Consider the following 72,089-nt stretch of genomic DNA (forward strand, 5'->3'; position numbering starts at 1 on the left):
CTCCGGGGGTACACCCCAGGTGTTCAGGAGCGGTCGCTCGGAGATCAAGTGACCCACCGTGCTCCTCCTCCAGGCAGGCCACCGGTGTTCAGGAGCGGTCGCTTTGAGTCCAAACAACTCACCACTCACCTCCTCCTCTGGCAACCACCTGTGGCTCTGATGCAGTCACTCCTAGACCAAGCGACCTGCCGCACTTCTCCTCTTCCTCCGGGCAACCCCCCGGTGTTCACAAGCGATCGCTCTGAGTCCAAACAGCTCGCCACGCTGCTCCTCCTCAGGCAGCCGCCCGGAGCCCCAGTGGTTGCTCCGAGTCCAAGCGCTGTGCTGAGCCGCCTCCTCTACGATGATCCCAGTTGTCTGTGTTTACCGCTTCAGCGGGGGGAGGGTCGTCTTGCCGAGCAACTCTACTTCACAAAGTTCCGTGCGTTCCGGGGCTACTGCCCCATCTGGGCCGCCTCCCCAATGGGAGAGACTCACCCGGCGGCTTTGAGTTGGTCCCAAGTCTCTCACTATCTCCTCTTTTGAATCCTGTGTCCTGGAGCAACATGAAATGCAGCCGCCCTCTAGTCCGCCATCTTGAAAACCCCCACTTATGAGTTCTAAAAAAATATGGAACGCTTCACGAATTTGCGTGTCATCCTTGCACAGGGGCCATGCTAATAATCTCTGTATCATTCCAATTTTAGTATATGTGCTGCCAAAGGGAGCACAGTACTTATTTTTTTAATGATGTGTTCTTGTCCTGCATATAATCCCTTCATTGGAAACTGACTAGAAAGAAATAAAATTATATAGATTTCTTATCTTGGTAAGAGACAAATTATATAGAGCATATCTTTCCTTTCTTGCTGAAGTTTGGAATAAACCTTGGAATAAATTCATGGATTCTTTTCCCTGTTCCTGGCAAAATTATATTCTGAGCATTTTCACTTGCTTATCAAATTCTCATTAGTGAATGGCCTATTGATTGATAGTCAGTAAAATGGTATTATATTTCAGTTCAATTTAACAGCCTGGAGTAATATTGTGGAACCTGTCATCATTCTCTCTCTCTTTTTTTTTTTTTTTTTGGTACTTAACCACTGAGCCACATCCCCAGACCTTTTTATTTTTTGAGACAGGGTCTCATTAAGTTGCTTAGGGCCTCGCCAAATTTCTGCAGCTGGCTTGGAACTTGCCATCCTCCTCTCTCAGTCTCCTGAGTCACTGGGATTACAGGTATGTGCTATTATGCCTGGCTCACTATTCTCTTTCATTGTTTCTGCAGGTGAGTCAGCTTTAAAGTGAGGGAAAGAAAAGCCATTTAGCTTCTCCATTCTATATAAATGCATGGTTCTTGAGAGCTTGTTGAAATGCAAGATGAATGGCCCCAACCTTGTTTCTGGGACCTGCATTTTAGGAAGCCTGACTTAAGCCAATGCTGATTTCTTTGCACTTTTCAGTTGTGACGATAACAGGACTCACCAGATCCTAGCTTGGCTTGATGAAATTTGCACTTACTTTTAGTAGGTTAAACAATGGTTTATAGCTACTTTATGTTAAGAGAAATACTTTTTCTGCCTCAAGAAAAATTACTAACCCAGAAGTGTAGAAAATAAAGGGCCATTGACCAAATTTAGGGGCACATATAAAAAAATGGGTGTCTGTGTTAAACACTGAATAAGAGCTGGGAAGACAAGCAGTGAGACCAGTTTTGCCACTTTCGAACTGAGTGACCTCTAAATTCTGTTTTCTCATCTGTAAAATGGGGGCAAATACGCTTTCTTGCTAGGTTTAAAGAAGGCAACATGCATACACAAACACTAGAAATGTTAGTAACACCAATAAATGTTAGCAGTATTTCCCAAGGGAATATAAAATCCCAAAATGTCTAAAATGGTCAGTGCTGCTGTTCATATATGCTCATTAGAGCCCACTAAAAAATTAGAGCATAAGTTTTTGAGTTATAGAGTCCTACCCTATTGTTATTGCTATAAAAGGTAAGGTGAGGTCAGTCCAGAAGGAGAGATTTCCAAAGGACTATCTTACAAGTTATCCTTCAGTCTCTTATAGAAAATTCGGACTGAGGAGCTTTGTATTCTAAAATATGAAGAAAATAACCCCATCAAATTGCTGTCAGTAGAATTCTGCATGCTTTTTAAGTTAATAATTTGCAGTTTTGCTTTATTATTATTAAAACATGAACAACTTTGAATTTTTTAGGGCATGTTAGGATGCAAGAGCTAAAAGGAAATGAGAGATCATCTAGTTTAATATTTTCATTTTACAGATGAGGAATCTATGGGCCTAAGAGGTTAAGTGAATAATTTGCCAGAAGGTACATAACCACAAATTTAATTTCTACTGGACTTGCTGTCTAAAACTCAGAAAGAATGGCTTATGATGAACTATTCTAAAACTGCAATTATTTTAGTCTCCTGTGACATGTAATTGGTTTATAGCCAAACACTCTATGTAGAATGTAAATTCATTTAGTTTCCTAGGGTTACATTATGAAACATATTTATCTTGAGGTAATCATCATGAAGGTGCATGGAATAAAGTTAGCCATTTATTTTAGTGTATGACAGAAATTACTTTTAAACAGGCAACATATACTTTGCAGGTCAAAATGATCATGGTTTAACCTATGATATGGAATATCAGAACTTCAATTGTCCCATTTTTCCATGTGTGGAAGCAGACCCTAAAGTACTTTTTGAGAAAAATCTTGACCCCCCCTTCTCCAATACTCCTTTTTGAAGAGATACAATGACTTTCTAAATGGATTTCAGTTATTTCTGGTAAAAAGAATTTTAACTCATTTTCTACATGATTGATTAAAGTGTAGGAATCTGTACTTCATATGCTCACTGCGAATCTTAACCTCTAGCCGAGAGCAGTGGCAAACACCTGTAATCCTAGTTACTAGGGAGGTTGAGGCATGAGGATTGAAAGTTGGAGGTCAGCTTCAGCAACTTAATGAGACCCTGTCTCAAAACAAAAATAAAAAGGGCTAGGGATGTAGCTTAGTGGTAATGCAGCCCTGGGTTCAATCCCCAGTACTTTAAAACCAAACCAAACCTCAGCAAACCAAAACAAAAAAATCAACCTCAAACCTCAGCTACCAAACTCTTGCAAAAAGTTTTCTTATGAAAAATATATATGGAATGTTGCTTGAAGACTGTGTAGTCCATTCATTACTTTAAGAATTTTAATAGGGGTGATAATAGGAGCCAGAAATTGTTAAGTAGTTATGCTAGTTACTAAATCAAGTCCTTACATGTAGTTTTGTTTAATACTTACAACTGGTAGTTCACCCTCTTCTGCATTCATCAGATCACCCAAGTTTTTGTTAAAACACAAATTGCTGTGCCCCATTCCTAGGGCTTCTGATTCAGTAGGGACCTGCAAATTTGCATTTGTAATAAATTCCTGTGTGAAAATGACGCTCCTGGTTTGAGAACTACTTTTTGCTACAATCCTAGGAGTAAGACATTTTAATTTATATTTTATAGATGAAGAAACAGGATTGAGACTATGTAATTTGTTCAACACACAGTTAATAGGTGGTAGAGATTTGATTCTTTAGTCAATAGTCTTAATTTCTGAATAGGATTCTGTCTGCACAGAATAGTAATATTTTGTAGCAACAGCAATAGGGTAGGACTCTATAACTCCTAATATTCCAAATATATTAAAACTTGGATGTTGGGAGATGGTCATAATCAAAGCCAGAGTGTTGGACAGTAATATGCCCCTAAGAACTTAAGGTAGGAATGGACTAGATGTTGAGCAGTTTGTCACTTAAGACTATGGGGCAAAGGAGAGCCTTGATGCTGGGTTGCAGTGTTCACCAGTGGAATTTTTCTTCACCAGTTGTCCTGGTGAGGGATTTCTCCTGGGAGCATTGACTGCATAAATATAAATTTTAAGAGCTCTGTGCTTAGAGTTGTGCTGAGACCCTGATTGAGTGTAGTAGGGAAAGAAGAAATGCCTCTCATCATGCCTTGGTGCTCTGATTTGTCTTTAGTAGCAGGGAGCAGGCACTGGAAGTTACATGAACTGAAGGGGAGGGCTGGTCAGGGGTCAGCAAGAAGCTGTGTCTGGGAAAGTTCCCTGTTATTATGAGTTTGCCTAGGAGTGTGAGATTGGGTACAGAGTCCCTTCTCCACCAGCAGGTGGGATTCATTTGTGGACACAACAAAGTGTCTCTGGAGTCTCAGAAATATTCAGGGAAGAGAAACTTCCACTTCCTGATGATGATATGACCCAAAAAGACTCAAGAGTCAGTGTGTTTCAGGGTGTTAATGTGAATTATTTTGTGCTCACTTATATCCTGTTTTCTGAAAACGTAATCCAGCAGTCATATTAAAACTTAAATTCTTCAGTGAGAGCAAGAACTCTGGCCTAACTCTGCCTTTGTTTTTTGATGATGTCCTCAGTGCCACCATTTGAGTGGTCATCTCCTGAGCAATCCTGGTTTCTGTGCATGAATGGTCAATTTGATCACACTTCCTTGTCTCCTAGAAATCTGACACACATTTGTTATTCACAAACAGTAACTGAGCAGAATCTTCTATTATATATTTTTCAACTATTGTGAACTTTTACCTTTATGTATTGTGTTGTTTGCCTTTTATCCTGTTAGGCAGTAAACATTTTTAAAAGAAGGAAGTTGGAATATGACAGACATGGAAAAATGGAAAGGTGGAAAAGCAGAGGAGAGAGGAAGGATATTGAACTCTTTTATAGAGGATATCTACACAGAAAACCTTCAAAATGGAAACATCCAATCCTGGATTACTTGAGATTACATATCCTAAGTTTGAAGTATACATGAAACTAGTAAGTCTGTTTTGTAATCAATTATTGTTTTTGCAAAGTACAAGTCAGTGATGAGCACTGTAAAATTAACCAATGTGAAATAATAATGCTGATAAGATTGTGAGGTTTACTCTCCAAGAAAAGTATTTATATATTGTCTATGATATTGCTGTCCAAAAGGTCAGTGTTTGTTAGGGCAAATACAGGTAGTAGCATCAGAAATGAATCATTAATAGATTTCTTATAGAAATTAGAAAACTGCCAACAGCTATGAATTTGCTGAAACTTATTTTTAATGTACTAGGTGGTAGGGGATACAAAGTCCCTGTTATTGAGTTCAGCTTAGTAAGTGTAATTCAGGTAATAAATACCACAGTTGTGCATTAACAGAAGATCCCTCTGAGTTTACTCTTGACAAATGAGTAAAGGGTTTTTAGGTGGAGAAGAAAGTATACACAAAAGGCAAGAAAGCATCAAAGTGCATAGTTGTTGGGAACTATATATTATCCCTTGAGTTTTGGAAAACTTAAAATGAGACTAGGCAGAAACATGCCCTAAGCCTTTGTCAGTAGGCCCTCAGAGAAAGCTCTTAGAACAGCAGTTTTTCTTTTTACTTCTCTAAACATCATTTGTCCAGTTCTCATAAACCTGAAGTCTTGTGAATAGCCTCCCTTCCTTACAATCTCCTTAGGTTCTCTGACTCCTCACTGCTGAGTAGTTTGAGTCATAATAAACAAACCAGATGCTAATTTAAATTTACTGGTGTTCATCCAAATGTTAAAATAAGTTGGTCTCTGGAGCTTTGCTATAATTACTGAAGCCATCACCCTGGGACTCTGACCTTTTTAGAATTCCCATACTTCTCATGGACAAATTGATTCCAGAGATGCTATTGGAACTTACTGAGTCCTCTACATCAGTCTCTCACAGGTACAGGTCCTGTTTTCCAAGTACAAAGATCAGCTGTGGGCCAAGGCTGGGGCAGTTTTAGTCAGGGGGGGAAGTATGGCATGGTTGACATGCTTCCTCAACATTTAAAAATACCATTACCACTTTGACACACTGCTATAAAAGCAAACTAAATCTTTAACCAATCTTCCACTGGACAACTTGGAGGATCTGGTTAGATTACTTGAATACCTGACAGAAGAAATGAGACAGATGCTAAGAACTCATTTTGTACTGCAGGATGTAAAAGGCAATGCCCATTTATTGTGACTGCTTTCAAGAAAGATTTGACACTGATATGAACTCCACACAGGTTGACAACAGCAACCACTCTAATACACTTATTTGGAAATCTTAATAAGTCATTCATTCTGTACCAGGTACCAGTTGCTTTGTTAAAAGATGGTTAATCCTTTCAAATGTACCAGGTAGGTTTATATTCTCCTTCTGGAGATGAACAAGAAGGCCCAAAGAGGTTTACTGATTGACATAAGGCAGGCAGCCAAGTGGGAGAGCCAGTGCTCTGCCTTCCTTCCAGAGTCCTACTTTCAGAGAGCCATGCTCTCTGAAACCATCATCAGTAAGCCTGCATCAAAGCTACCACAAAATTCCCCTCTACCTAAGGTTATTCGTCTACCACATCTAAGCAAAAATGAGAAAGGTGATAATGCTTCTAAGAGGCTGAGTAAAAACAAGAAGCAGTATTACAAGCATTTCCAAAGTATCACAAAAATATGACAGAAAGGAGAACAAATGTGGAGTCAGAAAAATTAAGACTGACATTTGTTTTAATTTTGCTGGGTCTTTTTATCTACATTTTACTCTTTATATTGGTACTGAGGATTGAACCCAGGGGCATTTAACCACTGAGCCACATTCCCCAGCCCTTTTTTATATTTTATTTAGAGACAGAGTCTTGCGAGTTGCTGAGGATGGCTCTTTACTCTCGATCTTCCTGCCTCAGCTCCAGAGCCACTAGGATTATAGGTGCCACTGTGCCAGTTATACTTTTAAACTAAACACTTTTAAGAAGTCAGTTGGAAGTACTCCAAAACAAAAACAAAAACAAAAACCAAGACCCTCTTGCCCCTAAATCCATAGCATTCTTTTATAAACTGGCATACTTTCTTCACTAGCAATTTCACTTCAAAGTATTCATCTTAAGGAAATAATTAGAAGCACACAAAAGATTTTAGCAACACAATGTTCTTTAATTTATTAGTGAAAAACTGGAAACCTAAAAATTCAACAGTTTAATAAAATGTGGCACATATGATGAAATATCATGCAGCCATTTAAAAAGATGTAGAAATATATATGACATAGTAAGATAGTCATGGTAATGTTGAGTGAAAAGGTTACAAAATGGCATGTACAACTTGATCCCATTAAAAATATCTAAAAATGCAACAGAGTCTGGAAGTCCATATACATAAATAACAGTGGTTCACTCCCTGGATGGTTTAATTTTATTAAAACTGTATATTTTTTTTTTGCCAATATGGCTGACATTTATTATTTAAAAAAAAAAAAAAAAAGCACTAACAATTCTTAAAAAAAGTCTCCCTTAAAGTAGGAATGAGAGAGAGAGCTTAGCAACCTGAGGCTCAGGGATATACATGTTTGTCCAATACTGCTTTAATGGTTTGTCAGGGTGTTTTGATGTAAGACACCAATTAAAAGGCACTGTGCTGAGTGGAAATGTGTGTGGTGGTAGTGCTCGTCTTTCTTTAGACTGAGGGATCCTTATTTCTAGAAACCTTCCACAGCACCCAGGTGCTGGCATTCTAAACATCATTTCCCTGGCACTAAACATGGCCTTATACTTTATACCCACCCACCTGTAACATACACCAGTAAGGTTCCTGTACCCTTCAGAGTAATGATGGTAAGTGTTAAAAGACAGACAAAAGTTTTCAAGTGAGGTCAGATAGTAGGCCTGAAGTTTCTGAAAGGCAAGTTCTACTGCAGTGGTTCTCAAACTTGAGACTGCAGGAGAATCACTCAAATGGCATGTGATAACAGACTGCTGGGTCCCACCCCCAGAGTTTGAATCAGCAGGTCTTGGAGAAGGTTTAGGAATTTCCATTTTTTCTTTCATTCAACAAATATTTATTGAGTACATACTATCAACTAGGTTTTATGCTAAGAGGAATTTTGATCAAAAGAATTAGTGTTTATTTCAGAAAGCCTACATTCTAGAGTAACAGAATACTAAGCAAATAAATTATAAAAATAACTAAATTAGTGTTGTAACACAGTAAAAAAGATGAGATTTAGTTTTGTCTTAATAGTTAAAAAACTACCACAAAGACGACTAGTTTTAAAGGATCTTGAAGACAAAAGTATAAATATAAGAATATTTGAAAATGATAATTAGCATTTTAAACAAATTTCTAGGCAATGCTGATACTGCTGATCTGGATGTACACTTTGATAACCACTGCTCTACTGAATATACTTCCTAATTAGGATACTGTGGGAAAAAGGGAAGGTGTGGTTACAGAAATTGTTCCTACCTTTAGAGTCTCACCATGAGGCAGGAGTCATTTAACCATCTGGAGAATGGGTTAAGGTGAAGTTGGCTGTGAAGTCATCTGACCATTATGGCTCCTCACTCAGGCTTGAAGGGCAACTAAGGCAATATGCTTCAAAATTTCAGGGTTTGGGAGACAGGGAAGGGATTTTTTCAGGAATCCCATCAACAAACATGGAGGTAAGCGGGACCTCTCTGGGTAAGCAAGTGTTATTGCTTGTCCTGCCCTTCATCTTTTACAGTGTATCTCAGAAATGTCCTCCCAACAGCAGTTTCCTTTGTTCTGGTGAAGGATAACAGCAGACTAAGAGATGGGCTCATCAGGTAACCTGGTCCCAGGTTTTTCATTTCCCATGTTGCCCAGAGTGAGGTATATTCCCATTTTTAGGACTTCATCTCCTATGATATGAATTTTTTTTGATTAGCACCATAAAACAGTTTTAACACTAACCTTGTAGGGTGAGATTACCTTGAGAATAAAGGTAGATACAATCCAATCACCTTTCCTCTTGGTAACAGAGACTACAAATATTTCCAAGTTTATTATTTCATTCATATGTGCATTTTCCACATATTACTGTACTTTTGGATTAAGCTCAGGGGCACAGAGCTTGGGATTGAACCCAGGACCTCTCACATGCAAAGCAAGAGCTTTGCCACTAAGCTGAATCCCTAGCCTCTGAATTACATAATGAAACAACAGGTTCCCCAACCTTTTCTTCCATGTCTAAGAACATTCTTGGGCTATTGCTTGAGAAAAAACCCCCAAACCTATGATTTTAAATAAGCCAGAACCAAAATGAAACAAAAAACTCCAACCAAAAAAACCCCCAACCAAATAAAACCCTACTAAAATGAAAAGCAATAAACGTAAGAACAAGCCTACATATTATGCTGTGTTAGTGGAAGTGAAAGGTACAAGATGCCTTTGAATGTATCAAAACTATAATAAACCAATAGTATATAGGAGCCTTCAATAATCAATATTCACCTGATAGAAAGCAGAAGCTTTTGATAATTTACACTGACTGTGGTTGGGTTAAACCTAGGTCTGATTTAAAGAGGTGGAGAATGAAAATGATAGGGGGTAAGCAAAGCATGGATTTAGGAGGTTCCTCTTGTACAGTCATAAATAAGGCCCATAGTCTGGGTAGGACAGGAAGCTATGGGGACAATAAGAGGAAACTGACATTTATACAATGTATCTACTATGTGTCAAGACTTTCCCTAAAAATCACCTGATATAACCTTTTTTTCTCTTTTTTGTACTGGGGATTGAACCTAGGGGCAATTAACCACTGAGCTACATTCCCAGCCCTTTTTAAAATATTTTATTAGAGATAGGGTCTCAATGAGTTGCTTAGGGCCTCGATAAGTTGCTGAGCCTGGCTTTGAACTTGCTGACATAACATTTGCTGTATAATCTCACAACAACCCTAAGGTGGCATAATTATTATCCTCATTTCATTCAAGAAAGGGCAGTTACATATGTCTATAAGTTGAAGCTCAGTCTGTGAGGAAGGCTGGATATAAACCCAGGATTATTTCACTCCTTTACTTATATTTTTTTCCTTCATTACTCTACTTCCCATAAACCTAATTTAAAGTTGCTTTTAAGTTGACCTGAATTTTTGTTATGATCTTTCAAAACCTAAATCTAGACTTGCGTAACAGATGGTACTCTAGGCTATAAAACTTCCTCTCTGAGGGAGAAAAAAAGCATCACTTTTTCAATCTACAAAAAACTAACCAGTTTGAGCAGCTTTTGGGGTTACGTATGGCAATTCACGGTGAGTCAAAGTATCCTGTACAACTGCAAAACTGCATAGGAATCTGTCTCGTAGCACAGAAATAAAAGGGCAACAGCTACAGTTAAACTTTGTACTGAACTAAATTAACCTTCTTCCCAAACTTCTATTAGGAGCTCTTAACACCAAATAATATTTTAAATGGTGTTTTTTTATTCTTTTTTAAAACTACCAAAATATCATTTTGATAGATTAACATGCTCTGAATAAATGTACAATTTTGCACTTCGTGTTTCAAGGCAGACGGAACTACTTATGCTGTGTTGGCTCTTAGCCTGACATATCTTTTTTTCCTTCTACCTTATAACACTACTTCTCCAAAGCATTTCTTCTCATTTTGCAATTCTCAATCAGGTAGCCCCTATTTCATTCATCATTAACACTAACCCTATTATAAGACAAATTCTTTATTTTTCTGTATCCTCTACTGTTCTTTAAGCTCTGCAGAGGAAAGGACTGTGTGCAAAATCTAGATGGTAGTGTCCCCAATTGATCAACATAGTACCTGGCCCTCAATAAATGTTTGCTGAATGAATGAATGAGAACAGAAGTCCTAACACAGAAAAAAATTCCAACATGCTGATTTATAGGAATTGCTATTTGACAGCACTGGTCCAAATAGTAATTCTCTGGTTCCAAATGTGTTACTAATAATTTTAATAGTGTGTGCTTCAAAACCAGAGATCCTAGCCAAGATAATCTATGTTCATTAATAAATCTTCAAAGTGTTAAGCCCAGAATAACCAAAAGTTTGTTTGTATATAATTTACTCAACAATGAACACAGCTGCACTAATCCATATTTTTACTCACATTTGCTTGTTCAATAACTAATCCTCTTTACTGAATTATGTTCTTAATGAATCCAATTCTGATTATGTATTAAATTGTGGCAATCAAATGATATTTTTAGTAAACTCAATTTGTCCCAAATGTCTTAGAACTCTATAACTATATCAGAGAAATATAGTCATGCTTTTCAAGGACTAGTTGTTTTTAAATTTAAAAGAAACAATTCAATAGTATTCAAACAGAAAATAATAACCCATTAAAACATAGTAGTGAAGTAATCTGATTTCTGTTGGGCAACGAGGTAAAAATGGTATAATTGCATTTGTCTATGGGAACATTCAAAAACATATTCTTCACAGAAGAGTTGTTATCTGATAACTCTTTTTCAAATCAAAAGTTGAAAATTAATTTTAACCTAATTCTTTGGCTATTAATTATACCTAATAAATGAGTCACTGATATCAATTTGCAATAAATTTATTTTACATAAAAGAAAAAGCTTGCTGTTAATGAAAAATTCAGTAGAAAACAGTTCTATTTTAAGTTGGGGTTCAAGTGTAGAAGATGTTAGTGAAATCTCAGTAGAAAGAGAATTTTGTAAGAAAACATTCTTGGCATGAAAGCTCTAACATAAATTCTGTAATGAAATATTTACCATGCAACTTTATTGGCAGAAAAGCCAGTTTCTGATGACTTGTAATTTTTTTTTCAGTCTCTTAAGACATTAAAATGAAAGATACTTAAAACTGCTCTGCTTAGAGTTAATTATATATAAATAGGGTGTCATGGTGAGTAATTTTTCCATAGGTCCACCTATTTAATTGAGCAGTTCTAAGTAAGTAATTGGCACCTTGCCCTTCTGATTTCCCCTTTCCCCCATTAGCCAGTCTGAATCCATTCCAACGACACTGAACACAGTGATCACCTACAAAATGAAATATTTCAAGTTATTAACTATTAAAAAATAAACACAACAAACCAGATTGGTATTTAATTTGTTGAAACTACTATCAGTGGACTTCAAACATTATTATCAATTTTGCTAAAAGATTAAGGATTTTATTGGAAGCATTTTTATATATCTTCAAGTTATTTGGCAGTTAAAAGTTTCAAATATTTTTGTGATACTCAATTATATTAAAATTTTATAAAATGCCAACCACCCAAAAGTCATAAAACATTCATGATAAACTATTTCTAAAAAAGTAATGAGGACTTTGAATTTTTTTATATTAGAAGGTATGCCAATCTGTGATATATTTTTTCTTCTCATATCCACATTACTTACCTCATCTGCCAAAAGTGATAATTCAGTACTGTTTGCAGCATCATAATCATAGAGAACTCTAGCCTTCCTGCTGCCACTTGACTCCTTAAGGTCACTGAGGCTGGACGGAGAGGTGATTACTAGGCTACTTGTTGAAGCCACAGCAGAAGAACCAACTGCATTTGCTAAAGAAGGTGGCATAGGTGTCCCAGAAGTCTGATTGTTGTTAGAAAGATAACTGGATGGAAAACTGTGGAAAAGAAAATGGTCAATCAGCTATTTCCAAGTGATTAAAGTTCTTGTATGCCACCACCTGGTGGCACTATTTATCTTCCACCTCCAAATGGACGATTTGTAGATCTTAACTATTAAATACTTTAATGACTCTAATTTCCTCTTGCCTCGTGGGTCAATTACACTACAGACAATTCAGGTGGCTTTCAAATATAAATCTTTAAAAATTTGTTTCAAAGCTGTCTTTATAATATTGACTTAAATATAATGGCTACTTACCCCTCAGAAAAAATGATCTAAGTTTTCTTAAGGTTTCTTAATTCTTTGAGAAATATTTGAATACTTAAAACTCTTTTTACATAAAACTGATCCATCACATTTTCCTATTCATTCCAACAACATTTACTGAGTACAGTATAACAGCCATAAGCTGAAAACATAACGATGAAAGGATACTACTTCCTTAAGAACATATAAATTAAGTGAGGGGATAAGACATTCAAATAAATTGTTATGATTGATAATTATAATGAAATATAAAACTCAATGAATAGGGCAAATTTCCCAAGTTCATTTTACTCTTTTTTGGAAAAAAGTTTTAGTAGAAATCAGTAAAATCTTGTGATTAAATAAGCTTATGAACAATTTGAAGACAATTTCCATTTTAAGGCTATTGCTTCACTAATAATATTAACTGGAAAACAGCACAAAAATGACTATTGTAATAATTTGACTTCGAACATTCTTAAGGTCATAAATTACCTATGAAAATTCATATTTAAGGACTCCTACAACCCCCATGTTAGGGATGGAATCCAGGGCCTTATGCATGCTAGGTAAGTGCTATATACCACTGACCTATATTCCTGGACCTATATTTAAGTTAAAAAAAAATCTTTCTGTGATGCTGGGATCAAATCCAGGGCCTTACATATGCTATGCAAGATCTCTACCACTGAATTTTGCCCCGTAGTCCCTGCATATAAATTTTAATAAATCCATCAGTTAAAATACACAAGGTTTGTCATCTGGGTGAAATTCATCCCTCCAAGAAATAAAATTCTCCTTTTCTCTTATGACCAATGTGCCTTCAAATTTCCCTGAATTTTTAACCTTCTTATGCGAATATTTATCTCCCACACTTTTCTTATGGTTGAATGGAGTAGGACTCCTATGTTCCTCATTACCACTTTCAGACTCTTTTCCTGGTCCAACTCTCCCCATCTTTCAATTGCAGGTTATTCAACTCTATATTACATACTATCCCTAGTTATAATCATGTACAGATGCCTTCTTTCTTTCATTTCTAAAAGATTTTAGCTCTTGGCTCACTGACACTGAACCTTAATCCTTAGTGATTTTAATATTCATACAGAAAATTTTTCTAACACTTTAGATTTTTAGATCCATAAACTTTTTTGTTGTTGTTACTGGGAATATTCATACAGATAATTTTTCTAACACTTTAGATTCTTAGATTCATGAACTCTTTTTTTTTTTTTTTTGTTAATGGGGATTAAACCCAAGGGTACTTTACCATAGAGCTACATCCCTAGCATTTCCCCCACCCCCACCATCCACCAAGACAGGGTCTTAAGTTGCTGAGGCTGACCTGGCACTTGGAATCCTCTTGCTTCAGTTTCCTGAATTTCTGGGATTATAGGCATGTATACCATGCCTGGTCAGCTACAATTTATTTTTAAGATCTAAAATTAGCTTTGTGGATGTGCCTAATTTTGTTCCAGGTCTAAGTTTGAAGGATTACTATGCATAAAGGAACACTGAAATGACTTTTTTGTTTCTTCTAACTTATTCCTGGAAACAACTTGTTGTGATATTCTTCAAATGCCACATATTACTTTTCTGTTTTTATATAAATTCTAAACTCCTTAGCTTAACTTACTTTTAAAGCTATTCATGCTTATCTACTATACCACTCAACTTCAACACCATGCTATAATAAGAATGAAATACTGTCAGTTCTCTGAATTTGCCATACTTGCTTTCCTCGGGCCTTTTTATATACATGTTCTTCGTTTGCCTAGAATAATCATCCTGCCTTTCTTCATTTAGATGACTCCCACTAAAATAACTTCACCTGGAAACTTTGCTAGACCCAACTGAGTCACAGATGTCCTCACAACATCCTGTACTTCTTTTACTTTTCTATTTATCATATGTCCTATCCAGTTACGGTTTGTATTCCTACCCAAACTTTTAAGTATTATGAGAGCAAGGACCATATTTGCCTTGTATGTTCTTTTGTCACATTACAATCTAAGTTTCATAAAGGCCAGCATGTTTGTCTGTTTTATTTGATGCTGTAACCCCAGAATATGACACAGTGCCTGGCACATGGCAGGTATCCTATAAATATCTGATGAATGAATGAATGTGCTTTACATACTATCATTTTGCTTTAAAGTATGTTACCATACTCAGAATAATCAATTCATAACAGAGGGCTTGAGGTCTTACAGAATATTAAAAAACTTTTTAGAGTCAATGATTATACAAATTTGTTTATCTTTAGGGGTATCTGTCAATGAACCTATATACCCCTCAAAGAATAGCAAAAAATATTCAGTAGCAAAAAAAAAAAAAAGTGAACCTCAAATACTTCTAAAGCTTTCTTATGTGGCACTAAGAAAGTATTCACTTTCTCCTCCCTGTTAACCTCTGTGCCAGAAAAGCTCAAAATACTATCTCACTAGTCTGAAAATTATTTTCCTTTAAAATAAAAAAAAATTAAAAAAATTCAACTCTATACAAACTAATAAAAGTCTTTTAGTTCTTCTAATCTTTATCCTTGCTATTAGTCCATGTGTAAAAATCTGCCTTTCTTCTTGTATCAGGACTTTAATATGCAAAAAGAAAATTACCACCTTCCCAGTTGTTTCTGGAGGTCTAACATGTACTGGTAACACTGTGCATAGTAAGTCATCTGGGCTTCTACAAAGTCATTCAGACAGCGGAGGTGATGGGCCTATAAAGGAAAGTTAAGAGTCAATTCTAGGCTCTTACAGTGGTAAATGCTAAAGGTGGGACAAGGCATTGTAATAAGGGAGAATCATTTTACTACAAGGCTTATTAAAATCGACCTCAGTGAACAGTATAGTCAATAATAAGCAAACAAGATCTAATAAGGATGGGAGAAGTAGGTGATAAGATATAAGCAAAAATTTTAAGTATTTCTTCACATATCTGAGAAAGCACCACAATTTAAACTTCTTTGATAAATGACTAAAAAGGAAGTTCAATTTTTAATCTCCAAATTGCCTCAGGATCATCAGTCTTTTGTTCCAAATGAAATTTCCAATGAACAAACACTCACATGTGTACTGCTGATTCCCTCTAGCAAAAGTCTGGTAATCTCTGCTTGACGATCAAATTCACTTTGAGTTATTCTTAATTCCTGTTCAGACTTAAATTAGAACATAATTTTAGAATTTTGTATTCAGACTGTTAAAAAATCCTCTAAGCAAAGCCCAAATTAAAATCCGGCAATTCCCTGATTTTGCTTATATATCTAAATGGGTTCCTGGTTTCTATGCTTTAATTTTTCTATATTACTCAACCTCAGTAGAACTGACTGCTTACCAGCACTTGACTCAAAAGAATTATTAATGCCAAAGAATTAATAACTTACTTGTAAAAGCCTAGAAAACTTACTATGAAGTCAGAATATTTCCAAGTTTTCTAATATCAATTTTGCTAAATTTAATTTTTACAAAATCTTAAGAGTACCATAGTTTGTAAAATAATATTACTGTTGAATTCTCAATTATTACTATGGTTTTTTTTTTTTTTTACTTTGGTGTTAATGATAGTCTTAGATTTCAAATGCAAAAAACTTTAGATTGAAGCCACAGGATTTCTACCTCTTGCATTTGGTTACCAAATACTTGTTTCTGGGAATGGTTCTTAGTTTTCTTCAAAGGATTCTTTGTCCTACATTTTAAATGTCTTTCCTTTAAATTTTCTTTCTAAACTATGCATAAAATAATCATTCAGTCATTCAGGCTGTTAAGATTAGGGTTTAAAAAAATTTTTTTTTTTTTAAGAAGTTATGGTTGACTTTCAGTGTTGTGCTGGTAAACTGGTTCTCTTTTTTGTTGTGGTATGGGGACTGAACCCAGGGGTGTTCTACAACTGAGCCACACCCCCAGCTTTTTAAATTTTGAGACAGAGTTTTGCTAAGTTGCCAAGGCTGTCCTTGAATTTGTGAGCCTCTTCCCTGAGCCTCCCAAGTCACTGGGATTATAGCAGTGTACCACTGCTGCCCAACTGGTAAGCTCATTCTCAAAGAAAAAGGAAAAGCTCTAACACTCTGATTTTCATGATTAAAATACTCCCACCATAGATGATTTGAAACTACCAAGATGAAGTCACTGACTTTAGAGTTGGGAGGAGATGTATATAACAACATACCACTACTGATTTCAACCATCTAATGTTTAGTGCTGGAATAAATTACTTCACTGAAAAATCAGTAAGGTCTAAAAAAAGAAAAAACAAAACAAAACAAAACAAAAAAACCCAAAAAACCCCAAACAAAAATCCCCCACAGAAACCAAAACAAACAAACAAACAAAAAACCCACAAAACCAAAAAATCTTCCAAAAATATTGGAGTAGGATGGTAATAAAGTCAGGAGGAGAAAATAAAACCTTATGCCCATTCAAAATAATTCGCTTACCCTCCACCCATCGGGAATCATCACTGGTGGTGCCATTATAATATTTTTTTTTACATCTGTAGTATAAATATCTTTTCCCCCAATGCAAATAATTTATAACACTTTGAAGATGTAGCAAGTATTAAACAAGTCTGAATGTTTCCCTTTCATACCCCATCTGTATCTCCATCTCATTCACCCTCTAGTAGCAACAGTTAACTTAAGAAGCCAGTCATCAAAGTAGCAGCAAAGTAATCAGTTGCTATAATATCCCACTGGCAACAACCTGAAAGAGGGAACTAAGAACTGATAAGATTTGCTTTATGAAAATAAGCTTGAATTCCTCAGTAAGTGAAAAATCAAAATGAAATTTGAATAAAACCAGAATACTGTAAGCAGGGCTAAAGTCAACTTTATTTGTAAGTTACGATGAAGCAGAAAAAAAGTCTCAGAAGAAAAAAACAAAGTTCTTCCCAAGGAAAGCATTAGGAAAACTCATCACTTCAGAGTTACACTTGCACTATTTACTCTTCTTTTTGGTTGAATGTAAAATGGCTTTAACAGAAAACAACTGTAGTAAACCACAATAAATGAACTTCAAAAGTAAACGAGTCTGGTTGCATGTAGGTCATTGTGAGAATATAAATGATTTTATGGCAGAAAAGTCTACTAACTGACAATGTTTACAGGTGTAAAACAGTAAACTAAATAGCAGATTAAAGTAAGTAGGAAGTTTGAGACTGAAGCAGAAATGATGTTTTAATTCTAAAAACAGTAAATAAAGATATTAAATGATCCCATTAAAGGGATCAATTTTCTAGTTGTGAACAAACTTTAATTTTGAAGAAAAGCACCATCTTACAAAGCTTAGAAAGTCATTATTCTCTACAATCTAGACATTTTATTTAGAAAAGGTAAACAGGAGGAAAAGCACTGAATCTCATTTTTTGGACAAGTTTCAGTGTTTATATATGGGGTGGCTGTAAACAGGCAAAAGTCCCAAGCCATCGATAGTTCTCACATATGTAACTTGAGCATAATAACTTACCAGCAAGGTTAAGGAAATTTCATTAGGTTCATTTATAATCAGTTTACTTAGGAAGAAAATGATGTATATGAAGATGAGAAAGGTTTAAAGGCAATGAATTTAAACACCTAATATTCTGACCTCCAGAATATTTTGCTCCCTGACCTAATTTTACAATTTAGTTGGTAGAGCTCTCAGGAAAAGACCTCTACTAAGAATTACTGTTACTAGGTTAACTGATCTAGACTATATGATAGTATGACATGGGTTAGGTAAACTGGAAGAATTCTTTCAAGATGTAACTTGGAAGGATGGGCAAGAATCTACTGGTCTGTGATATTAGCATGGATATCTACAAGACAGAAATATTGGTCATACATTTGATACATGTGTGGATGGCTGTTACCTACATTTTCTATGGAGCTTAAATCTTAAAAACATTCCAGGACTATGAAATTTTAAAATTTATACTTTTAAACTATAAAAATGACAAAAAAAATTAGTATAGAAGAAAAAAAAATTTCTTCAACTTCATTTTGACATATTTCCTCAGTATTTTCATAAATATATGTTTCATAAATTTCTTCCCATTCAATATACCAACTATTTCTCAAATTTGTAGAAGATGCAAAATCAAGTCAAAAACTTTCTGGTGTACCTGTATGCCAATCAAAGGGGCGACACCCTGGTTTTCTTATTCAACTCATATCCTCTCCCATGTGGTTCTGCTCCCTTTTTATGCTAGAAGTTCAGGAAGCAAGATCAGAAGCCAGGGTGAAACCACACTAAATTGATGAAAAGATTCCACAAAGGGGGATGAAAGTATAAATCAAGAATTTCATACTGGATTTCCAAGTCATAAATAACAGCTCAATAATCTATGCATGAAACAGACTATATAACTGGCAATCCTACAAAGTCTGAAAATATTAACATTTATGAAGCTATTTAAGTGTCAGGGGCCTTAATAACCACCTGCCTTCAAATCCCCAGCATCATCTTCATATAGAAGTTAGATTTTGGTAGGCCTGTGCATGAAGAGTAAATGAAAAATGCTTCTAAAAACCTAAAATAGCACTTGAAATAAATCTGCACTGAAATCGTAATTTTATTCATCAAACTCTTGCTTTTATTGATTTTCCAGCTCAAAGATTAGAAATGTTAATACAGACAGAGGAACTGTTATAGATACAAATAGATTCTACAAGAAGCAGTCTAAGACTGATGCTGAGGGCTAAGACAAAAGCAACAGATATAATTATTAAATTATAGAATAATGGATATTCATAATAAAGACCTTAACTGTAAACAAAAGGAAATATTTGCTACTCTGTGTTCAATGAAACAATAAAAGTACATTTTTAATAGATTTTTTTTACTAAAGTGAAAGCAAAACTAGCTTTAGTGCTGAAGAGAACAAGCTTCAGTTACCTAAAAGTTGTGTGTGTGAGACATGATACATTCACTTCTCTGAAGATAAAGGACATGGTGTTAATTATGCATCATATTTTAAAATGTGTCATTAGAAAAAATTATCAATGAATAAATCAAGTATCTGTCTTGTAGCAAGGCACTGTAAGATAACTATTTAATTAACAGGTATCTAGGATTTATCATTATGTGTGCAAATCACATCTCCACAGCATTGTTCTACTACTCTATAGAGTGGCTGTTAGCCAAATAGACCAGAGCATTTCCATAATTTTCAGATTTAAAAAGATACAGTAACATAGGGTAGGGTTGTGGCTCAGTGGTAGAGTGCTTCCCTGGCATGTGTAAGGCACTGGGTTTGATTCTCAGCACCATAAATAAATAAATAAATAAATAAATAAATAAAAATAAAGGTCTATTGACAACTAAAAAAAATTAAAAAAAAAAATAAAGATACAGTAACAGACTGTGATGGACCCACGGTTGTCACCTAATAAATGTTTACTGAATGAATGGCAATTAAGTTGTTGTTGTTTTGGTGGTACTGGGGATTAAACCCAGGGTCTTTTGCATACTAGGCGAGCATTCTATCACTATGCTACATCCCCAGTCCAAGGCAAATAAACTCTTCTTTCATAATTCTGTAGTTAATAATAATTTACTTACTTTTGTCACTTCCTCTGCCCAAATCTAGCCAGCATTAAAAATTAAGAGAAAAATATACAGCATGAAAGAAAGTTGGAATTTAACATTTTCTACAACTACTTAGTATAGAAAAATGTAAATATTTTAATCCAAATGGCATACTCTCCTTTTTCTAAAATGGCATTAACAAATTAAACACAGTAGTAATTAAATCAGTACAGCTTAACATATTGTGAAAATATGCCTTTTATATGAATCAATACTAATGATTTTTAAATCTTATGCTAATTCTATATAAATTTATAAGAATAACAACTTTGCCAAATTGTGAACATCTGACTTGCCTTAGTTCCAGTTTTCTCATCTATAAAATGAGAGGTTTGGACTAAATAATTTCTTATTTCTCTTTCATTATAAATTCTAAATTTTAGGAATTAAAAACAAAGCAAGGATAAAGGGTCAATGAGTGCTACAAAATAACTTTTTTTGGGGAAACAAACTTGAAATAAATTTAAATTTCTCTTTCTGGATAAATTCTAAAATTTTAGGAATTAAAAACAAAGCAAGGATAAAGGGTCACTGAATGCCACAAAATAACTTTTTTGGGGTAGAAACAACAAACTTAATAAATTTAAAATTACCAGAGTTAAATATATCTTACTATAAGTAGATGATATAGTAGTAAAACAAATGTTCAAAGAATGAAACAAACACTCATTAATTGTTTAGGAGGATATTTTTACTGAAGACAAAAGAAAACCTATAATTTATATACTAAATAAGCAATGACTAAAATACTTTCACAGTTTTCATTTACCTATAGATAGGACAACGGAAATGCATTCTCTTGCTATCTAAGGAAAGCCATAATTTAGCCAGGGCTTCAATAATTACAGTTTAAGGAAAAAACTAAACAAACAAAAACACATTTTTTCCCCTGCTTTTAGTTCAATGCTAATGAAATAAAAAAAATCATTTAGTTGCCAATTTATTAACTGTACTGCAGATTTCTAATCACTTCTACTGGAAATAATGTATCTAGGAGTATAATGCCAAGCCCTACAAAGTTTCATTGGTCTAACATGTATAAGTTATTTGGCTATGCTCATTTCACAACTACCTATTTCATTAAGTTAAAACCTTTTAATATCTCAAAAATTTCCTCAAATTGAGGAAATTGGAAATTATAAAACAGTTTTCATCTGTATTCTTGTCCCAAGTTATCACCATTTTAAATTTTCTTAAGTGAGTTAGTACTGGATGTGGAATGGGCCTGGCCTATAGGAATACCTGGAATGGCTAATCCTGGAATGGCAGAGGAAAACAGTACCTCGAGTTTGGGTAACAAAAAGGTAAACAATGAAGTTACTGAGAAGCAAAAGTCAATTTGTATACCTTAATTTTTCTCTAAGGTAAATTTTGTTAGTTTTCTTTGACAAAAGTGAAAATATGAAGTGCTAGCTTAAGTTAGCATCTTTTACTGGTTTTCAAAAAGTACTACATACCTATGATTCTAAAATCTGTATTTGGCATAATCCATATATTTGGCAATTAGAACATACAGTGTCTTTTCTTCATGATCCAGTATCACTTCAGCTGGTACTTTTTCCTATACATTATGAATGTGTGGCTTTACTCTAGATTTATACATGTAGCTAATAGCAAGAGAAGGCACTTTATTCAAGATGTAGAAAACACAGTAGGCCAACAAACCTTCAGCCATTTTACATGCAGGAAGTTGAGCATGTAAGAGAAATTTACCATAATATTATCTCCTTCAAGGCGAGCTGAGTTTAGTTGCTTAAGTGCATAGGTAAGAGACAAAGAACACATTATACCAATGAACAAGTGAAACAAATTACTTCTGTACAATAAAGCACACACTAAACAAGTATTAACTGATAAAAATTGTTTCTTCTATTTAAAAAATCCAACTACACTTATTCTATGAAATTTCATGTAGTGGTAACTATTCAATTTTTCTAAAAGATTAAGATGAAAAAATGGTTGATGCTTAATTTTAAATCAGAATCATTTTAGGAAAAGCATCACTTTAAAAACTGTCATATTTTAAATTAAATTTTGACCTACGGAAGTCTTCCATTAAATCTGTATGCCCCAAAATATCAGAGGTCCAAACCTCTACATGCTAGAGAATTTTGAAACCAGTTGTTTTTTTTCCTTCCTATTAATGAAACTCTGAAATAATTTTTTACAAAGTTTATATTAGACTATAAGACTATATTAATTAATATAGGTGCCTTAAAATTTAAAAGCATTAATCATATGTTGTCCTTGTTTCTCAAGACGTAAATTCTATTATATCTGCAAACAATTTCAATTCTTTGAAACAAAGTAGGTTTTCTCTTTTTTGCTCAATTGGTATATTTTAAGAAATGCATTTGATATTGTTTTTACCATTCTTCAACAAGCTAACAGTCAAACAGAAGTTAGTAAAGGAGCAATATTGGTTACAGGCAGACTTTTTTCCTTTTAAGGGCTAAATCATCAAAAAGTTTACTATACTAGATTATGAACTGTTTATTTATCTACAACTCCTCCTCAGTACAATACCTTGTACAAAATTAGCACTCAATAAATACAGAATTTAAAAAAAAGGTCACAGGAAACTAGTAAATGAATTTTTAAAAAAATCTCAAGTACAGGAATAACTAGTCACCAAATAATCTATGTAAATTTATAAAGCAGTGAAATCAAAGTCTGAGGTTAAATTAACTTCTTCAGTTACCAACTAGAAACCAATGTGTCAAAGGAAAAAAAAAAGTAAACCTAAATCCCTTAGTGGTTTCTATTCTGTACAAGTCAATGAAAGAGAAATAGGGGGTTGGGTGTGGAGTCAAAAGGATCACCAAATACAGGCATGCCATAAGGATTTAATGTAGTAAACTAAGAGAACTTTTCCAATACACAATATTGACTTATTGTTGAAAATAAGTTGATTATCTCATAGAAAAAATAAAAACCAGGAAATGTGAATTTTTGTCTCGACTAATAATTGAAATATTTGGCAACAGATAAGTTTATGTAATAAAGAAATTCTAGAAAATCAGTATGTAAATGAAATTGCTGGATTATGCCATTTAAATCATTTTAATTTTAAACAAATTTCCATGGGAAAAATTTGGTCCTTAAAAATATACTGCATAGAAAAACTGACAACATATTTCCTAGATATATCAAAAGAAATCATCTCTCAAAATTTGTTTATTATATTTAGTTCTTATACATCTTAAAAGAGTGGTAAAATAGTTGAGAATAAAAAGGACTTTGGATACTGTTAAATCTAAGTGCTTCCTGACACTTTTCCAGTAAAAAAGCAGACTATCAATATCCTATAATAGTGTTTGTTAAAGTTTTATATGGAAACTTGACAATGCTCTTCTTAATTCCACAACCATCACTGGGCACATGCAGGTGTTTTAAACAAAAAAATTCTGTTCTAGTTATGACATTTATTTAAATGAACTTTGTTTAATCTCAATTTTTTTTTCTGATTATGAAATTAGTATCTTAAAAACCATTTTATATTTTACTATGTAAGTTCAATACTAGCAACTACAAACTAATAATTTAGGGTCTCTTGCCATCTGTAGTATTCATTGTAAAAATTTTAATTCTGTATATAGTCTGTTAGGGAAGTAATGTTGTTTATGGTGATGATGTCATAATAAATTGAAGTGAAAATCAAAGTGAATACAAAATCTAATACAAAACCCAAAAGAAGAATCCTGTAAGAAAAACTTACACTGCTCATAAAAGGTATTGGGGTGGTATCACAAGACATCACTAACACCAAGTTATCTGTTTTAAATTTCACTCTAATTCTCAACCTATTGTCCTTAAAAAGAACTATAAGACTTGTACCAGCACTGTAATATAGGCTCATTAAGCTCATTAGGCAATGAGAATCATTGGTGGTCGTGGTAGTGAGATGGAAGCATCATACCTCTTAACATATTCCTTTGCTCAAATTAAGAACATTAGCTATCCCATATCTTAAATGTGTTTCAATTTAAATTTAAATTTTTAAAACTTTGGGATGGAAATATAGTAGACATTATAACTATCAGATTAACTAAAAAAGCTTACAAACGAATCCTTTTAAGAAAGTGATGTATAAAATCATCAAATTATTGTATTTAATATATCAATAAATTATAACATTTTATAGCTACTCAGTTAAAAAAGGGATGCTGAAAGTTGATCTTTCTGAAAAAATATACCAGAACTTATTTATCTAAATGGGTTTTCTCACCTTCAAAATAGCCACCTAGGAGTCCATGATGCCATTGTTTAAATCCCTTTGGAACTATTCTTGGTGACAGTTCCTTTAGTCAGTATGAGTCAGATATAGGAAGGAAATCCATTTAATTTTAAGCTACATTAAGTATTCCCAAATTTGATTCATTCTCATCTTAATTACCTCTTTTTTTTTTTTGCTATTTTCTAATAAATCTATAAATCTAAATAAATACAATCTTAATTAGTCTTAATAAATCTAAATAAATACAAATTTGTCATCACCACTGAGGATATTTATAGAACATGAAACAGTTTTAGAAGGTATAATAATTTTTGGTTTTTAGCAAGAGCTGTACTGCTGAATAATGTTCTTGATATGACTACTTTGGATTGACCAGGATTATTAATTCTGATAAAATTGTTTGAAAATACAAAAACAAGACCAAAAAGTCATATTCTATTCCTAAGGATAGTCTGTATCTTGCCTGGTATATTTGTAAAATATTTTAAAAGTTGTTAATCTAAACATTTTTTTTTTTTTAATTAAAAAGAAAAAAATTACTTACTGAACTTCTGGTTTCTGCAGCTTTTGCCTTTTTTAGTCTGGTTTTTGCAGCATCCAAATCCAGTCTCTTATTTTGTAATAGTTTCCTTTCTTTCTATAAACACAGAAAAGAAAAAATACTCAAGATGTCAAAATCTAGTACAAGTATACATATTTAAAATATTCCTTTCTGTTTAATACATGCATCATCTGATAAAGATCTATGATTATAAATCTGCTTTTAAAACTCCCAGGTATCAGGGCTGGAGATGTAGTTAAGTGATAAAGTACTTGCCTAGCATGTGTGAGGCACTGAGTTCAATTCCCAGCACCACACACACACACAGTGATCAGGTATGTGACTCTTTAAAAAATGATTTTCAATTTTAAAATGACCAAGACATTTTAGAATCTGGGGTATCCAGGAAAGATGACATAGACTATAGAAACAAAGAAATATTAGTTTTAATATTTTATGAGTTGTCCTCTTCCCATCCACAGGAAATATTTGGTAGTATCTTTTTGGTTTCACAATTGGGGGGGTGTTATTGATATCTATTGAGTAGAAAGCAGGGATGCTGTTAAACATCCCATAATGTAGTACAGCTCCCACTACAGAGTTACTCTGCCCAAAATGCTAATGGTAGCTAGGCTGATAAACTCCATTTCAAACAATTACAGATTATCAGGGAAGGGTGTGTGGTAAAGGAAAGACAAATACTGGGCAAGGTTTCTTGATGTCTTATATATGTGATCTACCTTAGGGATTGGGCAGGGCAGGCTATTTTTCTGTGTTTTAGTTTTTTTTTTTTTTTTTTTTTTTGTGGTACTAGGAATTGAACCCAGGATCATGGGTGTGGTAGGCAAAAAATGTTCTACCAGTCAGCTATGTTCCCAGTCTAAGCAGGTTGTTCTTCATGTATCACAGCACTGAATGCAATCCTATTCCAAAATGGAATTTCAAATTAATAGAATGAATTGTTATTCACTACTTAGTATCTCAGAATTGCTTACATTAATTTTAAGCTTCTGTATAATAAAGTTTATTATAATTCAATCTTTTATTCTTAGATTCTACACATAAAATTTTATCCTACTGAGAAATTAATATCTTTAAAATCATATTCCAAGTTGGTGGTTCTGTCTCAGGTCAAATACTTGTTTACACAGACAAATCCACTATAAACATTGAAAATTTCTACAATGTTTTGAAAGAAAAAAATCTGCAAACTAAAGTTTGTAGTTGTGTTTACAATAAAGAGTAGTCCTACAAGTCTTTTTTTTTAATATCTTAATTTTATTTATTTCTATGTGGTACTGAGGATTGAACCCAGTGCCTCATATGTGCTAGGTGAGCACTCTACCACTGAATCACAAACCCAGTCCCCAAAAGTCTTAGGAAAAATATTCACCAAGATCTTCACTCTCCATCCCTAAATAAACTAAAGATACAGACTAACAGATTAGGTTTGGAAAGTGTTTACTGTTTTATACTTTAGCAATTAAACCCAGTAGTGTGAAAAGATAATATATTTCTAAGAATACAGCATAAAGAGAAGAGTATAATAGCCAGAAACATACCTTCCAATAATTAGGTTTCTAGTTAGTTATATAACTACACTATGGTTATATATTATACCATATTTCCCTATTTCAGGGACTCTGGTAAGATTTTGATGTTGGTCATCAATAAGAATGAATGTAAATATATCAATAAAAATGTAAGACATGCAAAAAATGAAGCTAAAGTTACTAATATTCTTTTATTTTGGTTTAGCTGTGTGTGTATCCTGGTGAATAGGTACCTTACCTAGAATATTTACATTTTCCAATCTGTTTACACATATGGTCATTAAGAGGAAAAATTATTCATTGAAAACTTTAAGCATAAACCTAAATTATTTTACTAAAAAGAACATTTTCCAACTCACAGCAATTGTTTTGTAATCTCCTTCTATAAAGTTTCTTAAAGGAGTGAGAAAATTTAAGGCTGATGTTTGAATCAGTTCTCTGTCAGCTGTTCCAATTCGTTTTTGTGTTTCTCCACATTTAATAAGAGCATTACCTGCAAAGAAAAAAGGTTTTTTTTTTTTTTAACCAGTGTCTATCAATGTCATAAAATTAAAAATCACATAAGAATAAATTACCAATTTAATCTGCTTAAAAGTTAGTTGTCACTTGTTTACTTTAGTAAAATCAAACAATTAACTAACACATTTATTTTAAAGTAAATTTAGGATAAATATGTAAATGAAATAGACAAAAGATTATTCCCTATCATACCATGGTTAACTGCACAAATTCTACCAAATGGTACTAAGGAGTTAATATATGCCAAAAAATATTTATGGTCACAATTCAGAAAAGTTTAGAAAAATATAAAGCTTACAATATTTTAACAAGTAGACCAAAGTCACAATTTATTTTGCTTCTATATCTGTGCACTTACATAACTAATAATATTTACATCACTCCATATTTAAATAGGGTAAGTAGAATAGAAAGGCAGGGGCAGAAATTAGAGGAGAAAGAAAGGGAACCCCAATATCAAGGTTCTACTCCCAGTTTTAGCTCTAATAAGTTTTAGCTCTGTATATTTTAATCCTTACAATGAGATTAGATCTGACTGGTAAGGAAGGTAATGCAGCATAATAGCATATAGCATAATAATCCATCTGTCTCTGATAGATCTGTATTTGAATTATTAGCTGAGTGATCATGGATAAATTATTCAACCTCCTCAAGCCTCAAATTTGTCTTTAAAATGGAGATAAAAGAATTTACATTATAAGTTAGGATTTACTGAAATACACAAGTATATATACTGTATGGTGCTTAACCCAATGACTGGAATATTTAATTTTTAGCTATTATCATTTACCAATAATTGGATTTCAAAGCCCAATTCCAACAATCAGGTCACATTCACCTGAATTACTAAGAGGTGCAAAGAGATCAACATCTTAAAAAATCTAAAAGCCTTTATAATGTTCATGCTCTACTAGGCCTTCAGCTCCATGAAAGAAAGGGGCCAGGTCTCCTTCACATACTTATATGATCCCAGTATAAATAGGCAATAAACATGTTTATCACATAGAGCTTTTCTAAAAATTAAGTTATTAATAACTGATTTAAAAAGTTTTAAGGATTGTCAGACTTCTGAGAGAATTAGATTTTGAAAAAATATAATGTAAATATTTCAATGTTGTACACCTAAAAAGTCATGCAATGGATTAATGGCCTTACACAGTATTTAGGTTATTTCTTTCTGACATAGAGACAACTACAAAAACCTGAAATTCACAATATCCCAGAATTTAGGAGTTTTTTATAAGTCAGAACTGCATGTGGAAATTCATTTAATCTACCTACCATTTCACATTCAAATAAGGACCAATTTCTTGCAGTAGTCTTAAGAGAATTATTAGCCATAAACAACAGGTAAAGGAAGTTATAGAGATCTGAATAGACTCATATGTTATGAGATTATTAGATCTGACTAAAATAAAGATGTATAACTTTGAGCTGTCACTCAGATGTGTAACTTTTTTTGAGCTTCACAGTTGTACATTTAAAAAGTACAACAAATAAAGCTGACTTTACTGTAAAACACAACTACAGAAAATATGAAATATATGAAGAAAAAAATGAAATGTAATCCAAACATCTAGAAATAACCACTGCTAACATTTTTTTGCTTACTGATATTACTGCAAAATTTTAACAAAAGCACTAGTGTTTGTTCTAACATTTAAAAAAATCATGCATAACCATAATAACAAAAAAATGTATTATGACAGAGGTGTTATAAGATTACTGGGAATACAAGGGAAGAACTCTTCAGTTTTTTAGAACTAAAAAAATATGAATTCTCTGAATAAATATATGCTTAAATTTTTTTTAATTAGATTATTATACACAGTAGTTGTATTCATCCTAACAAAATCATACATGCATGGAATTCAATTTCAGTTCACGACCCCTCTCCAACCCCTTCTCTTTACTGATTTACCTTTCACCCCTCCATCCATTCATTTATCAATTGTTGGTATTGGAAATCTAACCCAGGGGTGCCTTACCACTGAGCTATATCTTCAGCCCTTTTTTTAAATTTTGAATTTTGAGACAGGGCCTTGAACTTACAATCCTCCTGTCTTAGACTCCTGAGTAGCTGGCATTATAGGCATGCACCACCATGCCCAGTTTAGCTATTTACTTTTGATTGGTTCTTTCTACTTGAACATAAAGGTGAAATTCCCTGTGGCATATTGGTATATGGAAATAACATGATTCTTTTAAGAATTCATTTTGCATTTCCTCCCTTTTCCTCTTCCTCTTCATTCCCTCATAATCTCCTTCTACACTACTGATCTTCCCTAGACCTTTATGATATACTGTCCTTCCCTCCTCCTTCCCTTTATTTCACTCTAGCTTTCACATATGGGAGAAAAATAATCAACCTTGAGTTTCTGAGCCTGGCTTATTTTACTTGGTATGATGCTCTCTATTTCTATCCACTTACGAGCAAATGCCATAATTCCAGTCTTCTTTATGGTTGAGTAAACATATGCTTAAATATTAAACTGAACATATTTATAGGTTACCTGTATGTCTGACTTCAAAATTTTAACGTACTAAATTTGAAATTAAAACTGACTCTACTATATGTTAATGATTTCTCTTAAGTAGCAAAAATCTAAATGTAGAGATATTTATTATCAAAACTTTTTGCTTTTTTCTTACCATAAGCTGTTCCTGGGCCAAACTCGGTCCCTGCATCAATCATATATTGTCCCAAAAGTTCTGGGTTGTTTATACGACTTGGGGCTTTTCTATCCAGTTTTTCATAAACAAATTCTTCTATCCTGGCATCTAGGAGAAAGGTTAACATCAATGATTTCAAAAGAGCAAAACTATTTAAGAGATTGTTTTGTTCCCTACCAGTCATTTACTACCTCTTAAATATGAAGTTGGCATTCAAATACATATCTTCATGTATAATTTTTCATTTAGATGTTAGAGAATTATATAGCTCTAAGAAATTTCTATTTTAGAAATCTGATGAAATTTTTGGCACAAAAACATTTTACAATAAAGTTAAAATAATTATTGAGTATTACGGGATTTTGTTTCAGAAGAAAATTGATAGTACTTAATATCTAGTAAAGTGGCCCTTGCCCTATTTTTAGCATTTTAATCTCTGCATGAATATTCATAATTTCAAAATCAGGACTTCTCAGCTAGGAAAATAAGGACATAGAGAATCTAAAAGAACTGAAGAATTGCATCTGACACATTAAGCATGAGCATGTACTCACTCTTGGCAGAGTCTAAATACAGACACAGGAGCTTAAGAAAAAGAATAATCCAGGTTTGGAATAGAATATAGACAGATCAGCAATATGAAACCATGGCTTTAGTGTATTTATGTTTGAAGCACACAGGTAATATAGGTTATACACAGGGGCATGTATTCACTTCAAAGATTTCACTATTGAAAAGTTTAAATTACAAAAGGTCAAAGCAATACTGAACATTAGTATAAATGGAAAGAGGGGAAAAAATAGTAAAAGCTGAATAAACACTTCTATAGGGTAATATATAAAACTAAAGAAATCACCTTGCTAGGTATTTTAGGGCTAAATGTAAACATGGTAGAAGTTTCTAGAAATAGTAATTAAGTATAAACTAATTACCATCTGAAGTCAAGTCAAATAGGTTCCTTGTAAGCACCTTATAGACATTCCTATATAGTTGGAAGATATTCCAAGAATGAGCTGAACCAGTAACAAATACTTCAGAAGCTGGCAAAAGGGTTAAAATAAAATACACCTATTAAAGGATGTTACAATTAATACTTGCTTTTGTGGTAGATTCTGGTGCAAAATCAGAAGTTTTTAAGCAGAATTTTAAAATCTAGTTAAATCTGAGTCATTGCAAAATAATCATTTAAGACATGATAACAATTTCAGAATTTCATCTTCTGATTCTTAGTTTTGACTGTTTTTTACCTATGTAGTCAAAAGTTTAAATCCTATATTATTTCATTTAGTTAATAAAACATTTGATATATCAAAAATAACTGCTTTAGTTTAGTGGGCCATTCAATAGGTCATAAAATCTTAAATAATGTAGGCAATTCTGCTATAATGTAACATATTTTTACACACTACTTTTAAAAAGTGATATGATATATAATTTAAATAACCTTAAATGAATAAGAAATGTCACATGATGTCTAAAGAAAATAGGCCTCATTCAAGGTATAAAAGGCTTATTTTAAAGGTCACTACAATTTAACTAAAATGGCAAAGGATTACTAATATTTTTATACCGCTTGAAGCTTAAGTTAGTATCTAAAAAAATTTATGGCATTTCACAACATGGTCACAACAGCACTGGGGAAAAGAGAAGAAAAGCATGCATTATTGCCTTTGTCTTTCATTAGTGATATGTAAAGCTTACAGTGAAAAGAATAGGATTAAGTATCCCTGGTTCTAGTTTATGTTCCACATCTAATTAGCTAGGCTACATTGGACAGAGGCTAACTTTGTGAGTTTCAAGCAACAAACACCTAAGTACTGGCAAGGTTGATATAAGTGATCTGAAAAATCACAGTTGTCTGATATCATATTTCAAACACATAATCATCACTATCACATTAATGTATATTTACAAGTATTCCCTGCATCTTAATTTTGCACCAAAGACAGGTAAAAAAATAATTTTTAAATTACACTGGCATAATTTTTTTAAAAAATTCACATATTGGCCACATCCCATTTTTGCAAAACAATTTGGCATAAAATCTGCAAGGATTATGTAGTGAAATATGGATAATTTATCTGAAAATGTAAAATAAATATTAAAAAACTGGTACTTTTAAGCTTCTGTATAACTTTCCCTTAACTGTTTAGGATAACTCCTAGATGGAAAAGGAAAATGTATTTATCATTTCAGCCCCTCACAGCTCTTCAAATTCAAAGCCAGTGCCTGAAATTGAGGTTTCAAGAGTACTCTACAAAAGCTTAAAAAATGTTTTTTATACATTTGTTAGAAGGTACACAAAAAGTGTTTATCATTTCTTCTTCACCCAAAGTATGCATGAAAATAACCACAGACTCTTTAACCATAATCAAAAAAATCTGTTTTCAACATTAAAAAACCCAACAGCGCTTAAGGTAAGTAAGACATAAAAATCTCTTACTTGGATTTGTACCCCCTCCCTTTAAAAACTGACGTATTATAGTTGTACATAATAATGGAATTTGTTATTACATATTCATACATGCATAAAATACAACAATATAATTTGGTCAATATCATTTCCCAGCATTATCCCATCCTCCCCCACCTCTCTTACTTGGATTTGGCTGCAATAATACTTCAGTTTGTTTCATTATTTTTTCTGTCCATATTTTGGTACATTCAGCTTTGCTAAGGAGGTTCTCTAAGTGAGCATCCAATTCTGTCTTCTCTGCCTGGCCAAGCTTTTCTTCTGTGAACTGTGATTACATATAAAAAAATGAAATAAATATACTTCAAATAAGTGTAAGGAAACTATTATCAATAAGTAAAAAGCAAACTCAAATCCAAACAAATAAATGTATTCCAGGTTTGTCTGTATGCCATTGCTTATGAAATGCTTTTTTTGCCCCTTGGTAAATTTATCCATATCCTCTACCGTACCATTTATAATGACTTGACCCCACAGCTATAATGAGTAGTTCCGTTAGAATGTATGGTGTGAATTCTGTAGAAAATCTATCATATTGCTTGGTATACAAATATTTCTTACCTATAAAGGTAGGCAGCATAAGGAAAGGACTAAGAAGTCTGAATTAGATGGATCTGAATTCAGATCCTGACCACTAAAACTGTGACCTGAGCAACATTTTGAGTACTTTTTTATTAGTATCATCTATTGTAAAAGGAAGACAATACACATCTTATGGTGTTTTGAGGACTGAATAACACTATGTAAATCACTCTGTTCAGTGCCTGGTAATTATTATTTTTAATTTAAATTTTAAAAGGGCTGTTTATATGCTTTATGTATTATTAGCACTTTAATCACACCCAAGTTGGATAGGTTTTCATGGGACATTTTGGAAAAAATCATTTGTTTCTTCATGATATGTCACACCTATTCATTTACAGACTGTTTTTTGTACATATCCTATTCATACTGTGGAGGTAGTTTTTTTTTTTTTTAATCATAAAATGTAGTTAATCATACTGAAAACTGCAACTTTTATTATTGTGTTGTTGTTTGAGGGAAGGTAGCACTGCCTATGCAATAATAAAAAGGAAAAAAGTTTTCTGTGTAGATCTTATTGTGACTTCTGAATACTTTAAATTAAAAGTAGAGGTGATGACTCAGGCTGTTTATCATATATAATTTTCCTAGAATATGTGGTTTTCACCCATTTCAACAGAGGCACATTACCAGCACTAATTCTACACTCAGTCATGACTCATTTCTAGCTAACAAAACAGTATCACTTTGCCTTTTTTTCCAGTACTGGGGAATGAACTCAGGAGCACTCTACTGATCTACATCCTCAATCCTTTTTATTTTTTATTTTGAGACAGGGTCTTGCTGAATTGCTGAGGCTGGTCTTGACTTGTGATCCTCCTGCCTCAGCTTTTCAAGTTGCTGGGATTACAGGCATGTGCTATAGCACCTAGTTCCTCTCATTTCTTAAAAATTCTCCTGTTGTCCTATTTTCTGAGTGTTATTATCTGCTTCTTTCAGCATCCTTTTTCTCAGGCTGTACTTTCAACTGACTATCAGTACTTTCAATTGACTATCAGTATTTAGCTGAAGGGTTCTCTAGAATCCTATTTTTAGACTTCTGTTTATAATCTCTATTGAAGGTCCTGTTCAGGACTAGAAATAAGAGCAGTTTATTTTTAGTTGTTTGTTCTGTGGTGCTGGGAATTGAACCTAGGGGCTTGCACATGCTGGGCAAGTACTCTATCACTGAGTTATACCTGTAGCCCATTTTTAGACATGATCTTGCTAAACTGCCAGGCTGGCTGGCTTCAAGCTTGTGATCATCCTGCCTCAGCCTCCTGAGTAGCTATGATTACAGGTGTGAGGCACTAAGCCCAGCTGAAATAACAGCTTTAATAGCTTTTGTAAAGCTTTAGGTATTTTAACAGACTGGCCTGGTCAGTCTTTTAGCGACCAACTCAATGGGTGGAACTGAGAATAGCAGTTCTAAAGCAATTGCCTAAGCCTGAAAACTTGCACTGTACTGTAACCCACAACTGGGCACTAGACAAAAACAAATTCTGATCCCAAGGTCAGGTGGATATACTATGCAACCTCATTCTTAGGAAGAGAACGTGGTAGTCATTACAGATCCCTAAAGATTCTAAGCAACAGAAGTCTTACAGAAGTATGGATTATGACATGTTAAAAGACTACCACTAATAGTTAGATATAATATGTCCCAGAAAGCAACCAATAGAAAGGGGAGAAAGGGATACACCCAGCACTTTAAAAATTGGTAATATCTGCATAAATTTCTCCTTAAGCAAGAATATTCATTTGTTTATTCACTCATTTCTTCAACAAAAATTTATCAAGGGGGCTGGGATTGTGCCTCTGTGGTGGAGCACTTGACTAGCTTGTGTGACGCACTGGATTTCATTCTCAGCACCACATATAAATAAATGAATAAGAAATAAAGGTCTGTCAACATCTAAAAAGAAATTTAAAAAAATTTATCAAGGACCTATATATGTGCCAGATACTATTCTAAGCACATGGGTTTCAGCAGCCAACAAGACAGACAAGATTTCTGTTTAGGAACCTAACGTTTTAGTGGAAAGACAAAAATGAAAAAACAAATAATTTGATAATAAGGATACAAAGATCTAAGCTGCTGAAGAGAGGACCAAAATAGGTGATTCTACATTTCTAAGTGATACAATGAATGTAAAGGTAGATGAAGAATTAATTTTTCAGGGAAAGGGTGAAGTAGGAGAATCAGGGAAGGCTTCGCTGGAGAAGGGATGTATGACTTGGGCCAGGAAGGGGAAGGAGAAGTTCAAAGAGTTTGAAATAGGGATGGTTAGAGAGAAATCCCATCTCTGAGCAGGTAACAAATGGCCTGCAAATTAATGATAAGAAATGAGTTATATAAAGATCTAGAAGGATTAGGTTATTTAGGCTGATATTTGTCTTCCGGATGCACTATTTCTATACTATCATTAACATCACTTTTATGAATATTAAATAAGTAATTTCTTTGTAGACATTCCTAATTTGTATTTAAAAACCAACGCTAGCTTAGATATAGAAAATTCAATAATATAAAAATAGTACTTGTTAAGTCAGTCTTTGTGTAAGGCACTCTTTTAATAATAAGAAGATATGATCTGTTTTATAGGAGAATGAAAAGTATTATCTAAGAAGTCTAAAACTACAGGCCTATTATTTTCAGTATATGAAACATTAAACTTTGCCTAAAAGATGTTTTAGAAACACTAAAATTGAAGGTACAGAGCACTTGCCTAGGATGTGCAGGGCTCTGGGTTCAATTCCCAGTACTGGAAAAAATAAAAAAAGACTAGAAATTACTTTAAAAAATTTATAATAGTGATTAAAGAAATAGTCACTAAGTAGTCATGTTTATCTGCCACCTGTTAGGATTCAGGGCAAGTTTTCTCTGACAGAATTTTATAGAATCAATTAGAAATAATTATTCAGAAAATAAAACATTTCAATCTTCAGTTCAAAGGACTGTTTGCTTGATTATGTAAAATTTTCTTCGTGATTCTCATGGTACTTATCTTACAGGTCTCTTATTAAAAATAAGGTTTAGTGAAAAAAGTATGGGAGAATAGAACAAAGATGGGTATTTGCAACAAGTCTTGTAGTTATAAAAGTACAAAGAAGAAACAAAATATGTAAATTCACTTACAAAGTAAGGTCCTACGAATACTATAAGTAGTTTTTACTATCTAATTCAGAAGGCCAAAACCAAATCAAAACAATATCAGGAACTCTTCTTTATGTGTGAGATGGTCTGAATAAAGGAAACAGGTTTAGAAAATGGCAGTTCTATAGGAAAACTCTCAGGAAGAAAATATTTAAGTTCCAGTAAGAAATTCTTTCTACCCGATATTTTACTTTTCACTCTATCCACATCTGTGTTTCACATTCATATTATATGTGGTTTTATTTTTTGTTTTTAAAATGTTTTCTTTTTTAAAAAAGATTACTACATCTTTTTTATACTTTTGAATTCTTAAGGTCAGGGCACTGTGTATGTTAAAAAATTTCATACATTAAGCTGTGCCTTTTATATCTGATACTCAAAAAAAATCTTTTAGTTAAGAATCATAATTTTAGTGATCAGTAAGTTTGGGCAAAATGTTTAATCACACTGACCCTAAGGTGTCAATGCTGGAAATGAATCTCACATCTGCTTCAATTATGTCTTATTAGACTAAACTACCCTTCCATTAAATACTTTGATTCAAAGAAATTAGTATTTTTATTTCTATCACCATTGTTCACACATATTCTGTGCTTCCTCACTCCTGTGTATTTGTTCTGGACATCTATCTCTTCTAGCCCTTTGTTTCTTACATGATATTCAATAATTATTTCCACCCAATTAAAGGTAGCCTAAATTTTATCTTTAAATGAAAAAAAAAAAAGAGGCAGAGACACACACAATAAGAATACATTAAGGTTATACTTTTATACTGAAATGATGTATTTAAGTCTTATTACCCAAATGTATAATTATAAAAGACATAATATTTTCCACGATTTATCTTTGAGGTTAAAGGGGATTTTCCATCATCAGTCAGAAGGTATGTCGTATTGACAATAAAATGTTATTTAATACATACATTTCTCTCAAACTTTAAAAATATATTTGCTACAGAAAATTATGAGTTATCAAAACTAAATTAGGGAGATCTAAAATACTAATACAAATATTTATGGAATATATATTTTCTTCTATTTTAAGATGATCAGCATATGATGTGATTCTTCCGCTCAAGGAGTTTATATTTTAGTTGGGATAATAATACTGTATTAATACAAACATAAAATTATAAAAATGACACCCTTTTCAGAACGACAAAAGACCTATATCTATATTTTTTAAAGATCCCTTTCCTGTTTACTAAAACATTAAAATTAACTCAGAAAAATTTTGTTTTCAACATTTTTAAGTTGAAAATCACTGCTGACTTTGTAGTCTCTTGATAACTGTTAATTAGAAAGCACAGCTAATTTTGTGTGTCATTTCATTGAATCAGTAACAGTACAGTTTAAGAACTAAGAACTTTTCTGAAAACAATTAACAAAAGAATGTAAATAAGTCATAGAAATCCAAATCCAAAGCTCTCTAAAATATAATTTTTCATAATATTTCAGTTATAGTGAAATGGCATGAGCACAGAAAGGTTAACACCCTCTATTAGTAGGTAAAGCTAAAATTCTAAAAGTAATCTAAATTTTTCAAGGGAAACTATAACAAATTCTGAATGTATTAATAAATCATAAAGTGGATCCCTCACCATGGGTTCTCAATTTTTGCTGCTCTTTAGCACTATTTGGGAGTTTTGAAAAAAGTGATGCTCAATTCAACACCTAAGATTCTAATTTCATTGGACTGGGGTACAGTCTATGTGTGGGTATTTTAAAAAGATTCCCCAGGTAAATTTTAGTGCAGCCAAGACTGAGTCACTGTTTTAAGCTCCTAAGTATTTAAATATACATTACTTGGTTTGTCATTATCTTAAAAATACTTTCAATATGACAAATCTTATAGATTTTCTAATTACCTTATTTATGTAGTATATAAATGTAAATTTTAGCACAAGGTTAAACTATCTTCTGTCTAGTAGTTTATTAAATTAACACCAATAGTACCAAAGGACACTACAGTTTTAAGTAACAGTAAACATGAAATTTTTGCAGAATGAGAAAGTGTATGAATTTTGAATCTGGCATGTTTTATTTACTAGACATGCTGAAGTTATCACAGTTTAAATTTTATAAAGAAAAACAGGATTATAGAAGGAGGAGGGGGTGAGGATGGAGGGTAGGGAGAAGGGAAAATGGGAGAGGGAAAAGGAGGGAGGGAGGGAGAAGGAGAAAGAGAAAGAGAGAGAGAGAGAGAGGGAGAGGGAGAGGGAGAGGGAGAGGGAGAGGGAGAGGGAGAGGGAGAGGGAGAGGGAGAGGGAGAGGGAGAGGGAGAGGGAGAGGGAGAGAGAGAGAGGGAGAGGGAGAGGGAGGGAGGGAGAGAGAGAGAGAGAGAGAGAGACAAACACACACACACACACTATGTTAGTGTTAGTTTTGTTTGGCCAAATTGGAACTCCAGATAGAAGTTAATTGGTGGCATCATCATATTCATTTTTACATCTCTAGCTCTGATACAGTCTTGCTCATGGAAATAAACTAAAGATCAAGATCAAGGTCAACTTCAAAACTGTTTTTTAAAGATTTCTTTCCTCAGAAAATAGGTAGTATTCATGAAATTCACAATATTAACTTTAATCATCAGTTTAGAGGAAAGATTAGAAAATTAAAATGAACTCCCTAATTTAGTTTGAGAAAAAATATTTAGAAAGTATACACTGTTATTTTTAAAAAGGCAAACAAAGTTTTGCTTTACTAGCAAATCTAGAATTAAAATTTATTTATTTCTTGTTCCTTTATTCCCTTAAAAGACTTACTAAAAGAAGAATAACTCACAAAATGGATACTACAAAGAATAAAAATATTTATGCCAGTTTTGGTACTAAACTATGTAGTCCTTTAGGGCAGTAACTTGTTCTCATTTATCTTTGTATCTTTCAAAGCCAAGTATCTAGAAGGTACTCAATAAATATAGGTTGTATTGAACACTTTAATATTTTAGACTGGTATCAGTCAACTTCAAGGTTAGCAGAGGTAGTGTTAGAAAGACTCTAATAGAGTCTTATTAACATGGTAAATGATTCTTGTTGTCCCTCAGAGTAAATTTCGAATATGCTTAATAACTTGCTTGGCTAAAGTATTCTAAGATAACCATACTGGATGTTGTGAGAGGGGAATAAGAAAGAAACAGCTGATTCCTTAAGACATACAAACTATTTTTTTAAATTAAAAAAAATTTTTTAAAAAATTTTTACAGACTGCATAAAAGCCATGGAGTTATAGGATTTTAGAGCTAGTTCACTGAAAGAAAAATGTCACCTGATCATACAGAATTAAAAAATGACACAGATTTCACATCAAGCTCCTGTGATTTGAAAAGCCTTCATAACTGAGATGGACTTGAAGCTGTTATCATGAAGAAAGAATAAGAAGGAAAGGGATGGAGGGCATTCAAGATGGGTTACAATAACCTGGAATTAGACAAGTACAAGGTATTTTAGAAATTAAAAATAAATATATAATCAGAATGCAGTTTTTATATGAGTGAGAGAAAAGACCAGATTGCAAGGAAGAATTTAATGTTCAATAAAGTTTGGACTGAAAAGACTGAGTCTGAAAACAAATAAATGGCTATTAAGACTTTAGCAGACTGGCACAGTTGGTGACACCTGTAACCTCAGCTATTCAGGAGGTGGAGATAGAAGGATCTCAAGCTACAGGGCAGCCTCACCATTTTAAGGGGATCTTTTCTCAAAATAAATTTTAAGACAGTGCTGGAGATGCTGTTTAGTGTACCAAGACCTGGGTTCAATTTCCAGTATCACACACACAAAAAAACAGATAATAGTAAAATAATTTAGCAAGGACAAATTACTATTGTTTTCTATTGTTCTGAGGCAGTTAAAAAGTACCCAAGTTGGACTAGTTAAGAATAAATATACCTACTCCTTTATACATTCTACCTTAACATTCTTTTTAAAGTGCTAAGGTTTATGAACAAATTTTAGAAGGGAGAATGGAGTGGTGGTAAGATCCATTTATACATACTTTAATAGTTTGAGTTGATTTTTTTTAAAACAAGAAAGTTTAATTTTTAACTTTTTAAAGGAAAATGAAAAAAAGTATGGTAGTTGGTCTATCAGAATGGCCTATTCTTTAAAGTACCATTTGATTTGAATGGAAATTATTTAGTAATTAGGAAACTTAATTTTTTCTCTACTATTTTTTAATTGCTCATGAAGTCAGTGGCATAGCTCTTAAAGTACTCTTAGCATGAATGGTGGTACTTTGGCATTCATGTTGATGTCAACTCAATTTAGAGTAGGAACTCAGTTACTGACTAAATATTGAAATAAGAAAGCAGTGTTTTGGTGAAAATTATCACACAGCATTCCAAACTACACGTTATTTTATGGAAGCATCTTTTTTTTTTTCCTAACCGTTTTTTTTTTTAAATGTATTTTTAGTTGTTAATGGACCTTTACTTTATTTATTTATATGTTGTACTGAGGATTGAACCCAGGGCCTCAGACATGCCAGGCAAGTGCTCTACCACTGAGCCACAACCCCAGCCCCCTAACCTTTATTTTTAAAAAAGTATTGTGGAGAATGTGAAACATGAAGATAAAACAGTATAATGAAAAATAGTATAATGGAATCCCAAGAACACATAACTCCCCTTCATCAACTGTCAGCATTATGCTAATTGTTTCAACTGTTTTTTCTTCTGAAATATTTTAAAATAAACCTCAAAGATAGAAGTTTTTCCATATTTCAGTTTGTATCTATGATAGTTATGACGATACAAAAGGACACATTAAAGAAGTCTGTTTATCTTGAAAAAGTTCCCTTCTTAATAAATGGTTGAAGTTAAAACCTTGAAAATCATCCTCAACTTATCTTTCTCATATCCCAGAGTCAATCTGACAGCCAATATGGGATAGATTTTGAACTTCCTCTTGCTACCACTATGATCTAAATCAAAATTACCTTTTGCCTGTTCTAAGGCCACAGTCCCCTAACTGGTTTCCCTCGTACCTCTGAAACCCCCAAGCTTACACAATTTGCACTTGTTTCTTCTATGTGAAATGCTTTTCCTCAAAGAACAAACAAACAAACAAACAAAAAAAAAATCACTGGGCCTGTGTGACTTCCTTGAGGGCTCTTTGAATTTCACTCCACAAGAAAGACTTGCCCTAACTATATTCTATCTGTACAACACACCCACTACCACCAACCCTGCCATTACCCCTGTTCTTCTGGATTTTTCTAATAGCTTGTTTTTGCTACAAGGTAAGCTCTGGGAGGGCAAATACTTTGTTGATTTTATTCACTGCTATATCAAAAATGTCCAGAATAGTGATAGGCAGACATGAAGTGTGCCCTTATATATTTAAGGCTGATGAGAAAATTATTTGATAGCTAACAGATGAGAATAGAATTCGAGAATCTTTTCCTAAAGAATCTGAAAGAAGTACTTGAATCCATTTGGAAAGTACACCTTTTAGAAGCTTTGCTAGGTTTACTTTTTAAAATTGAGTCCATCAACAATTTAAATTAGACTAAATTCTAGAGAAATGTGTCTGTGTTATTTAAGCAGTGTAGGGTAAGTACCTGAAACACATCTAACTATTTAAAAGAACAGCATTACATAGTGTCAAATTTGCATCAAGCATCTAGCATCACAGGCAATCAGCACTTAAACAAAATATACCAAAGGTTCCAGTCTTCTACTACAATCGATGTTAAGTCTCATAAAATTTGCTTTGGGCTCTCAATCACTCACCTTATATTTTAGGAAAAGTAGGAGAGAAGGTTAAGGCAATAAGCTTGTTACTTAACATGCAAATTTAGGAACAAAATAATAGGAATTTTCCATTTGAAATGGTCAGATTGTACTAGATGATCTTTAAGGTCTCTCTAGGCTACAACCTTCTATTCTATGTATCTTAAACCTGCACTACTTATCCAGGAAGAGAAAGTAGCTTGATGTAGTAAGTCAGACAGCACTGGTTATTTACTAGCTGCACAAGTTAAGCAAGTTATAAAACTTCTCAGAGGCTGCTTCCTTACATATAAACGGGGATTAATAACATCTATCTGGCAAAGTGACAGAAAGGACTGAAAATAATACGTCAAGTGCATAGCAAAATGCTTGACATACCATTTTCCATAATATAGGCAGCTATTACCTTCTTTTACCAAGGAGAGAGCAATGTAGAATCAAATGTGCCAATAAAATTAGGGTAAAGGAGACCAGGAAGGTAGTAAAGTAATAGAACACATTTACATTTTAGTACCAATTTGGTATGTATATTAGAAAATTATTGATATTTTCTCCTTACAAAAGAGAATACTGTTGCTACTCTGTCATTAACATAAACACCAGATTGTTTATAACCCATGTTGTGAAATTTACATCTGTTCATAGATTTAACTGAGTTGGCATAATGTGGGTGATGGCTGTAGAAAGCTGTCCAAGTTCCTCACCATTGACACTTCCTTTATTGCAGAATACCAAGAGGCAGAGAATTTTTTTCACTTAAAGTATATTTGAAACATTCCACTGTGACCATGGGTGCAATATGAATATCCCCCATCTCTCCTTGTTTCCCATTTTGAGAATGAGTGAGAATCCCCAAACTCCCATGTTTCCAGTGTACTTGGCAAAGTCTGGATATCAACAGGCGATCTCCATTTGCCCCACGGACTGCCAAGCGCAGGGACAGTCCTCTCAGAGAGGGCTGGAGGGAACTGTGTTGGCAGCTCTCTGGGCAGAGGGGAAGGAAAAGGAAACTCCCTTCTTGGACTCTGCGGGGAGGGTGAGAGAGACCAAAGGAAAGGGTGGGGGTGGTGCAAGAATGGTCTGTCTGGGTTACCCTGCCGGACTCGCCCGGCCTTCGCTAGGCCGGGAAGGAAGGTCACACCAGCTGTGTCGCGGGATGAGAAAAGCGGGCGGGGCAACGCCCCCGCCCCGGGGCGAACCCAAGGTGTCCTCCAGCGGCTGGAGGAAGGTCCGGGCCGCGTCTCCACCCCGCCTCGCTTCCCAGGAGCGGCGGTTGAGCAGGAGTTGGGGGTGGGGGCGAGAACGACCAGCGGTGCCAGGCCGCGCCCCTCACCCAGGCCCGCGGCCACGGCAAGCCAGCGGCCAGATGGCGAGGCCGGGGTCCCGGGGCGCCGCCGCCACGGGCCGGGCAGGGGCGGCCCCTCCCTGACTCTCCCCGGGCGCCGCCACCCTTTCTCCTTCACCAGCGCGGTACCTGCACAGCACGACTGAGGAAGGTGCCCGCGTCGGCCGCCAGCTTCTTCACATTGAAGTCCATGATGTTCATTCTGGGCGGCAGCCGGGCTGAGCCGCCGGCGGACCTAGCGGGGAGGCGGAGGCGCCGCGACAGGGCTGGGACTCCGGGAGAGCGCGGCGGGGGCAGACGTGGTAGGTGGAGGGAGGCGGCGCCAACCCCGCCGCCGCAGCTGTCGTTTCCGTGAAGGGGAGAAGGAGGGGGAGGAGGAGGGTGGGGCGAGGCGAAAGAACAAGCGCCTCCGAGCAGGCCGCGCGCCCTGCGGCGGCCGCCGAAAAAGTGGGTCTGTCGAGCCCAGAGAGCCGCCTTTAACGTCGCCGCAGGCCGTGGCGTGCGAGCGAGACCCGGGCGGGCGTCCCTGAGGTGTGGGGCCAGCTCCCCAAACGAGGAAGCGAGCACCGACCGTGGGGCGGAGCCTTTATCACGGTTCTCGCGGGAACAGCGCCCCCTGGAGGCTCGCGGAGAGTCAGCCGCGGGGCGCGCCGGGAGCTCCGCCCCTCAGCTTGCCAGGGAGCCTCGTGGGGCGCTCCGCGGGGTCGCCAAGCCTCTGCACGTTCGCAGTTAACCTCTGAGCACCAAGAGTGCAGAGGACCCAGATTCCTCTTTATTTTAAGAGGAAATAAGGAAGTTAGGGCATAGAATTACAATATCTGTGAAGTTAGAACCAAACGGTTCCAGTCACCCTTGAAGCCTAGAGTGCCACTCGGCGAACGTTTGCAGGGTAGGGTTGCAGGTAGTGACCCCGCAGACCCTGTAGTTCATTGATTCAGCACTTTTGAGTATCTGCTGCGTGCCAGGCACTGAACCAGGTGCTGCAGACATAAGTATGTTCTTACTCTCATTAATTTGACAACCTTCGGGGTCTTCACTCCCAGCTGCCTGGAGCTGTTTGCTGCCCCAAGGACTGAATGCGTTAAGGCTGCAGGCATACCGGACTACAGATCAATATTAGGTGCCTACTCTGTAAAGCTTGATGCTGGGGACACAGTGCTGGGCGGTGGACACAAAGAAGTATAAGATGGTGAGTGAAATAGGATAGCCCTTGACAATTCAGAGTGATATTTCAATAACAGATGAGAATATAATGTCCAATCTGTTAAAAAAAAATCCCGTCGTTCCAAGTAACTTTTAAAGCAGGCTTCCCGACAAAACCTATGCTTAAATGAAGTTGAAAAAGGTACTAGTATGGAATGAGATTCATTGGTATTTCAAGAATAAGAAAACACTATTTTTTTGTGTGGTAGTTTGGCCCTTTTGATGTAATGGGGCTGGGAAAATACAGACCCAGCAGGCAATGAAATGAGCTTCCATTCAGAATTCCGAAACAGCAGTCACAGAAGCAATTGCTGCTGTTTAAGATTGAAAGATGAGGGAAGTAAAAACATTAAAAGGACAAATAGATAATTTATAAATATTTATGTTCTTTTATTCTTATTCTTTTTTTGTGGTGACAGAAACAGCTACCTCTTTTTAAAGTAACTCCAATATCACAGAATCTCCCCGCTCAGAAATACTCCATATCCTTCATTTCCACTTATTTTCCAGTAATACAGAACAGGAAATATACAAAAAGAAACCCTATTTTCCATTTACTAGCTCTTTTAGATCTTTATATGGAAGAACATTTTCTCGCTTTCTTTCTAGAATTCTGTGTTTAAAATAGGTAATTTGCTATAACCTATGCTTAGTTTTTACAAATGGTTCATACCCTCGTGTAGGAAAAGAACCCTTGATCCTCTTGTTGAAGTGTTCAGATTTTCTTAGACTTAAAGAAAACGTCACTTTCTCCTTTTGAACCCTCTACAGCTGTAATCTTGTCATTTCCCTTGTCTACCTTATTTTCATATATCCTTATTCTTAGTCTTTTAATACCTTTTGTTTACAGAGAACATATAAATCATCAAACTATTTGGAAGAATCTCCTTCAACCAGATTCTCTTATTTCCATCTCCTGTTCTCCATGCTCCTTCCCCCACCATTACCTCCCATTTAAAAGGAAGAGAATCTCAGGTGTTCTGAGTAGAGCCACTGTTCCTTTAATCTTGGCTGCACATTGGCATCACCCAGAGAGTCTAAGCAACAGTAATGCTTGGATCCCATCCTGAGTGTGGACTGGGCACTCACGTGTTGAAAAGCTCCTCAGGTGATTCTAATGTGTAGCTAAGATTGAGAATGAACCCATTGTCCTCCTGAATTATCTCCTCCAGTTCTACCCTTTGCCCAGAGTTAGATTCTCTTACCAGATGTGAGTCAAGGGCAGTAACCATTTCTAATTTATTTAAAAATTTTATATTCTACATTCATGGTGATAAAGTGGATTCTCAGATAATTTGCTAAATGAATAACATACTCAAATCAAGATGTATGTAGTTCTGGGCTCTTGTGACACCATCACCCTCAACCTAAATTTCCAAATACCTATTCACTTTCAGATTCGATATTTCCATTGGTAAGGCTGTTGTAGATTGCTTTTCCTTGAAAGTTGATCCTTTTTTGAGGTTCCTATATTGGTAACTTGAATCATATGCACAAAATCACCTAAGCCAGAAATCTGAGCTCCTTTTGACTTCATAACAGTTTTTTTTCTCTAAAATGTTTCCTATCTTTGTTCTCTTTAAATTTTTTAAAAATAATTTCAAACAGAAAAGCAAGAGTAGTTCAAAAACTTCTGTAGACCTTTGCCTAGAAACCCCACTCAAGCTTTAGCCAATTGTTCCAGAGTTTATTTACAGCAAAAGCATCCAAGTTAAGATCATATGTTGCATCCATGTGGCATGTTGCTCAATCCTCCTTCAATCTATATCAGTTCTTCAGAATCCTTGACATATTATCCTTCCCCCTTTCTTCCCTAGAGCTAAACTCTTAAGTTGATATATCAATTTCTCTTGTATATTTCTACATTCAGTAAAATTTTATGTATCTGCAAATGTACTAATTTTTAAACTACATAAGTGGTATATAGATATATACTTTTTAACTGGGGATCTAATACTTTTGTTTTTGTCTGCTTTTATTTGTGGATTGATTTGTGTCTCGTAACTTTTTGAAAAATGTATCTTCTGTTTTATTCAGTTTTTAATCAGGAATGGATGATGATCAGTTAAAAGTAATATCTAAAAAATAACATTGCTTTATACCAGCTACCAATCAGAAAATGTAATCAAAGAAAATATTCCATTCCTAGCAGCATAAGGGAAATAGATTTTCTAGGTATAAGCAATTATTTTTCAGGACCTGTATGGAGAAAATTTTATAATTCTCCACTGAGGGTCACCAAAGGAAACTTGACTAAATGGAAAAACATTGTTTTTAGTTAGAAAAAAACATATAATAAAAATATTCACTCTAACTAAATTATGTCTCTTTAACTTTTTGGCAAGATAGCTTTTTTTTTTTTTTTTTTTCAAGGACTCATTCTTAGTGATTTGTTTAAAAAATGTTCTTCTGTCATAGATTCCTTAAAGATATCACTGGTCAGTGAGCAATTTTGATATGAAATTCTTTCTTGGCTTGGAAGTTCCAAGATCATTCAGCTGTTATAATTTGAAACCCAAATCAGCAGGGGTACACATCATAATTATAAAATTTAAGGAAGACCTTTTCCCTTTTCAGAGCTTGTTCTATGACAGAATCATCCTTAACATCTCTCTGGGTCATGGGGTAGGTTTTATCCGGTCTTCCCTTCCACTGAAGATACAGAACTTCATGGTTTTTAATTTATGTGTGTATGAGGCCAAGAAGTAGGCATGGGAACACTAAGTTACCAATTCCTGATTGTAACAAGGCCTAAGGTCTTTTCTCTAATTACCATGTGGTTTTTAAAAAAACACAATTTTAAAATTGGCAAAAATTATGTGTATTTATTGTATACATGATATTTTAAAATATGTATATATATTGGAATGAATAAAATGGACTAATTTAAATATGTATTACCTCACATACTATTTTTTTATGGTAAAACACTTAAACTTTCTATCTTAGTGATTTTCAAGAACACAATACATTGTTAAAACTGTAGTCACCATGTGGTACAATAAATCTTGGACTCATTCCTCCTATCTAACTGATATTTGTATCCTTGGACCAACATCACCCAACCCCTATATCTTCTCCCTTTCCTTGCCCCTTGTAACCACCATTCTATACTTTGCTTCTATTAATTAAACTTACTTAGATTATATAAATATAAACGAGATCATACATAAGTGAGATATATTGTATTTGTCTATTTCTGGCTTATTTCATAAATATAATATCCTCCAGTTTCATCCATGCTTTTGCAAATGACAGGATTTCTTTCTTTTAAAAGACTGAGTGGTAGTATTCCTTTGTGAATACATATACCACATTGTCTTAAAAAATTTTTTTTTATTCATTATACACAAATGAAGTACAACTTTTCATTTCTTTGAGTGTACATGGTGTAGAGTCACATTCTGTAATCATACATGAACATAGGGTAATGATTTTTGTCTCATTCCAATATCTTTCCTTCCCTACACCCTTCCCCACCCCTTATTTCCCTCTATTCAATCCATCCTTCCTCCATTCTTCCCTTACCACCCCCCCACCGAGTTATGTATCATCATTCACTTATCAGAGAAAATATTGGGCCTTTGGTTTTTTGGGGATTGGCTTATTTCACTTAGCATGATATTCTCCATCTCCATCCATTTACCTGCAAATGCTATAATTTTAGTCTTCTTTTTGGCTGAGTAATATTCCATTATGTATATATACCACAGTTTCTTAATTCATTCATCTATTGAAGGGCATTTAGGTTGGTTCCACAATCTAGCTATTGTGAATTGAGCTTCTATAAACATTGATGTGGCTGTTTCACTGTAGTATGCTGATTTTAAGTCCTTTGAGTATAGGCCAAAGAGTGGAATAGCTGGGTCAAATGGTGGTTCCATTCCAAGTTTTCTAAGGAATCTCCATATTGCTTTCCAGAATGGCTGTGCCAATTTGCAATCCCACCAGCAATGTATGATTGTACCTTTTCCCCCACATCCTCACCAACACCTATTGTTGCTTGTATTCTTGATAAATAGACTTTCTAATTGGGGTGAGATGAAATCTTAGGGTAGTTTTGATTTGCATTTCTCTTATTACTAGAGATGTTGAACATTTTTTCATGTATCTATTGATTATTTGTATATCTTCTTATGTGAAGTGTCTACTCAGTTCCTTCCTTAGCCCATTTATTGATTGGGTTATTTGTATTCTTGGTGTAAAGTTTTTTGAGTTCTTTATAAATTCTGGAGATTAGTACTTTATCTGAACTGCCTGTGGTAAAGATTTTCTCCCACTCTGTAGGCTTTCTCTTCACATTGTTGGTTGTTTCCTTTGCTGAGAAAAAGGTTTTTAGTTTGAATCCATCCCATTTATTGATTCTTGCTTTTATTTCTTGTGCTTTGAGAGTCTTGTTAAGGAAGTCCTGTCACATTGTCTTTATCTACTCATCACCACCTGTGTTTAAACATTCAGGCATCTTCCCTATTAGCCATTTCCCTCCTCAAGATAGGATCATGATGTGTGCTTAAGGCTATGATGTCCATTTCCTTCTTTATTTCTGCCACTTGAATATTTTCTTGTCTTTTTTGTAACCTCAAGTATGCTGTGATTTTTCCTCTATATTTTACTCAACATCTCTCTTCTTTCTTTCTTTCTTTCTTTCTTTCTTTCTTTCTTTCTTTCTTTCTTTCTTTCTTTCTTCCTTTTTTTTGTGTGTGTGTATGTGCTGGGGTTTGAACCCAGGGGTGCTTAACCCCTGAGCCACATCGCCAACCCTTTTAATTTTTTTATTTTTAATTTGTTCTAATTAGTCATACATGGCAGTAGAATGCATTTTGACACATTGTACACAAATGGAGTACAACTTCTCATTCCTCTGACTGTACATGGTGCAGGGTTACATGGGTAGTGTAATCATACATGTGTATAGGGTAATAATGTCTGTTTCATTCCACCATCCTTCCCATCCCCACACCCCCTCCCCACCCCTCACTCTCTGCATAATCTAATGTTCCTTCATTCTTCCCTACCTGCCCTCCTGGCTCCCATTATGGATCAGCATTCACTCACCAGAGAAAACATTCAGTCTTTGGTTTTGGGGCTTTGGCTTATTTTGCTTAGCATGATATTCTCCAGCTCCATCCATTTACCAGCAAATGCCATAATTTCATTATTTTTTAAGGCTGAGTAATATTCCATTGTGTATATGTGCCATATTTTCTTTATCCATTCATCTATTGAAGGACATCTAGGTTGGTTCCATAGTTGGTCTATTGTGAGTTGAGCTGCTATAAATATTGAGGTGGTTATGTCACTGAAGTATGCTGATTTTAAGTCCTTTGGGTATTAACTGAGGAATGGGATAGCTGGGTCAAAGGGTGGTTTCATTCCAAGTTTTCTAAGGAGTCTCCATACTACTTTCCAGAGTGATTGTACCAATTTGCAATCCCACTAAAAATGTATGAGTGTACTTTTCCCCCCACATTCTTGCCAACACTTATTATTGCTTGTATTCTTAATGATTGTCATTCTGACTGGAGTGAGATGAAATCTTTGGGTAGTTTTGATTTGCATTTCTCTAATTGCAAGAGATGGATGAACATTTTTTGATATGTTTGTTGATCAGTTATATTTCTTCTGTGAAGTGTTTGCTCAGTTCCTTAGCCCATTCATTGATTGGGTTATTTGTTTTTTTGGTGTTAAGTTTTTTGAGTTCTTTATATATCCTGGAGATTAGTGTTCTATCTGTTATGTGTGTGTGATAAAGATTTTCTCTCATTCTGTAAGCTCTCTCTTTACATTAATGTTTCTTTTGCTGAGAAGAAGGTTTTTAGTTTTAATCCATTCCATTTATTGATTCTTGATTTTACTTCTTACGCTTTAGGAGTCTTGTTAAGGAAGTCAGGTCCTAAGCTGGCATGATGAAGTTTTGGGCCTACTTTTTCTTCAATTAGGCGCAGGGTCTCTGTTCTAGTGCCTAAGTCTTTGACCCACTTTGAGTTGAGTTTTGTGCAGGGTGAGAGATACAGGTTTAATTTCATTTTGCTACATGTGGATTTCCAGTTTTCCCACTACTATTTGTTGAATAGGCTATCTTTTCTTCATTGTATGTTTTTGGGCACCTTTGTCTAGTATGAGATAACTGTATATGAGTTTGTCTTTGTGTCTTTTATTCTGTAACACTGGTCTACATTGGTCTGTTTTGGTGCCAATACCATGCTGTTTTTGTTACTATTGCTCTGTAGTATAGTTGAAGGTCTGGTATTACGATGCATCCTGCTTCACTCTTCTTGCTAAGGATTGCTTTGATTATTTCTGGGTCTTTTATTTTTCCAAATGAATTTCATGGTTGCTTTTTCTGGTTCTATGAAGAATGTCTTTGGGATTCTAATAGGAATTGCATTAAATCTGTATAATGCTTTTGGTAGTATGGCCATTTTAACAATATTAATTCTGCATATCCAAGAGCATGGGGGATCTTTCCATATTCTAAGCTCCTCTTCAATTTCTTTCTTTAGTGTTCTGTAGTTTTCATTGTAGAGGTCTTTCACATCTTTTGTTAGATGGATTCACAATTTTTTTTTTTGAGATTATTGTGAATGGGGCAGTTTTCCTAACTTCTCTTTCAGTAGATTCATTCACTGATATGTAGGAACACATTTGATTTATGGGTATTGATTTTATATACTGCTACTTTGATAAATTTATCAGTTCTAAGAAGTTTTCTGGTAGAATTTTTTGGATCTTCTAAATATAGAATCATGTCATTGGCAAATAGTGATAGTTTGAGTTCTTATTTTCCTATTCATATCTCTTTAGTTTCTTTCATCTAATTGCTCTGGCTAGAGTTTCAAGGACTATGTTGAATAGAAGTGGTGGAAGAGCCCAGCCATTTTAAAAAATATTATATTTAAAAACAGTCTCACTGAGTTGCTTAGAGCCTCCCTACATTGCTGAACCTGGTTTTGAACTCATGATCCTTCTGCTTCAGCCTCCCAAGCTGTTGGGATTACAGGCATGCACCACCATACCTGACTCACCCTTCCCTCCTTCCTTCCTTTTTTTCTTTCTTTTTCCCCAGCGTTTCTAAGTGTTTGTAGTGGAAGTTTTCATGTTGTCTAATATGTCTGTAATGATTAAGGATTGATTATGTTCAGATCAAGTAAGAGAAACCTGACTACAGTGACTTACCCAAATAGGAACCTAATTTCTCACTTACTATGAATGAAGTTCAGAAGTTGGCAGTTTTCTCTTTCTATTTGGCCATTCGTATGTATTTTTCATTCCAATGTCTCAAGATGCCTTCAAGCCATTACTTAATGTTTTCAAGGGAGAGAGAAGATGAGGAGTAAAGGGAAAAGTACATGTTTTGTCTTTTTTAAATCAAGAAAAATCACTTTTTCCTAAGTCCCACTGAGTAAATTTTTATTTATATCTTGCTAGCTAGCACTGGATCATTTAGTTCCCCAAAAGTGCACTAGAGTTTGGTAAATTCCCTGTTAAGAGAAAAGAGTAGTTATAAGGTATAACAACTCTTAACATTTTTAAAAGTGCATATTGTCATTCTGAATAAATTGTACTTTTGTTAGCAAGGAAGGACAGAAGAGTTCCAGGCTAAGCAACTATGAGCATCTGCCCTGCTACTGTAGAGCCAGAAATGAAAATGTCCCATGCTCACTGAAATTTCCTTTCAATTTTTAGACTGATAAACAGAATTATTTATATAATTTGCAAGGACCAGTGCAAATGAAAATATGGAGCCCTTTGTAGGAAAAAAGTGCTATTAAAGGTGCAGATATTTAAAAAAAAACTTTCATATCTAGTGTGGTCTCTGTCTTGATTTATTATAGTATCTTTAAAATTTGCCATTTAATGCCATTCTAAGCAAACAAAACAAAAGCAAAAACAAAAACTAAAATTGTTATCATGGATTTTTACCATACGTCTTCATATTACACAATGCCAATTGTAAAATGCAAATATAAGAATAATTAATATATGCCTAATCATTGAAATATGCAATATTGTTTATTTTTTATTGGTATTGGGTACTGAGTCCAGGGTGCTTTACCACTGAAATACATCCCCAGCTACCTTATTTTTTATTTTGAGACAAGGTATCCCTAAGTTCCTGAGGCTTACCTCAAACTTGCTTTCCTCATGCCTTACCCTCTCAAGTAGCTGGGATTACAGCATCTGATTTACACAATGTTTATATGCGTATGTCTTTTTCTTACTAACATAGTGGAAATGCTGCATAAAACTAATTTGATTTTTAAATTTCACTTCTTGATATGTGCACATTCTACCAGTGCTCTCAACCTTTGATTTGCTGATGATTAAGGTAAGATTGAAAGGGGGAGAACCTATGGGTTGCCCTTGCCTATAATCAGTTCATTGTAAGTGACAGCTTCCACAAAACACTTACCTTGTACTTCATTGGTCTGCTGAAATACTTTACTCATGGATGTATTGAAAACACTGTAGTTTAATGGGGCCTCAAGGAATGGCAGCAGATGTGTATCTTTTGTAAGTACTGACGTAGAAAGATCTATAAGACACCATATTTGCCAGGCAGAGTGGAACATACCTGTAATCCCAGCAACTTGGGGAAGTGAGGCAGGAGGATCGAGAATTCAAAGCCAGCCTCAGCAACTTGGTGAGGCCCTAAGCAATTTAGTGATACCCTGTGTTGCAAGCAATGAGTAAGAGAGGGATCAAGTTTGGTTCCAACAAGTGGATTTTATTCATGCAATGCCCACTCAACTTAACATTCCTAATAATAGCAAGTCATAAATACATTGAACATTCACTCCCTTGTTCACCTAGAGTCCAATCCCCATGGACTTACTCAATGCAATGTCTCTTAGTCAAGAAGTTAGTCAGCAAGACGGAGGGGATCCTTCTCAGCCGTAGCCTCTCTCAGCTCCTTGGATGTCTTTGGATGTCCTTGGGTGTCTAATAAGCCGGAGGCTGGGTGGCAGTTGTCACAGCGGGAGAGTTGGTCAGTTGTCTGGCCTCGGTGACAATGGTTGATCAGCAATCAGTGATGGAGTGGACAGCAGCAGGGGCAGTCAAGAGACAGAATGACGAGGAGTCCTGTGGTCACAGTGCTGCTGACAGTTCACTCCAAAAGTCCAGGGGTTAAGTAGTGATTTTCAGCCCAGTCATGCTCTGGTCTCCATTGATAAAGACCAGAACACGACTAGAGGAGGAGCCACCACTCAAATCATAGATAAAGGTTCATATCAGCATTTTTCAGGAGTGTCATCCTGCCACACTGCAAGTTTGTCACCAGGCGCCTTTATTTTAGTTTTACAAGTTCAGGCAAATACCAAATGCAGCTTATTATTACTGCATAACACACAACTATAGCAATTCCTATTATTTCCTTGTCTCATTACACTCAGTCTCAAAAGAAAAGGGAATGGGCCTGTGGATGTGGCTCAGTGGTTAAGCATCCTTGGGTTCAATCCCTGATACCACACAAACAAAACAAAAACCAAAACACCATATTTATATGAAAAATCAAGGTGCAAAACTGTGTGTGGATCCTTTTATGTAAATAAAAAAGGGATATGATTGTGTATATATATATATTTAATCCACATATACCTGTAAAAGCACAACTTTTTAAATAAAAGGAATTTTAAGAAACTATGTACAGTAATTGCCTTTGTAGAGATGATCTGTGGGGAAAGGAATGGGAAGGGGAGGAAACTTTCACTTTCTATTTTATATTTTTCTATACAACTTGAATTTTCAACATGTGTGTGTATATGTATAGACATATTAAAATACATTTCTTTTGTACTTTTATTTTTGGAGTTTAGTGTAATAACTGATTTAATAATCATGTCGTGTTGTCATTAGAAGTATTCAAGCACCATACAAATGAACAATGAAAGAAGCAACCAGCAATTCCAAGTACCACCATGCAGAAATAACCAGTATTAACTTTTGGTTACTATATTTCTACATATAAATACAGATAAAGAATGAATGAGAGAGACATCCACACCACAGAAATCAAAAGAAAAGTCATAAAAGATATTAAATTAAATATATTTGAGTTTAATGGAAACAAACCAAAAAACTAGAGTGAAAAAAGAAAGTTAAGTTTCATATTTCTTCCTGACAAGAGAGTTTAGATCCTAAAATACCCCTCTCAGAGTCATTTTGTATGAAGTTTTCTTTTTATCCTCCCTTTTCTAAAATAGTTGTTTCAGTCTTACACATCATCTGTTAACTAACTGTTAAAGATGAGATAATGGGATCTTTTATTTCTTAATCTTTGTCTCCCTTTCAAATGGATTTGATTATTTTAACTTTTGGTAGAAGTTAAGCAGAATCAGCAATAATGTGCTGTGTAATTAGCGGGTATTAAAAAATAAGCATTCTCAAACCCTGTTAGAGGAGGTATATGCATTAAAATATTTGGAAGAGTAATTTGGTGTATTTATCAAAATTATAAAATGTAAGCTTCTTTGACCCAGAATTTATCAGAATTTATCCAGAAACAAGTTTCTACAAAGATAAGCATATAAAGATATTTTTGTGATATTGTTTTTTTTTTAATTTTTTAATTTGTTCCTTTTAGTTATACATGACAGTAGAATATATTTTGACATATTATACATACATGGAGTATAAGTTACCATTCTTTCAGTTGTACATGATGCTAATAAACTGGTCGTGTATTCATATATATGTGACATTGTTTTTAATACCAAAATGTCTGAAACGTTTATCAGTAAGGAAATATTTTATAATTTACAGTGCATTCACAATGTGAAATATCATGCAATTGTTAAAAGAATTATGGAGACAAATTTGTTGAAATGGAAAAATTGTGAATTTATATTATTCTTTTTTTGTGAATTTATATTGTTAAGAGAATAAAGTCATTAACACACAGAGTAATTCCATGTGTTATAAAAAGTGTGTGTGTGTGTGTGTTTTCATACATTCATATTGGCATACAGTGGTGTGAATAAAGAAAAGGTGAGGAGAAGAAAAGGCCTGGGGAGATTTAAAAAAGGAACTTTTACATTTAATCCTATTTACTTAAAAATCTGCTTTAGCATTTACAATGGGAATATGTACATTGTACAAAAGAGAGAAAAGGAGGGAAGGGGAAGGAAGAAGAGAAAGTCTTCCTCAAAGTTTAATATGTGAAAGTAAATCTAATTTTATCTTGTATTTCATGTTGATAGATCGATGTAATGGTTAAAACTGCATTATTTTCAAATTTAAGGCAAAACAAAACAATCTAGCTTTAACATAACCCACATGATTCACCATAGATATTAGCCAACAAGCCCAAATTTTTCCTTACCTCAAAATTACATAGTTCCTTTCCTATTATGCCTAGGATCCTGTAATAATTTAGTTCACCACACCCTTGATCCTGAACAAAAGTGCTAGGTTACTGGCAATACTCTTCTCTCAAATGATTTCTAGAAATATCTTGTCCTTCATGCCCATGTTTTCCCTGGAGTGATTGAATGTTCATTCCACTATAGAATAAAGCTCCATTATAATTTTATTTTAAATTTTATTTAGTGATATTATCTTGTGACTTGGAATGGATACTAAAAGGAAGAGTAAAATAACAGATTGGCCCACATTGTTGTAATTTAGGTTAATGTGACTCACACTAGCAATAAGCTTCCTATACTAAAAGTATATATCATTTATTAGTGCTTTGAGGTATGGTAGTAAGGAAAAAATATCATCAGATGAAGCCATATGTGTTTAAACTCTTAAGTTCTCAAGGAAAATTTTAAAAAGATACAGTTATCAGTTGTTTACCTATCTGATGAGCTAACAAACACCTATTAAGAGCAGTCCCTATGCTAAATTCCATGGAGGCTCCCAGTCAATATAAGATATGGTTCATTCTGCTGGAACTGGTGGCATAGGCCTGTAATCCCAGATACTAGGTAGGCTGAGGCACAAGGATCACAAGTTCAGGGCCAGCATAGGCAATTTAGCAAGATCCACTCTCATAGTAAAATAAAAGGGCTAGGAGGTAGCTTAGTGGTAGAGCACTTGCTCAGCATGTGTGAAGCCTTGGGTTTAATCCTCAGTTTAAAAAAAAAAAATATGTGGTCCCTTCTGTCAAAGGACACCTCATATCAGATATTATGGAAATCTGAAACTAAGAAAATCAGGTTTGGAAGACATTCATACAAACAATTGTGATAGACTTAAGGATACCTAGAAGTCTTGCTAAGAAGCACAAATCATAAACCCTGTGTACAGAGGATATAAAAGTTTTAGACACATACACACATATAACCTAAATGGTAAGGCTTGTATTGCCAAGTATTGATTGAGTTGAACAGGTAAGTACTTGTGTAAGTTACAGAAAGGTCATATTATTTGGGTGGAGTAGTTAGATGAGCCTCATGACATGAGATATTTAATATTGAATGTCTAAAATGCAATTGGAAATACGTGATTAAAACATAGGGAAGAGCACCAGGCTAAAGATATAGACTTTGGAGTCATTTGCGCAAATGTGGTAAATAAGATTCCCAACAGGAGATATACAGAATGAGAAGGTAAGAAAGACTAAAATCTGAAAAAAGCAGTAAGATATTGTGAAAGTAAGAACAGACAGATTAAAAACTGAATATCTAGAAATTTTAAATAGTCATTAAAGTAAAAAAATTAATAGACTGACTAATAGCATGTTGGGTACAGATGAATAGAGATAAGTAAAATCATTCTGAAGAAATAATACAAATGGCAGCATGGAGAAAAAGAAAGTGAAAAATATGGATTAAGAAAAATGATAGAGTGAAAATGCTAAATATAAGATTTCTAGAAAGGAAGATACAAGAAGGTTTTATAAAGGGACTGAGAGAGATCTGAGCTTGCACTCTTGCTATTCCTTGCCATGAGATGCCCTCTCTGCCATGTTATGATGCATCAGGAAGGCTCTTGCCAGGTGCTGACCTTCAGAACTGTAAGAAATATTTTTTTCCTTTGTAAAGTACCTAGTCTCAGGTATTGAGTTACAGCAACAGAAAACAAACTAAGATACAAATTTATTGATTTTTCCTTGGCTCTGTGAAGATACTGCTTCATTAACTTCTGGCTTCTACTTTAGTTCTTGAGAAATCTGTTGCTGCTTTATTACTAATCTAATAGTTATTTTTTTTGTAGGTAGTCTGTCGTCTACATATGATTCCTAAGTACATTGGAATCACCTTTTATATCTATAAGCCAGGCACATTGTAGTGAAATTATAGTACTGCAAAGACAAATTTATAATTTCACTGCAATGTATGGTAAAAACTTCTTTTTAATTTGCTTGATATTTCTGACTCTTGACCTCTAGAGTGTCTAGTTCCTTCGTTTGTCTTCATCTTTCTAATTCTTAGTTGAAGTTCCTCAGGGTATAATTCGTATTTCACTACTTCTCTTACTCTGTAACACAGATAGTCACCTCCACACATATATATCTATTTTTATAAAGATAACACCCAATCTTCTTTTATTTCATCCATTAATATTTTCTCATGAAAATATTTAAAAGATAAGAACTTTTTTGGTAACTATAACCACCATATCATTATTACACCTAAAACAAAATAATGCTTCCTTAATATTAGTCAGTAGTAGACAATTTTCTAATTCTTATAAATATCGTAAAATTTTGCCAAATTTTAAAAATTAAGGTTTAATTAAGTTCCTCTCTTGATTTCAACTGTTTGTGGTTTCTCATTAGTGCAAGGATAAAGAACAAAATCTGTTACCTGGCCTGTAGGCCCTGCATGATTTCTCATGGCATATGTAGTCACCCAGATAGATGGAATGCAATCCAGAGATCTTAGATGTGATTTCACATCCATTCTCTTGAGTTGATATATAAGTAGTAATAATATGTCAAAGACATCTGAAACCCTCATGGTGAAATTTGCATTTCTTGGAATTTGTTTTGACCAAAAATGAGAGAGTTGAGAAATACTAATGGGCAAAATGGTCCCAGCCTGGTTCAGCTAGGGTGGAGATATTACTGAAAGGATCTTGCTAGATAGACATCAGCCTCCCACAGCTCACCCCACTGTGCTCCCCAGCAAACTTTCAGGGTTTGGATAGAACCCAATACAATTAAAATTGGACAATCTTCCCAAGGACAGACTGCCTAGATTCACCTCTTGGCTGCCAGTTAATGAATCTATTCTGAAAATGTAGAAATCAGACTAAATATTCCCAGATTTTCTGTAGTTTTTTTCTCTCATAAGTGTAGTTTTTGCCCTTGTTCTTGTCTCCTTATATGAAAAAGTTTGTTTGCTTGTAAATAACCACATGTCTTTGAGTTTTTCTTTGATACTAAAAGCTTGGTCTTACCCTCAAATCTATCCTCTCTCTACTCTTCCTCATATCCATATTTCTATCCACTTAGCTGTTCAAGATAGAAATCTGGGAGTGTTTTCAGTGCTTCCTTATTCCTCACCCCTAGCTCTTTTCCAATATCCAGTTCATCCTTAAGATCTGAATCTATTTTCAAAATACATCTTTTCTTTTTTGTACTGGAGTTTGAACCCAGGGGTGCTTTACCACTGAGTTACATCCTCCCTCCCCACACCCCCAACCCTGCCCTTTTTTTGAGACAGGTCTTGCTAAATTGCTAAGGCTGGACTTGAACTTGCTATTCTGCTTCAGCCTTTTGAGTCACCGGGATTATTGGTATGTGCCCTGTGCACAGTTCAAAATACAATTTGAGCCTAATTTTTCTCCCTATATTTACACTTATTTTCCTCCACTTCATTTTATTTTAGGAGCTGTGATGTTCTTCTAAAACCATGTCTCATCATATATCTCTCCCTATTTGAGCATTTCAGATGATTTCCACTGTATCTATGATAAAGTGACAAAACCTTCAATGATTTAACGTGGCCAAATCTTGCACAAAGTCCTGTTTGATCTGGCTCTTATCTACCTCTATAATCTCATCTAGCATGATTGTTTCTCGTCTTTGTAATCATAGCCACGCTGCCTTTCTTTCAATTCATTCAGGCAACAAGTCTTTTCCCACCTTAAGAACTTGAAGTACTCTACTCTCTTTTCCTAAAATCTCCTTTGGTACTCATTCTTTAGAAGTTCTTCAGAGAGGCCTTCCAAAACTCCTACTAAACAACCTAAATTAAGGATTCTCTTATAAGTACTTTATAGTTCTAAACACAATTTATAATTATATTCAGTTATATAATAATTTATTTAATAACTTAATCCCTGCTTGTCTGTAACTCCAAAAATTATCTACTTTTAAAAATTTTGTGTAATGCATGCATAGCACATAGATAATAATTTGAATGAATGATTGAGTGAGATAAGTCATTTGTGGAAGCTTTCAGTCTAGTACCTAATAAATAGACAATAATCAAGTTAGTTCTCCTCTTTTATGTTAAACATATCAGCTATTAGTCTTTTACTTAATAGCATGTTATTAGATTTCTTCTCTTTTAAAAGGTATATTTTAAATCTTTTGAATGACTACAGTCATTCCACTAGATGTCAGGCTAACCTAAAAGAATTAATTGCTATAAATTAAGGTACTGAATGGAATTCCAGTGTTCAGTTGAGGTGTTAGATGATTCTCATACTATAATTTAATGAAGAGCATGTTTTTGTAGGTACCTTTGAAACTGAGATTGTGGATGTTCCATGATTGTATATTAAATAAGAAGAATATATTTCTCCTGTGCTATAGAAAGTTATAGAGATTTTGAGTTTTTCATTAAAAACTTGAACTCTATCAATAGTAATATAGTTATAAAGTATAAAAAAGAAAAACAGCTTCTTATTTTATTTAGCACAAACTATATGCCAGACACTTTGTTAAATACTTTATCATATTTAATCACAACTAATGAGTTATATCAGTGAATATATCTTAATTAATAAAGCAATCTGTGAAGTAAATAGTGTTAGTCTAGTGCTCCTCACATACCTAAAGCCCTACCTCTGAACCTTGCTTCATTGGAAACCATGCTTCCAACATATGAGCTTTTAGGAACATTCCAGATTCAAACCATAATATCCATATTTCTAAAAAGTAAAGATGTTTTAATAGTGAGTGTTGTCAACATCCATGCCTCTTGGAATTCCGGAATTTTTTTTTTAATGAGCTAGCTAAATAATGATGTTGATTAGTAGAAGAGATTAAGACGGTCATGGAAAGAGCATAGAAGTTGAAATCAAACCTTGGTTTGCATCTCAGCATCATTATTTACTAGCTTTAGTCTGACAGTGGGCAAGTTATTTCACATCTCTGAAACTTAGTTCCCTCATCAATTAGATGTACATTCAGCATAATGTCTGCCTTGTAGTGTCGAAATTAAGATTTGATGAGAAAATATATGGCAAGTTTCTACCACAGTGACTTTTGTCTAATAAGCTTAGTTCAGTAATTTTTGTTTTTATTATTGTTATAAATGTCTTAGTCTGGGATCTAAAGATATTAATTTTGTAAATACTTTGGGTTAAAAACCGCTTCTTATAAAATAGCAACATTAAGTTCTTATCTAAGTGACTTAAAATATCTATTGACAGTGTACAGAGATTAATTAGTTTTCAGAATGAGAATATATCCCCTGAGGAGCTAAGAGTTAAAATATCTTGTATTTAGTAATTTTTCAAGTACCTTTGATGCTTGAATATGATAATAAAGGTAGAGAGAGAAATTTATTTCAATTAATCTATTACTTCTTTTCTAGACTTTAATGGATCCCAAATTCTCTCTCCATTTCAGCCTTCTTTACACCAGCTTTTAAGATGAATGTTTCTAAAAGTACAGCTCAGACCATATTACAACTTGCTCAGGCATCTGCAGGTATAACTAAGTGAGTGTACACTAATCTTGGTGGGTCATGTCATAGACTATTTCCCCCATTTCTGCTATGTAGTATGCCTCGTGTGTAATGCAGAACTAAATCAAGATAAGTGAGCACAACTTTAGATGTCCCTAGTTCAAGTTTATATTTTGAAAATATTTGTAAATTTATTTAATGGGCCTAAAATTAGATTTTTCTTTCACATTTTAAGAAATTTTAAAAATCTGGGCGAATACAAAGAAAAGTATAACAAAACACTCTCATTCTTCTTATGTAGAAATAACAATTAGAAAAATCATATCTTAGTTTTTATCAAGGGTTAAAACATTATGGTTTAAGCTTAAGACAATACCCTCAGTCTCATTTACCTTTCTGCCCACTACCCAAAACTTCCTCTATGAAGAGTTTAATGTGCCTCCTGCCTAACCAACATTTAAAATACTCTTTCATGCTTACAAACAAATATAGTATAGTTTGTTTTAATTTATGTACATTGTATCATACTGTATCATCTGAATTTTTCTTAATGTTATATATTTGAAGTTTATTTAATATAGATTAAAGATAGATATTATTTATTTCTCTTAGCTGTTTTATAGAAGTCTATCCAATCCTCTTCTTCTGGTTGATTAGATTTTTCCAGTTTTCACTGAAGAACATTCTATAGTGAATGTCTTTCTGTACATGTCCTAGAACACAAATATATATAGGAGTATACCTGTAAGTAACATGCATGTTTTTTAAATCTTACTAAATACAACCAAGTTGCTTCCAGAAAGAAGTCCTATTTCCTCCCATTTTAACTAAGTAAAAGTTGATAGATATAATTTGGTGGAAATAGTATCTTTTTAAAAAATTTTGATTCATTGTACACAAATGAGGTACAACTATTGTTTCTCTGGTTCTACACGAAGTAGAGTCACACCATTTGTGTAATCATACATGTACATAGGGTAATGATGTTTGTCTCATTCTATTTTTCCTTCTCCTACCCCCTCCCCACCCCTCATTTCCTTCTCTATAATCCATCTTTCCTCCATTCTTGCCTCTCTCCCAACCCCCATTGTATATTATCATCCACTTATCAGAGAAATTATTCAGCCTTTGGCTTTTTGGATTGACTTATTTCACTTAGCATAATATTTTCCAACTCCATCCATTTACCTGAAAATGTCATAATTTTATTCTTCTTTGGCTGAATAACATTCCATTATTTATATATACCACAGTTTCTTTATCCATTCATCTATTGAAGGGCATCTAGGTTGGTTCCACAGTCTAGCTATTGTGAATTGAGCTGCTATAAACATTGATGTGGCTGCATCACTGTAATATGCTGATTTTAAGTGCTTTGGGTGTAGGCCAAGAAGTGGGTTAGCTAGATCAAATGGTGGTTCCATTCCAAGTTTTCTGAGGAATCTCCATATTGCTTTCTAGAGTAGTTGCACCAATCTGCAGTCCCACCACGAATGTATGAGTGTACATCCTCACCAATACCTATTGTTGCTTATATTCTTGATAATAGACATTCTAATTGGGGTGAGATGAAATCTTAGGGTAGTTTTGATTTGCATTTGTCTTATTACTAGAGATGTTGAACATTTTTACATATATCTGTTGATTGCTTGTAGATCTGTGAAGTGTCTGCTCATTTCCTTAGTCCATTTATTGATTGGGTTATTTGTATTCTTGGTGTAAAGTTTTTTGAGTTCTTTATAGATTCTGGAGATTAGTGCTCTATCTGAATTGTGTGTGGCAAAGATTTTCTCCTATTCTGTAGACTCTCTTTTCACATTGTTGATTGTTTGCTGAGGAAAAACTTTTTAGTTTGAATCTATCCCAATTATTAATTCCTGCTTTTATTTCTTATGCTTTGGGAGTCATGTTAATGAGATCTGGTCCTAAGCCAACATGATGAAGATTTGGACCTACTTTTTCTTCTGTTAGGTGCAGGGTCTCTGGTCTAATTCCTAGGTCTTTGATCCATTTTGAGTTGAGTTTTGTGCAGGGTGAGAGATAGGGTTTTAGATAGGGTTTGCTGCATGTGCATTTCCAGTTTTCCTAGCACCATTTGTTGAAGAGGCTATCTTTTCTTCAATGTATGTTTTTGGCACTTTTGTGTAATATGAGAAAACTGTATTTATGTGGGTTTGTCTCCGTGTCCTCTATCCTGTACAATTGATCTATCTCTCTATTTTGGTGCCAGTACCCATGCTGTTTTTGTTACTATTGCTCTATAGTATAGTTGAAGATCTGGTATTGTGATGCACCTGCTTTGCTCTTCCTGCTAAGGATTGCTTTAGCTATTCTGGGTGTCTTATTCTTCCAAATGAATTTCATGATTGCTTGCTGTATTTCTATGAGGTACATCATTGGGATTTTAATTAGAATTGCATTGAATTTGTATGGTGCTTTTGGTAGTATGACCATTTTGACAGTATTAATTCTACCTATCCAAGAACATATGAGATCATTCCATCTTCTAAGGTTTTCTTTAATTTCTTTGTTTGTGTTCTGTAGTTCTCATTTTAGTGATCTTTTACCTTTTTTGTTAGATTGATTCCCAAGTATTTTTTTTTTTTTGAGGCTACTATGAATGGGGTTGTTTTCCTAATTTCTCTTTTCAGGGGATATATCACTTATGAATAAAAATGCATTAGATTTATGAGTGTTGTATTTTATATCCTGCTACTTTACTGAATTGATTTATGAGTTCTAGAAGTTTTCTGGTGGAATTTTTTGACTCTGCTAAATAAAGAATAATGTCATCGGCAAATAGCAATAGTTTGAGTTCTTCTTTTCCTATTTGTATTCCTTTAATTTCTTTGGTCTGTCTAATCACTCTGGCTAGAGTTTCAAGGATAATGTTGAATAAAAGTGATGAAAGAGGGCATCCCTGACTTGTTCCAGTGTTCAGGGGGAATACTTTCAGTTTTTTTCCATTTAAAATGATGTTGGCCATGGGCTTAGCTAAGATAGCCTTTATAATGTTGAGGTATGTTCCTACTATCCCTATTTTTCCTTGTGTTTAGAGCATGAAGGGGTGCGGTATTTTATCAAATGTTTTTTCTGCATCTATCAAATTAATCATGTGATTCTTAACTTTAAGTCTGTTGATGTGGTGAATTACATTTATTGATTTCTGGATTTTGAACCTACCTTGCATCCCTGAGATGAACCCCACTTGATCATGGTGCCCTATATTTTTAATATGCTTTTGTATGTGATTTGCTAAATTTTTGTTAAGAATTTTTGCATCTATGTTCATTAGGGATATTGATCTGAAGTTTTCTCTCCTTGATGTGTCTTTGTCTGATTTTGATATCATGGTGATATTAGCTACATAGAATGAGTTTGGAAGGGTACCCTCCTCTTCTATTTCATAGAATACTTTGAGGAGTATTGGAATGAGTTCTTCCTTGAAGGTCTTTTAGAACTTGGCTGACAATTCATCTGGTCCCAAACTTGTTGGTTGGTAGGCTTTTGATGACTTCTTCTATTTCATTGCCTGAAATTGATCTATTTAAGTTGTGTATGTCCTCCAGATTCAGTTTGTGTGAATCATATGTCTCTAGAAGCCTGTTGATGTCCTCAAGATTTTCTATTTTGTTGGAGCATAGGTTTTCAAAACAGCTTCTAATTATGTTTTGTATTTCAATCATGTCTGTTGTGGTATTTCCTTTTTCATCCTGAATTTTAGTAATTTGAGTTTTCTCTCTCCTCTTTTTTAGTGTGGCTAAGGGTTTATCAATTTTGTTTATTTTTTCAAATAACCAAGTTTTTGTTTTGTCAATTTTTAAATTCTTTCTTTCAATTTCATTGTTTCCAGCTCTGATTTTAATTATTTCCTGTGTTCTACTACTTTTGGTGTTGATTTCTTCTTCCTTTTCTAGGTCTTTGAGCTGTTAATGTTAGGTCTTTTATTTGTTGACTTGTTCTTCTTTTATTGAATGTGCTCCATGCAATGAATTTTCCTCTTAGTACTGCTTTCATAGTGTCCCAGAGATTTTGATATATTGTATCATTGTTCTCGTTTACCTCTAAGAATTTTTTTCTCTCTCCCTGAATCTTCTGTTATCCATGCATCATTCAATAGCATATTATTTAGTCTCCAGGTATTGGAGTAGTTTGTTTTTTTTTATTTTATCATTGATTTCTAATTTCATCCATTATGCTTTGATAAAATACAAGGTAATATCTCTATTTTTTGTATTTGCTAAGATTAACTTTGTGGCATAACATATGGTCTATTGTAGAGAAGGATCCATGTGCTACTGAGAATAAAGTGTATTCACTCATTGATGAATATTCTATATATGTCTGTTAAGTTTAAATTATTGTTTGTGTTACTGAGTTCTATGGTTTCTTTGTTCAATTTTTGTTTGGAAGATCTGTCCAGTGGTGAGAGAGGTGTGTTAAAGTCACCTAGTATTATTGTGTTGTTGTCTCATTGGTTCTTGGAATTGAGAAGGATTTGTTTGACATACATGGATGAGCAACTGTTTGGGGCATAAATATTTATGATTGTAATATCTTGCCTATTTGTGCTTCCCTAAGCAGTATGAAATGTCCTTCTTTATCCCTTCTGACTAACTTTGACTCAAAGTCTGCTTTTTCTGATATTAGGATGGAAACACCCACTTTTTTACTGAGTCCTCGTGCATGATATGTTTTTTCCCATCCTTTCACCTTTAGACTGTGGGTATCTTTTTCTATGAGATGAGTCTCTTGAAGGCAGCATATTGTTGTGTCTTTTTAATCGAATCTGCCAGTCTATGTCTTTTGATTGATGAGTTTAGGTCATTAACATTCAGGGTTATTATTGAGGTATGACTTGTATTCCCAGTCATTTTGGCTTATTTTTGTCTTTTAACTTGACTTGGTTTCTCCTTTAAGTAGCTATTCCTTTATGGTAGTTCATCCCTTTGCTCACTTACATTGTTGTTTTTCATTTCTTTTTTTTTTTAATTTTAATTTTAATTTTTATTTTTTTTATTGTAAACAAATGGGATACATGTTGTTTCTCTGTTTGTACATAGAGTAAAGGCATACCATTTGTGTAATCATAAATTTACATAGGGTAATGTTGGTTGATTCATTCTTTTATTTTTTCCCTTCCCCCAACACCTCCCATCCCTCTTTTCCCTCTATACAGTCCTTCCTTCCCCCATTCTTGCCCCCCTCCCTAACCCTAACTCTAACCCTAAAACTAATCCCTCCCACACCCCATTATGTATCATCATCCACTTATCAGCGAGATCATTCTTCCTTTGGTTTTTTGAGATTGGCTTATCTCACTTAGCATGATATTCTCCAATTTCATCCATTTGCCTGCAAATGCCATAACTTTATCATTCTTTATGGCTGAGTAATATTCCATTGTATATATATGCCACAGTTTCTTTATCCATTCATCAACTGAAGGGCATCTAGGTTGGTTTCACAATCTGGCTATGGTGAATTGAGCAGGCAATGAACATTGATGTGGCTGTATCTCTGTAGTATGCTGATTGTAAGTCCTCTGGGTATAGGCCAAGGAGTGGGATAGCTGGGTCAAATGGTGGTTCCATTCAAAGTTTTCTAAGGAATCTCCATACTGCTTTCCAGAGTGGCTGCACTAATTTGCAACCCCACCAGCAATGTATGAGTGTACCTTTTTCCCCACATCCTCGCCAACACCTGTTGTTGCTTGTATTCTTGAAAATCGCCATTCTAATTGGGGTGAGATGGAATCTTAGGGTGGTTTTGATTTGCATTTCTCTTATTACTAGAGATGTTGAACATTTTTCCATATGTTTGTTGATTGCTTGTAGGTCTTCTGTGAAGTGTCTGTTCATTTCCTTAGACCATTTGTCGATTGGGTTATTTGTAGTCTTGGTGTAGAGTTTTTTGAGTTCTTTATAGATTCTGGAGATTAGTGCTCTATCTGAAGTATGATTGGCAAAGATTTTCTCCCACTCTGTAGGCTCTTTCTTCGCATTGCTGATAGTTTCCTTTGCTGAGAGAAAGCTATTTAGTTTGAATCTATCCCAGTTGTTGATTCTTGCTTTTATTTCTTGTGCTGTGGGAGTCCTGTTAAGGAAGTCTGGTCCTAAGCCGACATGTTGAAGCTCTGGACCTACTTTTTCTTCTATAAGATGCAGGTCTCTGGTTTGATTCCGAGGTCCTTAATCCATTTTGAGTTTAGTTTCATGCACACTGAGAGATATGGGTTTAGTTTCATTCTGTTGCATATGGATTTCCAAATTTCCCTGCACCATTTGTTGAAGAGGCTATCTTTTCTCCATTGCATATTTTTGGCACCTTTGTCTAGTATGAGAAAATTATATTTATTTGGGTTTGTGTACGTGTCCTGTATTCTGTACCATTGATCTACCTGTCGATTTTGGTACCAATACCATGCCGTTTTTGTTACTATTGCTTTGTAGTATAGTTGAACTTCTGGTATTGCAATACCCCCTGCTTCATTTTTCCTGCAAAGGATTGCTTTAGCTATTCTGAGTTTCTTATTCTTCCAGATGAATTTCATGATTGCTTGTTCTATTTCTGTAAGGTACGTCTTTGGGATTTTAATTGGAATTGCATTGAATCTGTATAGCACTTTTGGTAGTATGGCCATTTTGACAATATTAATTCTTCCTATCCAGGAACATGGGAGATCTTTCCATCTTGTAAGGTTTTCTTTAATTTCTTTCTTTAGTGTTCTGTAGTTCTCATTTTAGAGGTCTTTCACCTCTTTTGTGAGATTGATTCCCAAGTATTTTATTTTTTTCCAGGCTATTGTGAATAGGGTAGTTTTCCTAACTTCTCTTTCTGAAGATTCATCACTTATGTATAAAAATGCATTAGATTTATGAGCATTGATCTTATATCCCGTTACTTTACTAAATTCACTTATGAGTTCTAAGAGTTTTCTGGTGGAATTTCCTGGTTCCTCTAAATATATAATCATATCATCAGCAAATAGGGATAGTTTGAGTTCTTCTTTTCCTATTCGTATCCCTTAATTTCTTTGGTCTGTCTAATTGCTCTCGCTAGAGTTTCAAGGACGATATTGAATAGAAGTGGTGAAAGAGGGCATCCCTGCCTTGTTCCAGTTTTTAGGGAGAATGCTTTCAGTTTTTCACCATTTAGAATGATATTAGCCATGGGCTTAGCGTAGATGGCCTTACAATGTTAAGGAATGTTCCCACTATCCCTATTTTTTCTAGGGTGCTGTATTTTATCAAATGCTTTTTCTGCATCTATTGAAATAATCATGTGATTCTTGACTTTAAGTCTATTGATATGGTGAATTATATTTATTGATTTCCGGATGTTGAACCAACCTTGCATCCCTGGGATGAAACCCACTTGATCATGGTGCACTATCTTTTTAATATGTTTTTGTATGAGATTTGCTAAAATTTTGTTGAGAATTTTTGCGTCGATGTTCATTAAGGATATTGGTCTAAAATTTTCTTTCCTCGATGTGTCTCTGTCTGGTTTAGGTATCAGGGTGATATTGGCTTCATAGAATGAGTTTGGGAGAGTTCCCTCCTCTTCTGTTTCATGGAATACTTTGAGGAGTATTGGAATGAGCTGTTCTTTAAAGGTTTTGAGAACTTGGCTGAGAACCCATCTGGTCCTGGACTTTTCTTTGTTGGTAGGCTATTGATGACCTCTTCTATTTCATTGCTTGAAATTGATTTATTTAAGTTGTGTATATCCTCCTCCTTCAGTTTAGGTAATTTATATGTCTCTAGAACTTGTTGATGTCTTTGAGATTTTCTGTTTTGATGGAGTACAGATTTTCAAAATAGCTTCTAATTATGTTTTATGTTTCACTTGTGTCTGTAGTGATATTTCCTTGTTCATTACGAATTTTAGTAATTTAGGTTTTCTCTCTCCTTCTCTTTGTTAGTGTGGCTAAGGATTTATTAATTTTGTTTATTTTTTCAAAGAGCAAACTCTTTATTTTGTTAATTTTTTCAATTGTTTCTTTTGTTTCAATTTCGTTGATTTCAGCTCTGAGTTTAACTATTTCCTGTCTTCTACTACTTTTGGTGTTGGTCTGTTCTTCTTTTTCTAGGGCTTTGAGCTATAGTGTTAGGTCGTTTATTTGTTGAGTTTTACTTCTTTTATTGAATGCGCTCCATGAAATAAATTTTCCTCTAAGTACTGCTTTCACAGTGTCCCAGAGATTTTGATATGATGTTTCTTTGTTCTCATTTACCTCTAAGAATTTTTAAATTTCCTTCCTTATATCTTCTGTTATCCATTCATCATATAATAGCATATTGTTTAATTTCAAGGTGTTGGAGTAATTTCTGTTTTTTACTCTTTCATTTATTTCTAATTTCAATGCATTATGATCTGATAGAGTACAAGGTAGTATCTCTATCTTCTTGTATTTGCTAACATTAGCTTTGTGGCATAATATATGGTCTATTTTAGAGAAGGACCCATGTGCTGCTGAGAAGAAAGTGTATTCACTCTTCGTTGGATGCTATATTCTGTAAATGTCTGTTAAGTCTAAATTATTGATTGTGTTATTGAGTTCTATGGTTTCTTTGTTCAATTTTTGTTTGGAAGATCTATCCAGTGGTGAGAGAGGCGTGTTAAAATCACCTAGTATTATTGTATTATGGTCTATTTGGTTTCTGAGATTGAGAAGGATTTGTTTGACACACATGGATGAGCCACTGTTTGGGGCATAGATGTTTATGATTGTTATATCTTGCTGATTTATGCTTTCCTTAAGCAGTATGAAATGTCCTTCTTTATCCCTTCTGACTAACTTTGGCTTGAAGTCCACATTATCAGAAATGAGGATGGATACCCCAGCTTTTTTGCTGTGTCCATGTGCATGGTATGTTTTTTCCCATCCTTTCACCTTTAGTCTATGGGTATCTCTTTCTATGAGATTAGTCTCTTGAAGGCAACATATTGTTGGATCTTTCTTTTTTAATCCAATCTGCCAGTCTATGTCTTTTGATTGATGAATTCAGTCCATTAATATTCAGGGTTATTATTGAGATATGATTTGTATTCCCGGTCACTTGACTCATTTTATTCATTTATTTGTTTATTTTTGACACGACTTTCCTCTTTATTTGAGAGTTCCTTTAGGATAGCTCCTCCCTTTGGTGATTTGCTTCTTTGTTTTTCATCTGTTCCTCATGGAATATTTTGCTGAGAATGTTCTGTAAAGCTGCTTTCTTTCTGTATATTCTTTTAGCTTTTGTTTATCATGGAAGGATTTTATTTCATCGTCAAATCTGATGGTAAGTTTTGCTGGGTATAAGATTCTTGGTTGGCATCCATTTTCTTTTAGGGCTTGAAAAATGTTATTCCAGGCCCTTCTAGTTTTTAAGGTCTGGATTGAAAAATCTGCTGATATCCGTATTGGTTTCCCCCTGAATGTAATTTGGTTCTTTTCTCTCACAGCCTTTAAAATTCTGTCTTTATTTTGTATGTTAGGTATTTTCATTATAATGTGCCTTGGTGTGGGTCTGTTGTAATTTTGTGTATTTGGAGTCCTGTAAGCCTCTTGAACTTGATTTTCCATTTCATTCTTCAGATTTGGGAAATTTTCTGAAATTATTTCATTGAATAGATTGTTCATCCTTTGGTTTGTTTCTCTAAGCCTTCCTCAATCCCAATAATTCTCAAATTTGGCCTTTTCATGATATCCCATAGTTCTTGGAGATTCTGTTCATGATTTCTTACCATCTTCTCTGTTTGTTGAACTTTGTTTCAAGGTTAAATATTTTGTCTTCAATATGTGAGGTTCTGTCTTCCAGGTGTTCTATCCTATTCGTTGTGCTTTGTATGGAGTTCTTAATTTGGTTTATTGTTTCCTTCATTTCAAGGATTTCTGTTTGGTTTTTTTTCAATATCTCTAACTCTTTATTGAAATGGTCTTTTGCTTCCTGTATTTGCTCTTTTAACTGTCGATTGGTGCGTTCATTCAATGCCTGCATTTGCTCTCTCATTTCATCGTTTGCTTCCCTTATCATGGTAATTATTTACATTCTGAACTCCCTTTCTGACATTTCTTCTGCCATGCTGTCATTGGATTTTATTGATGTAACATCCAGATTTGTTTGAGGCATTTTCTTCCCTTGTTTTCTTATGTCATTCAGGTATCAGTGGACTGCTGAGATGTTGCAGATTTCCTCTATTGACTTATAATGTCCCTGAAGATTGCTAGTGTATCCCCTCTTATCCTTCAGTAGCCTGAAGTCTTAGAGGAAGTTGATACTGTGGTGCTCCCCAAGGAAGCTGCCTCTCTAGGGGTGGTGGTCTTCAGGTGGGGTATATTCCCTGCTAGTGGGCAGAGGTGCCTCTACTTGTTGACCAATGGTCATCCAAAGGGGAACTAGGCTGCGGGCTGAGGCAAGGCCTGTTTGGGCCTGTGTCTCTGGTTTTACCGTCCTTGTGGGAAAACCTCACCAGGCGGGGAAGACTCACCCGGTGGGGAGGTCTCGCTGGTCATTTCCCCTCCTAGAGGTTCCCCTCAGTCCACAACTACCGTCTGGGCAGGGCAGCCTTCCCAGGCAACATTCCCAGGGGCCTGGACCTACCTCCTGGGCCTGGGAGACCTGCCCTTCGCGGACGAGTCTCCTTAGGTTGCCCCTCCTCAGAGAATCTGCCCGCAGTCCTGGAACCTTTGCTGTGCCCCTCAGCTTGTCTCTGTGTAGCTCTTTCAACAAAAGGCTCCTAGGTCCCCGGACCGTGCTTTGCAGTTAATCGCCTGGCTATGCGACCCCTCCTCTGAGCAGCCACCTGGAGCCTCGTACATATGTTCTGAGCCCCAGCGATCCTCCGCTCGCCTCTTCCTCCAGGCAGCCACCCGGTGTTCTGTGTGGCGCTTGGAGACCAAGCAACTCACTGTGCACCTCCACCTCCTCAGAACAGCCGCCCCCCCGTTGCTCAGGAGGTTGCTGAGTCCAAACAGCTCACCGCTCAGCTCTTCCTCTGGCAGCTGCCAGAGCCCCGGCAGGTTGCTCCAAAACCAAGTGTTGTGCTGCGTGGCCTCCTCTGCAAAGTTCCCCG

General features: G+C 34.7%; 1 protein-coding gene and 1 non-coding gene across 5 annotated transcripts; both read right to left on the reverse strand.

Moving 5' to 3' along the window:
* Nucleotides 1-603: 603 nt before the first annotated feature.
* On the reverse strand, nucleotides 604-710 carry LOC124968133 (U6 spliceosomal RNA). The gene has a single exon (XR_007105638.1). It is a non-coding gene; the product is annotated as a U6 spliceosomal RNA (small nuclear RNA).
* A 10,640-nt stretch (nucleotides 711-11,350) lies between these two features.
* On the reverse strand, nucleotides 11,351-43,555 carry Sh3glb1 (SH3 domain containing GRB2 like, endophilin B1). Of its 4 annotated transcripts, none has more exons than XM_047551501.1 (11): nucleotides 43,141-43,555; nucleotides 32,342-32,483; nucleotides 29,722-29,850; nucleotides 26,910-27,043; nucleotides 25,001-25,093; nucleotides 21,885-21,971; nucleotides 20,193-20,216; nucleotides 15,725-15,814; nucleotides 15,276-15,376; nucleotides 12,178-12,406; nucleotides 11,351-11,814 (listed from the first exon to the last, which is right to left on the reverse strand). In XM_047551501.1, exons 1-11 carry the CDS (start codon nucleotides 43,210-43,212, stop codon nucleotides 11,707-11,709), a joined length of 1,209 nt encoding a protein of 402 aa, XP_047407457.1. In that variant the 5' UTR covers nucleotides 43,213-43,555; the 3' UTR covers nucleotides 11,351-11,706. The 4 variants fall into 4 exon arrangements, with proteins under 4 accessions (XP_047407457.1, XP_047407468.1, XP_047407474.1 ...); XM_047551512.1 differs by having other exon boundaries at nucleotides 21,933-21,971; nucleotides 43,141-43,554; XM_047551518.1 differs by lacking the exon at nucleotides 21,885-21,971 and having other exon boundaries at nucleotides 43,141-43,554.
* Nucleotides 43,556-72,089: the final 28,534 nt, after the last annotated feature.

Source organism: Sciurus carolinensis, chromosome 1, assembly GCF_902686445.1.
Source record: "Sciurus carolinensis chromosome 1, mSciCar1.2, whole genome shotgun sequence".
In the NCBI taxonomy this organism is placed as follows: Eukaryota; Metazoa; Chordata; class Mammalia; order Rodentia; family Sciuridae; genus Sciurus; species Sciurus carolinensis.

Bases quoted from the DNA above. Each gene is read 5' to 3' on its own strand.
- Sh3glb1 (XM_047551501.1), bottom strand. From the start codon at position 43,212: ATGAACATCATGGACTTCAATGTGAAGAAGCTGGCGGCCGACGCGGGC. The intron at 25,094-26,909 runs GTGAGTTGGAAA...CTGTGTTTATAG, and splicing joins GAGATTACAAAACAATTGCT to AAAGAAAGGAAACTATTACA. The intron at 21,972-25,000 runs GTAAGTAATTTT...TATGCACTTAAG, and splicing joins CTGCAGAAACCAGAAGTTCA to CAACTAAACTCAGCTCGCCT.